This window comes from Trichomycterus rosablanca, chromosome 18 (genome assembly GCF_030014385.1).
Source record: "Trichomycterus rosablanca isolate fTriRos1 chromosome 18, fTriRos1.hap1, whole genome shotgun sequence".
Classification (NCBI taxonomy): Eukaryota; Metazoa; Chordata; class Actinopteri; order Siluriformes; family Trichomycteridae; genus Trichomycterus; species Trichomycterus rosablanca.
The window spans coordinates 14,956,828-15,017,264 of NC_086005.1; the positions used below are offsets into that span (position 1 = coordinate 14,956,828).

The window sequence follows — 60,437 nt, forward strand, 5'->3', positions numbered from 1 at the left end:
ACCTGGACCACCCAGGACTTTTTTGCTGTGAGGCGACAGTGCTACCCACTAAGCCACCGTGCCGCCTTCAAAACAAACAAACAATTACATTGTGCCACAATGCCAGATGTGTGATAGCCAATCCACCTACTGCAGGAGAAAGATTCAATTCTTATCCAGAGCACTTCTGTAAGTCGCTCTGGATAAGAGTGTCTGCTAAATGCAGAAAATGTAAATGTAAATTCAATTCAGAAACAAGCAAAAGATAAAACTTCTAACTGATAGTGATTGGTTCCCAGATCAAACCCAGGTTATTTGCTCCCATGTTGCTGCGCACCCGCTTGATGTGTGCCTATTTATTCAAAATAGCATTTGTGAGCTCAAGCACTGTTGTTGGGTGAGAAGGACTGGCTCACAATCAGCATTCCGATTTATCCCAAAGGTGTTCATTGGGGTTGAGGTCAGGGCTCTAAGTCTTCCACTGGAGTTCCTACTTAATGGACCCAGGTTTGTGTACAGGTTCTTAGTCATGCTAAATCAAAGGGCCTTCCCCAAACTGTTGCTACAAAAATGAAATCATAAAATTAATTCACCTGATCTAACAACTATTAGCAATGTGTGTAGCAGAACTGAACCACTTACTTTGTGTGTCAGTGTCTGTCTTTCAGGTAATTCCATGACGGCTGAAAATGCTGGTTTCTGATTGGCTGACAGGTGTGTAATTTCAGCAGAACAGCTTTAAAGTAGATCTGGTAAAAGTGTAATCAAAGTTCTAAATCACTTGCCTGATGGAACATGACAACTTCTGAATGTAATGTTTTGTTCTGATTGAAAAAGCACAAGGCCTGTGTGGAATAAAAGGCAGCAGAGTTGCAGTAAAGAACAAAAAAGCTGTAATGTCATCTGTATTCTTGTAACAATAATGTCAGTATTTGTACAATTATTATTTGAGCCCCTTATTAAGGGCTCAAAAAGTAATTTGAAACCATTTCTAAGCAATTTCAGGTTGCAAGTTCATCTGTACAATCATTTATCAATCATTAAAAAGTACATGGAACAGTGTTTTTTTGGTCAAAGTCAGAAGGAAAATCCAAACTGTCACATTATACTCAAGGAAATGTGTCCAGGTGGTCAGATAATCAGATATACCACAAAAAAGCCAACAAAAAACAGGTCTTTCATGTATTAAAAGCTGCTGGAACACAGGTATGGGTGTGGCACAGGCACTGTGTTTTGGTGAGTAGAAGTGTCACCTCACAGCATGAAGGGCCAGGTGTAGCAGTCCAGGTCCTTTCCTCCAAAGACATGCAGCCAGGTTAACTGGAGCTATTAAAATTGCCCAAAAATAGCCAGAATCCAACCTGGACAGAGCGGCAGTAAATCTTGGGCAAAACACACTCACTCATTTTCTCACTCATCGATTCATTATAGCTCCAGTTAACCTTCCACATGCAGTAGGTGGATCAGCTATCACACATCTGACATTTGTGGAACAGTGTTTTTTGTTTGTTTGTTTTGTTGACCGGCGTTAGACTGAACTTTTTTTTTCAGGATCTATTCCTAAGCTGGACCCAGTCTGAACCAACCACATTACAAAAATGTACCAGATACTTATTACAATAAATATACCCTATAAAGGCTAGGATAACATGCAACATTGGTCCTTGGACCTTGGTTCAGTCTCTGTCTCCAGTCACACTCAGATTGGCTTGGAAGTTGGTATGTTCACCCCATATTCATTAGGGTTTCCTCCAGGTACACCTGTGTGTGTCTGTGTGTGTGTTCATGTTTGCCCTGTGATGAACTGGCGACCTGTCCAGAGTGTTTCCTATCTTTTGCCTGTTGTATCCTCTGCAACCCTGAATAAAGCAGCGGTAAAATGAATGAATGGAACACAGGTGTCACTGTTTACAATCAATTAAGCTTTGCATTGCCATGAGCACCCTGCAGCTCAACTAAAATTTGTTTTTCATTAATAGACAAAGGCAGTGCCTTCTATAGAATAGTTTAATGAAAGATAAGGTAAGGCTTTCAAACATACAACACTGTACTTGCTGAGAGGCATGGTATCAGTAGCATTTTGCATTGAGGCTGTTTTGCTGTCAGTGGAACTTGCATCTTGGAGGGAATAGATTAAAACCGGTTTTTGGTATGGTCTTCTCAAAGTCCTGATCTTAACCCTGTGGAGAATATATAGACGGTACTGAAAATTAAAATCCATCCTCTAATTTGGTAGACTGATCAAAGATCTATCAACACTTGTGGCCGACGTCTTTATTCCAATCATTTAGTCACAGACAATAAATGCTCCTTTATTGACTTTTGACTTAAAATGTAACTCTTTTGTTCTTACAGAATAATGTCTCTGGATTGTTGGTTCCTTTACCTGAACCACCTTGAAGGGAAATGAATGGCAAAGGCTGCAACCTGTCCCTCTTGGTTTCCCCCTCCAGTGTACCCCAATCTCTGGGCACCATATCTGGCCAGCAGGTATCTCACTTACGGGGGCATGCTGGCAATTCCTGGTCATCTCTGAACCATGGCATCTCGAGCCCTCGCAGCAAAACAGGCAATGGAGTAGGCCATGGATCTGTGGCCCCGGAAAGCAAGGGTACTTTGCCAGCCCTGAGTCTTCGCAGGCAGGTTCTGACCAATGGGAAGCATCAGGGGACCTTCAGCGTCTCACAGTCCCCCTGGCAACAAATGTCATCGGTTCCTGTGCCACCCAGCCATTCCAGTAGAGGGAGATTGAATGGCCCACAAGGTGTCAAAGGTGAGAAACTGAAGAAATACTGCTGTAAATATAGACACGCAAGACGTGATGTTTTCAAAATGAAGATGTTTTAAAATCAGAAATCATAAATTATTCATAAATGGTCCTAAAACAAACTGAGGTTCTTGTGAGATGAAATTGGGACCATTTTTACCCACCCAATTTCCATTTCTCCTGATTAAATATATTATTACCATGTAGGGTCACTTGCAAGTGTAGCTAAAGTTTGTATTTAATATAATAGAATACATCAGCAGGGTCTAGTCTTAAAGAAAATAGGCAATCTTCCTGCCGGCGCGTCTCCACATTTTTCAGGTCAGTGATCTGGAACATGAGAACTGATGGTTCTCGAAAGATACAGGACAGTTCAACATCCCCGTCCGATTTTTAACAGCACAACACCACCACCAGCAGACCCGGTCACTGCCAGACTTTTACAGACTTCATTATACAATGCAGTGAAAAAACAATCCCCCTTTTTCAATGCCTCTGTTATTGCACAACCTTAAGTGTGGTGATAAAAAGGGACGCCAGCTACACACCAGCATTAAGACCTCAGCCCATCCTAAAGCCCATTCCAAGCACTTTGCTCTGCTGATTCAGGATTCTCTTGATCCCTAGGATCACTTGCAGCTTAACTGATTAAAGATGCTTTCTTATATCACCCTTAAACTTTTAAATAGTGTCCCAGAGAATATTAGGAATGCAAGCACTATAAATGATTTAATTCCAGATAAGACACATACTTCTTTAACCTGCCTTATTCATTTTTGGAGGATTAATTTGTAATTATTTTCATAGATATAAAGTCATTTATTATTAATGAATATGGATTATATGTCATTACATTTTCCTTAACCATTTTATCCCAGTCAGGTTTGTGGTGGAAACATTGGGGAAAAACAGGAATACCCTTTTTAGGCTGTCAATCCATTGTAGGGCTTCAGCCATACAGGACATCATGTCAATTGTAGCCAGTCATGTCTGTGTAGATGCCACTGGGCAAAAGCATCTCTTTGCAGTGGTTGGAAATAGTAATTGACCCATCATCTCAAGTCCCCACCTCCTTGTTTCTACACTCACTGTCCATATAGGAGCTGACCGTAGTCCATCTGCTTCTCTGCATGCTTTGTTAGCCCCCTTTCACCTTGTTCTTCAATGGTCAGGACTCTCCCAGGACCACTACAGAGCAGGTATTATTTAGGTGGTGGATCATTCTCAGCACTGCAGTGACACTGACATGGTGGTGGTGTGTTAGTGTGTGTTGTGCTGGTATGAGTGGATCAGACACAGCAGCGCTGCTGGAGTTTTTAAATACCGTGTCCACTCACTGTCCACTCTATTAGACTCTTACCTAGTTGATCCACCTTGTAGATGTAAAGTCAGAGACGATCGCTCATCTATTGCTGCTGTTTGAGTTGGTCATCTTCTAGACCTTCATCAGTGGTCACAGGACGCTGCCCACAGGGTGCTGTTGGCTGGATATTTTTGGTTGGTGGACTATTCTCAGTCCAGCAGTGACAGTGAGGTGTTTAAAAACTCAATCAGCGCTGCTGTGTCTGATCCACTCATACCAGCACAACACACACTAACACACCACCACCATGTCAGTGTCACTGCAGTGCTGAGAATGATCCACCACCCAAATAATACCTGCTCTGTAGTGGTCCTGGGAGAGTCCTGACCATTAAAGAACGGTATGAAAGGGGGCTAACAAAGCATGCAGAGAAACAGATGGACTACGGTCAGTAATTGTAGAACTACAAAGTGCTTCTATATGGTAAGTGGAGCTGATAAAATGGACAGTGAGTGTAGAGTCTCTCACCTGAAGCTTAATAGAAGTTAGTAAATGCATATGACCATGACCCAGAACCAACAATGCTAGAAATGATCTAAATTGAGGTACTCTGAAAAGCAGCTACAATATGTTTTTACTTATTATGAAACACAGGACTTCATATACTTTCTGCAAGTAATTATAAAGGAAACCCACACTTTCTTTGTAACTGTTTGTGTGGTTGAGATTAGAAGTTTACATACACTCATGGGATTTTAATGATTTCTGCAACTGTCCCTTTTCTGTAAAAGAAAAACCCACACACATTTTCATTCACATTTTTGATAATTAACCAAGCGGAAAGCTTGTTCCTGAAGTCATAGCCCTGGCAAAAGAGAGGAAAAATCTCATTATTAATTAACTGCTGAACATATTTGAGGTTTTATTAGTTTTATGTAAGTGAACAGATGGTATGTACAAGAAATGCAGAGAAATGTTGCATTCAGCAGCTTTTGTATTAAATGTTCTTCCAGTCCATGTATTCACTTTAAGTTTAGAAAACAATTTTTAACTTTGTACTAAGAAATATGAAGAAAGTAAACAATCAAGAACTTTTTTTTAATGTAGGCCTTACAATCATAAACTCACAGAAAAGAAAAAATGCAAAAAACATGACATGTGTCTCATACACCGAACAGGCATAACATTATGACCACTGACAGGTGAAGTGAATAACACTGATAATCTCTTCATCACGGCACCTGTTAGTGGGTGGGATATATTAGGCAGCAAGTGATCATTTTATCCTCAAAGTTGATGTGTTAGAAGCAGGAAAAATGTAAGGATTTGAGTGAGTTTGACCAGGGCCAAATTGTGATGGCTAGACGACTGGGTCAGAGCATCTCCAAAACTGCAGCTCTTGTGAAGTGTTCCGCAGTGGTCAGTATCTATCAAAAGTGGTCCAAGGAAGGAACATTGGTAAACTGGCGACAGGGTCATGGGCGGCCAAGGCTCATTGATGTACATGGGGAGCGATCGATCCAACAGACGAGCTACTGTAGCTCAGATTGCTGAAGAAGTTAATGCTGGTTCTGATAGAAAGGTGTCAGAATACACAGTGCATCATAGTTTGTTGCGTATGGGGCTGCATAGCCGCAGACCAGTCAGGGTGCCCATGCTGACCCCTGTCCACCGCCGAAAGCACCAACAATGGGCACGTGAGCATCGGAACTGGACCACAGAGCAATGGAAGAAGGTGGCCTGGTCTGATAAATCACGTTTTCTTTTACATCACGTGGATGGCCGGGTGTGTGTGTGTCGCTTACCTGGGGAACACGTGGCACCAGGATGCACTATGGGAAGAAGGCAATCCAGTGGAGGCAGTGTGATGCTTTGGGCAATGTTCTGCTGGGAAACCTTGGGTCCTGCCATCCATGTGGATGTTACTTGACTAAATCCAAGATGGCGGCGCGTTAACACGCAGCGGCCGCTCTGGGGTCGAAAAACTGTGTTTTTTTGTTGTTTTCAGGAAAAGTTTGTACGTTTGTTTAGGACAGTTTTGTTTATAAACGTATGGAAACCACTTTTAGTTTACAACCGCCAGACACTGCTACAATTGAGAAAACAGTCAGAAACCAACCTGCAAGATGATCTGCAGCGAACTCTGCATGAACTCTGCCTACTTCGCGAACCAGGCCTGCAGTCCTCGGTGTTACCTGAAGCAGGTGACCGGAGGAGGGGGCGCCGCAAGCGGTGCTCGAGGAAGCAGAAGCGTGGAAAGCGAGCCGGGGTCCGTGCTAGGCTAAAAGCTAACCCAAGCCGGCCGGCTCTACCATCGTTATTCCTTGCAAATGCATGCTCTCTGGAGAATAAACTGGACTGTATCAGACTTCAGCGAACTACCCAATGTGAGTACAGGGACTGTTGTGTTTTAATTTTCACTGAAACATGGCTTAGCGACAACATTCCAGACAGTGCCATTCAGCTAGACGGGCTAGCATCGTATCGCGCCGATAGAAATGCAGCTCAGTCCGGTAAAACACGAGGAGGAGGCGTTTGTGTTTACATTAACACCGAATAGTCTCAACATCTCACAGTGAAATCTCAAGTCTGTTCTCCCTAAATTCCATCAGCATGTGGACTTTGCTACGAGAGGAGCGAACACGCTGGATAATGTTTACACGAACATTGCCGGTGCGTACCGGGCGGAGCCCCGCCCCCACCTCGGATACTCAGACCACATCTCTGTAATGCTAATTCCAGCATACAGAGCACTCGTCAGGCGCTCCAGACCTGTATAGAAACAGGTGAAAACCTGGCCAGAAGGATCCATCTCTGCTCTTCAGGACTGTTTTGAGTGCACTGACTGGGACATGTTTAGGGAGGCTGCAACATACGGCGATTACACTGATCTAGAGGAGTACACGACTTCAGTGACCTGCTACATCAGCAAATGCATTGAGGACGTCACTACCACTAGAACCATCACTTCCAGACCCAACCAGAAGCCGTGGATGACTCCAGAGGTGCGTGCACTGCTGAGGGCCCGAGACTCCGCTTTTAAAGCAGGTGACCAGCCGGCTCTGAGAACAGCGAGAGCCAGACTGTCCCGGGCAATCCGAGAAGCAAAGCGCGCACACGGCCAGAACATCCACAGCCACTTCCAGAACAGCGGTGACACACGGCGCTTGTGGCAGGGCATCCAGGCCATCACCAACTACAGGACGACTCCACCCGTCTGTGACAGTGATGCCTCCCTTCCAGATGCGCTGAATGACTTCTACGCTCGGTTCGAGGAGCAGAACAACATGTTGGCGAGGAAGATGATCCCACCTTGTGACGACCAGGTGCTTCGTCTCACCACAGCGGACGTGAGGAGAACTCTGCACAGAGTCACCCCACGGAAGGCTTCTGGACCAGACAACATTCCTGGCCGAGTGCTCAAAGGATGTGCAGACCAGCTGGCAGATGTATTCACTGACATCTTCAACATCTCCCTGAGCAGCGCCATCGTTCCAACGTGCCTCAAGATGACCACCATCGTACCTGTGCCAAAGAAGTCATCTGTGTCATGCTTCAACGACTATCGTCCCGTAGCACTCACGCCTATCATCATGAAGTGCTTCGAGAAACTAGTCATGAGGCATATTAAGACACTACTGCCTCCCACCATGGACCCACTGCAGTTTGCGTACCGTCCTAACCGCTCAACGGACGACGCCATATCCACTACAATTCACCTGGCTTCTACACACCTGGACAGAAAGAACACTTACGTCAGGATGCTGTTCATAGACTTTAGCTCAGCATTCAACACCATCATTCCTCAGCATCTAATTGGAAAGCTGAGCACGCTGGGCCTGAACACCTCTCTCTGCAACTGGATCCTGGATTTCTTGACTGAGAGACCTCAGTCCATCCGGATCGGTAAGAACACCTCCAGCACCACCACACTGAGCACCGGCGCTCCCCAAGGCTGTGTGCTCAGTCCACTGCTGTTTACTCTGCTTACGCACGACTGTACAGCAATGCACAGCTCGAATTCCATCGTTAAGTTTGCAGACGACACAACTGTGGTGGGACTCATCAGCAACAACGATGAGTCAGCGTACAGAGAGGAGATACAACATCTAACGGACTGGTGCCAAGTCAACAACCTGTCTCTGAACGTGGATAAAACCAAAGAGATGGTCATTGACTTTAGAAAGACACTAAGGGACCACTCCCCACTGCACATCGACGGCTCATCTGTTGAGATCGTCAAGAGCACCAAATTTCTCGGTGTTCATCTGGAGGAGAATCTCACCTGGACCCTCAACACCAGTTCTATCACCAAGAAAGCCCAGCAGCGTCTCTACTTTTTGAGAAGACTGAGGAAAGCTCATCTGCCACCCCCCATTCTCACCACGTTCTACAGAGGAACAATCGAGAGCATCCTGAGCGGCTGCATCACTGTCTGGTTCGGAAATTGTACTGCGTCGGACCGCAGGACTCTCCAGCGAGTAGTGAGGACAGCTGAAAAGATCAACGGGGTCGCTCTTCCATCTCTCACGGACATTTTTAACACCCGCTGCATCCGCAAAGCTCTCAGCATTGTGGACGATCCAACCCATCCATCACATGGACTTTTTACTCTGCTCCCGTCTGGGAGACGATACCGCAGCATCCGGACTAACACAACCAGACTGTGTAACAGTTTTATCCCTCAGGCAATCAGACTCCTCAACTCAGTACTGTAACAATTTCCTCCGGAAATTTTCTGCTGACACACACTGAACTGTATTGACTATGTTACTTGCATTTTTTGCACACCTCCTGGAACTGAACAAGTAATTTCTGCACCTTACTTGTATTTTTGCACCTTATTTACTTTTTAGGCACCTTATCGGCATTGCCAATTTTACGCTGCTAATGTACATGTCACTACCTCATGAACCATTGTACCATCTATTCACCATCATGTACTAACACTTGTCCTTAGTCCTGTCTTCTAATTACTTGTTTATATTAGGGATAATTAGGAATATCTTTTGTAGTTATTTATTATAGGATTTTTTTTTATTTATTGTTGTATTTTACACTGTTTTGTATTGTCTTGCACTTTTTGTACCGTGTTACACCGTGATCCTAGAGGAACGCTGTTTCGTTTCAATATGTACTTGTATGTAGCTGAAATGACAATAAAACCTCTCTGACTCTGACTCTCTCTCTGACTTTGACACGTACCACCTACCTAAGCATTGTTGCAGACCATGTACACCCTTTCATGGAAACGGTATTCCCTGATGGCTGTGGCCTCTTTCAGCAGGATGATGCACCCTGCCACAAAGCAAAAATGGTTCAGGAATGGTTTGAGGAGCAGAACAACGAGTTTGAGGTGTTGACTTGGCCTCCTAATTTCCCAGATCTCAATACAATCAAGCATCTGTGGGATGTTCTGCACAAACAAGTCCGATTCATGGAGGCCCCACCTCGCAGCTTACAGGAGTTAAAGGATCTGCTGCTAACATCTGGTGCCAGATACCACAGCACACATTCAGGGGTCTAGTTTTGGCAGCAAAAGGGGGACCAACACAGTATTAGGAAGGTGGTCATAATGTTATGCCTCATCGGTGTACAAGTGTATGGATACGTTGGTCTGTATGCAGAATATTCCAGGTTCTTCAAAACATAGCATTAATATTACAGCATTAAAAACCTTCTACTGTTTGCAGGTTCTCCATCATTGGTGGACAATAGAAACCTAATGGGACAGGGTGACAGATCAAACCTGCAAGTGACAAGCAGTGCTATGGTGGTACAGAGTCTGAGCCCAGTGTCTCCAGCAACTATTCACACCCCTGCCTCACACTGCTCTCTTCCCTCAGTGGGTTTTGTTGTGCCCTTCACAGATGCCAGGTAAGCCAAAAAAAATATTTAATTTAATACAAGTCAACACCTGGATCTATTTGTTGGATTTTGTTGGCAATTAATGTGTTGGCTCTTGGGCTCATACTTGTGCAAATGTCCTGGTATAGGTCTCTGCTGTCCAGAGAGTCCCTGGCTTCCACCAACCTCAGCATAGCAGAAAGCCAGTCCATTCGCAGCAGCAAACTTGACTGGCCTTATTGCTATCGTGTCCTGCCACCACTGGGGCAGCAGAGCACTTCCAGTCAGACAGCTGAAGGAACAGAGCTTCTAAACCTTCCTCCTGGTTCCTCCATGTCTGGAGCCACCAGCATCTCCAACGCAGCTTCACTCCCTGCTTATCTGTTTAAGGACGACGCCAACAGCCCATACTATTCTGGCCGATCCAAAAAGAGAGCACTGTCAATCTCACCTCTGTCTGACAGCATCGGCATTGACTTGAACTCCATTATCCGGACGTCACCAACCTCCTTGGTTGCCTATATCATTGGTTCCCAGAGTTCTCCAGCCTCTCAGCCTACGCCTTCACCACTGCAGTCTGAGGTATATGGGCACCTATTAGGAGTCAGGGGGAATTGTATTCCCAATCCCCACTTTGCTTATCCAAGTCCTAAACCCAGTTCCACGCTCAGCCAGCTTTCTGACAGAGTAAGTGCCTGCATGCAGAGGCTAGAACAAGCGGGTAGACATGACAGCCACACCGGAGGAACTAATTTGGTAGTGGAGCATCAGCTTGTGCCAGGGCAGGAACTCATGATAAGCCAAAGATCAGCGGGAGAAAATGTCCCTGATGGCAGCCTGGAGGGCTCTACATATGTTCAGTTTGAAATTTCAGCCATCGTCAGGACTCCCAGCCCTCCCAGCGGACCTCCGCCACCGTATCACTCCCACCATGTACACCGACCACCAGGTGGTCACCTGGCATGCACTCAGAACTCTGCAGATCCACACTTTCTGCATCCGGCAGATAGGTCATGTGGTCGACCCCTGGCACTTTGCCCGATGGTAGAGGAGGAAGAAGGGGAGATTGATGATTTTAACGGGGGTCACTGTTGCCACTGGTTAGACTGTAGCGCCACTTACAGCCACCAAGAGGAGCTGGTAAAGCACATTGAGAAGCTGCACATCGACCAGCGTAAAGGAGAGGACTTCATCTGCTTTTGGGCAGGATGCCCCAGAAGAAACAAGCCATTTAATGCTCGCTACAAACTCCTAATCCACATGAGGGTACACTCTGGCGAGAAACCCAACAGATGCACGGTATGCAAAGTACAATTCCATTTGTGAACCCCTTTGAAGTTTATACACTGATCAGCCATAACATTAAAACCACCTCCTTGTTTCTACACTCACTGTCCATTTAATCAGCTCCACTTACCATATAGAAGCACTTTGTAGTTCTACAATTACTGACTGTAGTCCATCTGTTTCTCTACATATCTTTTAGCCTGCTTTCACCATGTTCTTCAATGGTCAGGACCCCCACAGGGCCACCACAGAGCAGGTATTATTTAGGTGGTGGATCATTTTCAGCACTGCAGTGACACTGACATGGTGGTGGTGTGTTAGTGTGTGTTGTGCTGGTATGAGTGGATCAGACACAGCAGCGCTGCTGGAGTTTTTAAATACCGTGTCTATTCACTGTCCACTCTATTAGACACTCCTACCTAGTTGGTCCACCTTGTAGACTTAAAGCCAGAGACGATCGCTCATCTATTGCTGCTGTTTGAGTTGGATCGCTCATCTACTGCTGCTGTTTGAGTTGGATCGCTCATCTATTGCTGCTGTTTGAGTTGGTCATCTTCTAGACCTTCATCAGTAGTCAGTGTCAGTGTCACTGCAGTGCTGAGAATGATCCACCACCCAAATAATACCTACTCTGTAGTGGTCCTGGGAGAGTCCTGACCATTGAGGAACAGCATGAAAGGGCCTAGCAAAGCATGCAGAGAAACAGATGGTCAACAGTCAGTCAGTCAATTGTAGAACTACAAAGTGCTCCTATATGGTAAGAGGAGCTGATAACATGGACAGTGAGTAGAAACAAGGAGGTGGTTTTAATGTTATGGCTGATCAGTGTAGAATACTATTAAAATCGAGTCAGACCTTCAAGTCAAAATAATATCCAATTATTTATGAACATTTTGCCTGTATTGAACACAGTCCATGGTGTAAGAAGTGGTTGAACGTCCGGGGCTGAATGTCTTCTAAAGATAAAACTTTAAAGCATAGTGAAGGTGGCATCATGGTTTGTTGCTGGTTTGCTGCAAAGGAACATAAACAGCTTGCAGCAATTATGGATAGAATGAATTTAATAATATATCAAAAACATTTACAGTAAAATATCAGGGTAGAGGTCCAGAACCCGGAGCATAGTTAAAGTTGCATAATATGGACAACAGACAGTGTGACTAAGCACAGAATAAATAAACATCAAAAGGGATTTAGAGGACAAACATTTGTGATTTGGAATAACCAGATCCTTAACTTAATTTGGTAATGATAATGTCACATGACCTGAAGAGGATCAGAATTTCATAATGTTCATAATGATAAATGACTGTGGGCCACTCAGATGGCAAAGCGGTAAAATACGCTAGCACACCAGAGCTGGGACTTCGAATACATCATATCGAATCTCAGCTCTGCAATCCGGCTGGGCTGGGCGGCTGTATGAATAACGTTTGGCTGTTGTTCATACAGGGTGGGGAGCCGGATAGGGACCTCATAACTGATACAATTACAACTTCTGCTGGCTGATTGATGGCGTATGCACAGAGTAGAGGAATAATGCGATCAGGGTGTGGCTTGATTTGCACAGAACTCGCCTTGTGCAGGTGAAACGATGCAGTCGGCTACTGCGCACATGTCAGATGTGTATCAGTTCGCTCTCCTCAATCGGGGCGGATGTCAGCACCAGTATAGAGGATGCATAACACAATTTTAACAGGTACCGATCAACTGGGTGCCTCCTAGCAGCCACAATTTGCAGTGCTTGCAGCAGACAAAATTGGCCACTAGTCTGCTGGGTGGGAAAAGACAGAATTAAAAAGAGGGTAGGGTCTTTGATGCTGTGTAGGGATGATGGTTAGTAGCCTGAGGTACCTGTACAGAAGTGGAGGAACGTGGAGATCAGTGTGTGACTCTCCATGCGTGAGACTCCACTGAATCCACTGAAGTACACCTCCGTCAGAGTGTGTGTCAAGCAAAAATATGCTTCTTGGACACGATTGGGGTCTCCAGCAGCAGAAGACTAATTGGCTATGCTAAACTGGGAGAAAAAGTAAGAAAATGCATAAATAAAATAGCAGAAAGGAGACAAAAGGTACAATTGTCCATAATGTAAATAATCCAATAATCGTTTTTTTTTACTTGCACCTATATTAAAATATTTTGAGCAAATACATAGTAAGGAGAAGGAATTATTTAACTGTGCTTGTTTTTATTGAAATATTGAAAACAAAGCGATTGTTTACAATATTACTTCAACTAGAACAAACTATATTTTAGGTGGATCAGTCTTAACCTTCCTCTGCATTTTTAGTAAATAGTCAAGTTATTTTGGCTTAAGCTTGGGGTTGTTATCCCATGATTGAAATGTCCAGATTTAGTTTTTTTGGCAGATAAAATTAAACTTCCCTATAACATGTCCCATGCATTTGCGCCATTCATGTTTCCTTTAATTTTATGCAATGCCCAGTACTGTTATATTTACTGCTTTATTTTAGTGATTCTTCCCTTGGTGGTTTTCTGATTCCCTGAATCATTTGCACAACCTTTTGTGTTTTGCATAAAAAGACAAGCTGGTATATTTCCCAAGAACTGTTTCGTCTGATCAATGTTCTGATCTGTCTTAATGCTGGTGAGTATATTTTGGAAGCTTCTGTTTGTGCCTCGGGTGGCACGGTGGCTTGGTGGGTAGCACTCGCCTCACAGCAAGAAGGTCCTGGGTTCGATCCCCAGGTGGGGTGGTCCAGGTCCTTTCTGTGTGGAGTTTGCATGTTCTCCCCGTGTCTGCGTGGGTTTACTCCGGGTGCTCCGGTTTCCTCCCACAGTCCAAAAACATGCAGTCTGGTTAATTGGAGACACTGAATTGCCCTATAGGTAAATGGGTGTATGCGTGTGTGTGTGTGTCTGCCCTGCGATGGACTGGCGCCCCGTCCAGGGTGTTACTGTGTGCCTTGCGCCCATTGAAAATTTGGGATAGGCTTCAGCCACAACCCCCCCCCCCCCCCCTCCTCCAAATTGGAGAAGCGGTTAAGAAAGTGAGTGAGTGTTTGTGCCTCATTTTTTGAAAGTAGGCAATTGTGGTGTAGTTCAGTGCATTTGGTTCTTTATGTAACTGTAGTTCCTGCTGCTTTCAGGTCATCCTGCACCTCATTCAGAATTAACTTTCTGAAGTTTCTCTTGCCTTGCTTATGGTTATTCTCAAGCATGTTTCTAAATCTTGCGTGGCGTGACTGTCCAGGGAGGTTTGTGGTTTAATAAACCTTTCACTTGCAGATTATACTGGCCGGTATATTTAAGGTTTTGCTGTGGCTCCTTAGATTTTAATTTTCATTTTGAAGGCTGTAGAAAGCTTCTTTACATATGCCATCATTTACCCTAGGAAGCAATGGCACCATGATGCACTGTAGTGCAATCCACCTCACAATGTACAGATGTTGAAGGACCTGCTGAATGTTCTGGCACCAGATACCTTAGGAATCCTTCAGATGGCCTGTGGAGTCCATGTCCATATTAGGTGACTAATGTTTTGGGTTATGGATAAATTAGGTTATAGATATGAATTCTTGCTCGAATGTCTAGTCTTTCAGTGCTGGACAGGGGTGAGCATGGATACTTTGAATGTCCTGCGAATAAGCAGCCTTTGTACATGAAGGGCTTTGATACATCGTGAGCTCTGACACCTTCACTTCATCACCAGTATTAAAATAATTCAAATGAATTAAAATAAGCCACAGAACCCATTTTGTTGGTTTATACCAAACGCCGTACTCGGAACACTGTCAGTGGGTATTTACCACACATGGGTGGCTGTTTCAGAGATACTTTAACCCAGTCATCTGTCAGTAATGATTTAGCCCTTATCAAGTCACTCATGTATTTGTGCAGCCCATGTGTTTGTCCATCATGGTGTTGTCATACACGCTTGGGGAGCTGTCCTAATGTTTTGGCTCATTGTATACTGTATTTTTTAGTACAGTGACTGAATACTTTACTTATAATATTGCAGAATGTTGTTTATATTTATAAGAGCAAAAGACTGTGTAAATTTAAAGTGGATATTTGCATTAGCAGTATATAAAATAACCAAAGCAAAAGTAATTGGATGATTGTTTCCCTTTATTCACAATCTAACTCACATTCGTAAAGCATGGAAAAGTCTAGCACTCTGACTTAAATGGTTTTTTAAAGTGCCATTTTGACAAGGCTGCCAGTGTGTCTTGAGGGGCTTTTACTCTTTTAATTGAAACTCTGGCGCTCCACATTATTTCAGTTGGCAGTTTAAGCAGTTTAAGGTCCATTGTGAACTTTGATGTGTTGTCACTGTTAGATTTAGGCAGGACAATGCTTGTAAAGGCTGTTAAGGTGTTTTTTTCTTGCATTAATCATCATCGGGCTAATTAGCAGGAGTCTTGGGTAACTGATGTAGAATTTATGCGGTTATATTGGCAATAAAAAAGCACTTTTACTGGCAGAGAAACTCTTTGCTCCCTGCCATCAACTCCTCTCAGCTGGAAAAGCTGTCAGCAGTCAAGAGGCTGTTAGAGGTGGGGAAATGGACAGCTAGGTACAGTTAAAGTCAAGAGTTTACAGCGGTCTAACACAACTGCCCATGTCAGACACGCTCTCTTTCTGCTGATATGTGATATTTAGGACTGGGCGCCTTCATGAGAAAGGGGGTCAAACGAAGCCTAGCGTGGCCCTCTGTATGCAGTAAGGCTCTGTGTGGGAATTTTATACTGGCAGGTGATAAGATTGGCAAAGGCTGAAGATTTGACACGTCGGAGGTGGGGTATGGTGATCCGGCTCTTCCTGCAGATTCACAATCGGGAATGGGAAAGAACTGTGAGATAAAAGGGGGAAATACATTAAAAACATACCTTAATTTATGGTTCTTTCAACATTTAAATTAGGTTGTTGTCTGGGTGTTAAAACATACATACAAATGACAACTTATTTTTGCTCAACTCATTTAATTGATTCTCGAAACTCAGCTCTGCCATCCGGCAAGCTGGGCACCTACATGAACAACGATTGGTTGTTGTTCATACAGGGCGGGAGCCGGACGGGACCTCATAACTGATGCAATTACGACCTCTGCCGGCTGATTGATGGCACCTGAACAAAGTCGAGGAATATTGAGGATCAGGGAGTGGCTCTCTGTACACAAAGCTGAACTGCATATGAACTCGCCTAGTGCAGGTGAAAAGATGCAGTCGGCTACTGCACACATGTTGGAGGGGGCGTGTGTCAGTCTTGGCTCTCCTCAAGCAGGGTGGAGATCAGCATCAGTAGAGCAGAAGCATAATGCAATCGGGTATTTGGATACGACTAGATTAGGAGGAAAATTGGGAAAAATGCAAAAAAAAAATTATATGCTTCCAACCTTGTGGCAACAGTTCCCCTGTGCACAAAGCAAATTTGAATTTGTGTCCTGCAAAGGTCCCATATCTCAGGCCTGCTGTAAAGCATCACCTTACACATGCTCTTTTGAATAAATGGACACAGTTCTTCAGACACAGTCCAAAATCTTGTGAAAAGCCTCCCCAAAAGAGTAAAGGCTGTTATGGGTGCAAGAGGATGGCCATTGATGAGCAAAGATTATCTCCAGCTTGTCAACAAATGTGTGAGAAAATGATTGAAATGTTTAAAACAATGTACCTCAAAGAAAGATTGGAAGGGATTTGCATATTTTTCCCTCTACAGTGCATAATATCATTAAACCATTCAAGGAATCAGGAGTAATTTCAGTGCGTAAAGGCCAAGGGTGCAAGCGTCAGCTGAACACCCATGATCTTTGATCCCTCATATGGCACTGCATCATGAACCTCCACTCAACAATAGCTGATATAACCACATGGGTGAGGGATTATTTTGGCAAACCTTTGTCAAGCACTACAATACAGAGTTACATGCACAAATGCCACTTAAAACTTTACTGTGCAAAAAAGAAGCCTTATGTTAACCATGTCCAGAAGCGGCATCGACTTCTCTGGGCTCTGAGGCATCTAGGATGGACCATCACACAGTGGAAATGTGTATTGTGGTCAGATGAATCAGCATTCCGGGTCTTGTCTGGAAAAAATGGACACCGTGTGCTCCGGACCAAAGACAAAAAGGATCCAGATTGTTATCAGCAACAAGTCCAAAAGCCAGGGTCTGTCATGGTATTGCGCTGTGTCAGTGCCCTTGGCAAAGGTCATTTACGCTTCTGTGATGGCAGCATTAATGCAGAAAAGTACATCGAGATCTTAGAGCAACATGTGCTGCCTTCAACACGTCATCTCTTCCAGGGATGTCCAGGCATTTTTCAACAAGACAATGCAAAACCACATGCTGCACACATTACAAAGGCATGGCTGCTGAAGAAGAGGGTACGAGTACTGGACTGGCCTGCCTGCAGTCCTGACCTGTCCCCAATAGAGAATGTGTGGAGAATTTTGAAAGGAAAAATGTGACAACGACGACCCCGTACTGCTGCACATCTAAAGACGTGTGTGCAGGAAGAATGGGACGAAATAAAAGCTGAAACACTAAATCACTTGGTCTCCTCGGTGCCAAAATTTCTTTTAAGTGTGGTGAAAAGGAATGGCAACATTACAAAGTGGTAAATGCTTTACCGTCCTAACTTTTTTTGGAATGTGTTGCAGACCTGAAATGCAGGAATGGTTGACTAAGTAAATGTAAGAAACTTTTTCAGATTTTGGGTTGTAGTATATAATGCTATATAGGGATATATAGGGACAGCAGTAGCTCAGCGGTTAAGGTACTGTACTAATAATTAGAAGGCTGCAGGTTCAAGTCTCACTACTGCCAGGTTGCCAATGTTGGGCCTCTGAGCGAGGCCCCTAACCCTCAATTGCTCAAACTGTATTCAGTCAGAATTGTAAGTCGCTTTGGATACAATTGTCCACTAAATGCTGAAAATGTAATTATAGCAAACCCGCACTGTACTTCTGTGACTATACTAAGTTATGTACTTTTCCCAGGAGTCGAAGGGTTGGTTGAAGGAAGGAAAGTGACCAACTGGTTTTATTCTTGCTGCGCCAGTCCACAAGTTCAGGTTCACTACTGGGGCCTTCATCTACAGCCGTTCCTTCCCTCATCTGATCTTGGCAATCATTAATGGTACACATACCTGTGGTCGACCTTTCACTCCAAACACTTACTCATTACTTAAAACTGTTCCTGTTGCCATGGAGCCGGGAACAGTTGAATGGTTTTGTCGAGCACATAATTATAGACCAAAGAGGTAAAAAAATATGGTCACAGCCACTACCGAGCCACACTTGCCAACCTTGAGACATTTACGAAACTTGCAGCATGGCAATTTTGTGTGAAAAAATTATAAAGCAGGAAATATGTACAGGTTCAAGGAGAGGGGTTCAGTTTCGTTTGTTTGTTTGTTTTCATATCAGGCAAGGCTGTGTAATACCATTTAGAATTTTAAAAAGCAAAAAAAAAAAACACAATTTTCGTCTTGTCTATCAGTCAGAGTGAGTGTATTAACCCTAATCAGTTCTTTTCTGCTAAATTATACATCTTTTGGTTTATGTGCCATATACATTTTTGAGAGTTGATTACTGCATGATGCACTCACTGTAACCAATCCTAACTGTTTTTTCCTTGCTTGGGTTTTTTATGGTTTTTACATTTAAAAAAATAGCTTAAAAAGCACTGACATGGCATCACCGTCAGTCACAAATTAAAAATACCACTAAAATAGAGTTCAAAGGTGCCCAGGTGGTGCATCGGGATATTCCACTAGCACAACTTGGTTTGAAACTCGGCGTTGCCACCGGTCGTCTAGTGGGCACAATTGGTAGTGCCTGCAGCAGACACTGATTGGCCACCGTGTCTGCTAGGATGCGATGACCGGACTATGTGGGTGGGGTCTTCTAACACTGTGCCAGGACCTTGATTAGCAGATAGATGCATCTGTGTGGGTGGGTGGAAAAGAAAGGGTCTGCTAAGGACTGTGCACAGGTCAGAGATATACCTCTCTGAATGCAATCAGGGATCCCCAGCAGCGGAAGACTACGCTAAATTGGGAGAAAATGGGGAGAACACGCTAGCACACCAGAGCTTTGACATTTCGAACTCGTCGGTTCGAAACTCAGCTCTGCCGTCTGGCTGGGCTGGGAGCCTACATGAACAATAATTGGCTGTTGTTCATACAGGATGAGAGCCGGATAGGGACATCGTAACTGATGCAATTACCACCTCTGCTGGCTGATTGATGGCACCTGTACAGAGTCGAGGAATAATGCGTTGATCAGGGTGTGGCTCTCTGTACACAAAGCTGAAATGCATATGAACTCACCTTGTGTGGGTGAGAAGTCAGCTACTGCACACGTGTCAGTCTTGTTCTCCTTAATCAGGGCGTGGATCAGTATCAGTGGAAAGGAAGCATAATGCAACTGGGTGCGCTGGATGCGCTAAAAGGTCGGGAGAAAAAGGGGAGGAAAAGCATAAACAAAAAAAACAAACAAACAAAAAATAAATAAATATATACAGGTATATATATATATATATATATATATATATATACTGTATATAGATGCACTGATGGATCCCAACATTATTCAAAGCTGAGTGGAATATGTTTTTTGATGTTCAAAAAGTTCCCACACTTTTATATTTTGGTTGGAATAGGTGAGGGCAGGTGGAGTAGTAATTGGTCATGTCTGAGAGAGAGCTTATAGTCCAGATTTAGCGCCATCTGATTTCCACTTTTTTTGACAGCTCAAAGAAGCTATAAGGGGAAGAACATTTTCATGTGATGATGATGTGAAAGCAGCAATGCATCAGTGGTTACTCGCTCAACCAAAAACATTTTTTGCTGATGGCATTAAAAAGTTGGTACGACGCTGGGAAAAATGCATCGGAAGGTGACTGTAAAAAAGTGATGTCATTTGTTTTCAAGCATATGTGAATATTGGCGCGTTCCCCCCCATTAATGTATATTGTGATTAAAGCCTTGTTTCATTTCTTTGTCTGGCAAAGTGTACAATGTATGTAATTTGGAATGTATGTAAGGAGTGACCCAACCTTTGCATACAGCTATAGTTAGTCATTTAGTAAATAAATATTTAGCCTTAAATACATCACCGCCACCTTGTTGCTTCTGATATTAAAGTGCCCACAGTGCAGGTAGAAATTGTGCAATGAGAAATACATACGCTTCTTTTTTTGAGTCCGTATGTTTACATACACAAACAGTTTCAATTAGATTGAGACTATGGACAAGTTGAGACATGTCCCAGCTACTCCTTACATTTATGTAGTGTAACCTGATCTATTCATTCATGATTATAGAGCTCATGTATCTGTTTGGTTATTCCAGTATGGCATCTCTGTCAATCAATGGAAACAGGAAATGGCTTTAATAGGAATCAGTTACTGATCTTACTCTACAGACATGAACAGGTTTGCACAGACAGTACTGGGCGCTCACGTAGTTATAGTGTCCAGACAGAATAGACCTTCATTTGACCCTTAAACACTGTGCATTTCAAAATTGCATCATGCTTCCTCTCTACCAATGCAGATCCATGCCCTGATTGAGGAGAGCAAGACTGACACCCCCCTCACTGACACGTGTGCAGTAGCCGACTGCATCTTTTCATCTGCACGAGGCGAGTTCATATGTGGATCAGCTTTGTGTACGTAGAGACACACCATGATCAACGCATTATTCCTCGACTCTTGTGCAGGCGCCATCAATCAGTCAGCAGAGGTCGTAACTGCATCAGTTATGAGGTCCCTATCCGGCTCCCACCCTGCATGAACAACAGGCAATTGTTGATCATGTAGCCGCCCAGCCTGCCGGATGACAGATACTTATGCGCTCGATACTTATGTGGATACTTATATTATAAGGGTTCATGTTTTCCATGTGTATTTTGGCAACCTCGGCCTGACATTTACACTTGCGGCATTTGGCAGACACTTTTTTCCAAAGGGACTTTAAGCAATTGAGGGGTATGGGCCTTGCTCAAGGGCCCAACAGTGGCAACTTGGCAGCAGTGGGGCTTGAACTTTAGATTTTCAGAAAATCTAAAAATCGATTAGATTTTCGGCATTTAGCAGACGCCTTTATCCAAAGCGACTTACAGTACTGTGACAGTATATTGTGACCTTTTTATTACTAGTCCAGTACCTTAACCGTTAAGCTACAACTGCCCTACTGAAGTACCACTGTTATCGCCTCTACCGCAGTGTTTTCATCCAAAGCTTCCTTTATTTCCTTTGTTTCCATATTTTTACAGATTTTGTTTAATCTGTAGTGTGCTCTAGATACAAGTCGTACTGTTAACATTGTAAATGGACACAGCGTGAAGTTGTTGCTTTTCACAGTCCATACTTTATGTTGTTTGCACAGATTTATTAGCAAATCAGTGAAACAAGGGTAGAATTTGGAGAAATGCCATGTCTATGTAGGCTGCAATGAAATAATGAAATATTAATGAAAGGAAAAACATTATATGTAAATGCATGTATGTGACTGAATATGATGAACACATTTCAACCATTAACAGTGTCAGTCAATACTGTTATTCATGCAACAAAAAAGAAGGTCTGTGTTTTATCGAGCAGTTTTCCAGTACTTAAGAGTAAATGATTTAGACATGCACTTGTACAACACCAAATCAGAAAAAGTTGGGACAGCATGGAAAATGCAAATAATAATAAAAAGAAAAACCACAGAGTTTCTTACATTTACTTTGACTTTAATTTGATTGCAGACAGGATGAACCTGAGATATTTCATGTTTTATCTGCTCAACTTCATTTCATTAAATAATAAACATCCATTCCTGCATTTCAGGCCTGTAACACATTCCAAAAAAGTTGGGACAGTAAAGCATTTACCACTTTGTAATGCTGCCATTCCTTTTCACCACATTTAAAATATTACATTTGCCAAGGGCACTGATACAGCCCCATACCAGGACAGACCCTGGCTTTTGGACTTGTTGCTGATAACAGTCTGGATGGTCTGGATCCTTTTTGTCTTTGTTTCGGAGCACACAACATTCATTTTTTTCCAAAAATTTCATCTGACCACAATACATGTTTCCACTGTGTGATGGTCCATCCTAGATGCCTCTGAGCCCAGAGAAGTCGACGCTGCTTCTGGACATGGTTAACATAAGGCTTTTTTTTGCACAGTAAAGTTTTAAGTGGCATTTGTGCATGTAACTCTGTATTGTAGTGCTTGACAAAGGTTTGCCAAAGTAATCCCTCACCCATGTGGTTATATCAGCTATTGTTGAGGGCGGTTCTTGATGCAGTGCCGTCTGAGGGATTGAAGATCACAGGTGTTCAGCTTAAATTTGCGCCCTTGGCCTTTACGCACTGAAATTCCTCCCGATTCCTTGAATTGTTTAATGATATTACGCACAGTAGAGGGAGGAATATGCAAATTCCTTCCAGACTTACTTTGAGGTACATTGTTTTTAAACATTTCAATAATTTTCTCACGCATTTGTTGACATACTGGAGATTCTCTGATCATCTTTGCTCATCAAAGACTCAGCCTTTCCTGGATGCTGCTTTTGTACCAAACCATGATTACAATCACCTGTTTGGAATCACATCATTATTTAGTTTTTTCACCTCATTACTCTAGCCCTAAATTGCCCTGTCCCAACTTTTTTTGAAATGTGTTGTGGGCCTGAAATGCAGGAATGGAGGTATATTAACAAATGAAATGAAGTTGAGCAAATAAAACATGAAATATCTTGGGTTCAGACTGTCTGTAGTTAAATAAAAGTCAAAGTTAATGTAAGGAACACTGCATTTTTATTTTATTTGCATTTTCCATACTGTCACAACTGTTTCTGATATGGGGTTGTATTAATCTCCCCTCTTTGTTCCAGTAACTGCCTTCGTTCTGTGTCTGTGAGAAATTTCACCTATTCGGTCAAAAGCACATTTATGAAATCAGGTATTAATGTGAAATGAAAAGTCCTTTATTGCTAGTGCTGTTCAGTGTTCAATGTTGAGGTCAAGGCTCCTGGAGTTTCTTCTCACCAGACGATGTCTTTATGGACCTTGCTTGGTTGCCACAAAGTTAGGAACATTTCTATTTTATATTGATTTTATCCACCTGTTGAGTGGGTGTATCTGAAACATTTAGCAGACAAATCTGAAGCATTTAGCATTTATCCAAAGTGACAGTAAACAGTCTAAGCAATTCAGTGTTAAGGGCCTTGCTTAAGGGCCCAACAGTGGCAAACTGGCAGTGGTGGGGTTTGAACCAGCAACTGTCTGTTTACTAGTCCAGTATCTTAACTGCTAGGCTACTACTGCCAGGTGGTGAGGGGTGTCCACATATACTTGTAAAGTACAGTACATACACTGATCAGCCATAACATTAAAACCACCTCCTTGTTTCTACACTCACTGTCCATGTTATCAGCTCCACTTACCATATAGAATCACTTTGTAGTTCTACAATTACTGACTGTAGTCCATCTGTTTCTCTGCATGCTTTTTTTAGTCTGCTTTCACCCTGTTCTTCAATGGTCAGGACCCTCACAGGACCACCACAGAGTAGGTATTATTTGGGTGGTGGATCATTCTCAGCACTGCAGTGACACTGACATGGTGGTGGTGTGTTAGTGTGTGTTGTGCTGGTATGAGTGGATCAGACACAGCAGCGCTGCTGGAGTTTTTAAACACCTCACTGTCACTGCTGGACTGAGAATAGTCCACCAACCAAAAATATCCAGCCAACAGCGCCCCATGGGCAGCGTCCTGTGACTTCAGATAAAGGTCTAGAAGATGACCAACTCAAACAGCAGCAATAGATGAGCGATCGTCTCTGACTTTACATTTACAAGGTGGACCAACTAAGTAGGAGTGTCTAATAGAGTGGACAGTGAGTGGACACGGTATTTACAAAACTCCAGCAGTGCTGCTGTGTCTGATCCACTTATACCAGCACAACACACACTAACACACTAACACACCACCACCATGTCAGTGTCACTGCAGTGCTGAGAATCATCCACTACCTAAATAATACCTGCTCTGTGGTGGTCCTGGGAGAGTCCTGACCATTGAAGAACAGCATGAAGGGGGGCTAACAAAGCATGCAGAGAAACAGATGGACTACAGTCAGTAATTGTAGAACTATAAAGTGCTTCTATATGGTAAGTGGAGCTGATAAAATGGACAGTGTGTGTGGAAACAAGGAGGTGGTTTTAATGTTATAGCTGATCGGTGTATACACTAGGTTAGTGTTTTATAGCCCTCTATTATTTTATACAGATATACTGCCTACCTACTAATTAAAACCAATGTTGTAAGGCTGGCAAAGCCTTAAAGACGGATAAAAAATAGCAGTTGTTGAGGTACTTTAGAAGCCAAGTTCTACACTTTGCGTCAATGGTCACACATAAAGGGTCCAAGAGTGGGAGATGTTACCAGGCTTGCTGCTGGCATTGATATGGCATTGGCATTGTTCAGCATTTCAATGGCTGCCTGCCACCGTCTGTTTTGGGGGTGGACTGTGTCTTTGAGGAGACTCATTGCTGTCTTTTCAGGCTTTCAGTGTCTTAGAGAAACCAGCAGGGTTCAAAGCTTTTGTGAAATAAACCTTAAATATGAGTGAATACGTTGTGTTTTATGTTTGCATGTGTTTTTATCAGAGCTCTGATCTGAATGCCTACTGATCTGGCTCTCGCAAGTGTAAACGATAATTTAAACCGGCCACAGTTGTGGCTTTGGTTCTTACATCTATTGTTACATAATTGTGAGGAAATTATATTATTATGTCTATTTCCGCATTTAATGCGCAAACCCCTGCTGCATGGACGTGGGGGAAATATCCACAGCAACTAAGTACTTAATAATTATTTTAATTTCTTTTAACAGCGATTAATAGCAATAGTAGTTTTAATTTTATTTTAATAGCCATGTAAGAAATTAACACCATCCAGTGTAGCTTCTCAAACAATCAGCAAACCATGTCCCTGCATTTTTTGCAAAACATTATGGGCTGGCAATAGGTCTCAACACTGAGTGGAAGGTTGAAGTACACACTGGACAGAGCAACCAAACCACGAATGTAATACACTGATCAGCCATAACATTAGAACCACCTCCTTGTTTCTACACACTGTCCATTTTATCAGCTCCACTTACCACATAGGATCACTTTGTAGTTCTACAATTACTGACTGTAATGGACCCCCACAGGACCACCACAGAGCAAGTACTATTTGGGTGGTGGATCATTCTCAGCACTGCAGTGACACTGATGTGGTGGTGGTGTGTTAGTGTGTGTTGTGCTGGTATGAGTGGATTAGACACAGCAGCACTGCTGGAGTTTTTAAATACCGTGTCCACTCACTGTCCACTCTATTAGACACTCCTACCTAGTTGATCCACCTTGTAGATGTAAAGTCAGAGACGATCGCTCATCTATTGCTGCTGTTTGAGTTGGTCATCTTCTAGACCTTCATCAGTGGTCACAGGACGCTGCCCACAGGGCGCTGTTGGCTGGATATTTTTGGTTGGTGGACTATTCTCAGTCCAGCAGTGACAGTGAGATGTTTAAAAACTCCAGCAGCGCTGCTGTGTCTTATGCACTCATACCAGCACAACACACACTAACACACCACCACCTCGTCAGTCTCACTGCAGTGCTGAGAATGATCCACCACCTAAATAATACCTGCTCTGTAGTGGTCCTGACTATTGAAGAACAGCATGAAAGGGGGCTAACAAAGCATGCAGAGAAACAGATGGACTACAGTTAGTAATTGTAGAACTACAAAGTTTTCCTATATGGTAAGTGGAGCTGATAAAATAGACAGTGAGTGTAGAAACAAGGAGGTGGTTTTAATGTTATGGCTGATCAGGCTATGTCATTCATTACATTTCCCTTTATTCACACTCTCACATCTAATGGTGCTTCAAAGAGAGCTAATAAATTTACCTTAAATCTATGTCAAAAAAAAGACAGATACTTTTTACTACTTCTTTACTATTTTACTAGTAGCTGATAGTTTCTGGTAAATCTAAGTCGCCAGCGATTTGTGCCGTCCCTTATTCCCACAGTCTGGAGTCCTTCCTTAAATATATTTAATTATCACTCAGTGATCTTAAGGAAATAGGAAGTAAAAAATTATTCATGGGATCAAGGCACAAACAGTGAGGTAATAAACATGGTGGGAGAAGGAATCTCAACTATTCTATTTGTGCCCCCACGCTCCATTATACAGTGCCTTGCAAAAGTATTCAGCCCCCTTGAACTTTTCAACCTTTTGCCACATTTCAGGCTTCAAACATAACGATATGAAATTGTAATTTTTTGTGAAGAATCAACAACAAGTGGGACACAATCGTGAAGTGGAACGAAATTTATTGGATATTTTAAACTTTTTTTAGAAATAAAAAACTGAAAAGTGGGGCGTGCAATATTATTCAGCCCCCTTGCGTTAATACTTTGTAGCGCCACCTTTTGCTGTGATTACAGCTGCAAGTCGCTTGGGGTATGTCTCTATCAGTTTTGCACATCGAGAGACAGAAATTTTTGCCCATTCTTCCTTGCAAAACAGCTCGAGCTCAGTGAGGTTGGATGGAGAGCGTTTGTGAACAGCAGTTTTCAGCGCTTTCCACAGATTCTCGATGGGATTCAGGTCTGGACTTTGACTTGGCCATTCTAACACCTGGATACGTTTATTTGTGAACCATTCCATTGTAGATTTTGCTTTATGTTTTGGATCATTGTCTTGTTGGAAGATAAATCTCCGTCCCAGTCTCAGGTCTTTTGCAGACTGCAACAGGTTTTCTTCCAGAATGGTCCTGTATTTGGCTCCATCCATCTTCCCATCAATTTTAACCATCTTCCCTGTCCCTGCTGAAGAAAAGCAGGCCCAAACCATGATGCTGCCACCACCATGTTTGACAGTGGGGATGGTGTGTTCAGGGTGATGAGCTGTGTTGCTTTTACGCCAAACATAACGTTTTGCATTGTGGCCAAAAAGTTCGATTTTGGTTTCATCTGACCAGAGCACCTTCTTCCACATGTTTGGTGTGTCTCCCAGGTGACTTTTTATAGATATCTTTGAGAAATGGCTTTCTTCTTGCCACTCTTCCATAAAGGCCAGATTTGTGCAGTGTACGACTGATTGTGTCCTATGGACAGAGTCTCCCACCTCAGCTGTAGATCTCTGCAGTTCATTCAGAGTGATCATGGGCCTCTTGGCTGCATCCCTGATCAGTCTTCTCCTTGTTTGAGCTGAAAGTTTAGAGGGACGGCCGGGTCTTGGTAGATTTGCAGTGGTCTGATACTCCTTCCATTTCAATATGATCGCTTGCACAGTGCTCCTTGAGATGTTTAAAGCTTGGGAAATCTTTTTGTATCCAAATCCGGCTTTAAACTTCTCCACAACAGTATCTCGGACCTGCCTGGTGTGTTCCTTGGTCTTCATGATGCTCTCTGCGCTTTAAACAGAACTCTGAGACTGTCACAGAGCAGGTGCATTTATACGGAGACTTGATTACACACAGGTGGATTCTATTTATCACCATCAGTCATTTAGGTCAACATTGGATCATTCAGAGATCCTCACTGAACTTCTGGAGTGAGTTTGCTGCACTGAAAGTAAAGGGGCTGAATAATATTGCACGCCCCACTTTTTAGTTTTTTATTTCTAAAAAAAGTTCAAAATATCCAATACATTTCGTTTTACTTCACGATTGTGTCCCACTTGTTGTTGATTCTTCACAAAAAATTACAATTTCATATCGTTATGTTTGAAGCCTGAAATGTGGCAAAAGGTTGAAAAGTTCAAGGGGGCTGAATACTTTTGCAAGGCACTGTAAATATCACACCATAATTGCTTTTCTTCTGTTTTCCTTCCAAATCTAAACAAGACCATCAGCTCTTTCCACAGTTTAATGACTTTTACTCACTCACAGCCAAGTTAATACAAATTCCAGACTTGGCCATGGAGAGGACAAAGAGCAGAGAGGCCTTGCATGCCTGCAAAGTGAGCTCACTGCAAAATAAATTCGATTATGTCTTTGCACAAGCGTTACAGGAGGACTTTCACAGGACATGCTCCCTGTATTGAGTAGTTCAGTTATTTCCTCTTATTAAATTATTTAATTCATCTTTAAAAGAAGGAACCAGTAATTAATCTATTAGAAATAAATGGAGACACAAATATTCAAAATATATTAAAAGGCACCCAGGTGGTGCAGCGGGATATTCCACTATCACACCAGCGCTGAATTCTGAACACCCCGGTTTGAATCTTTGCTCTGCTACCGGTCGGCTGGGCACCATCTAGTGGGCACAATTGGCAGTGCCTGCCACAGATGAAATTGGCAATCGAGTCTGCTGGGAAGGGTCTTTAAAACAATGTGCAAGGACCCTGGTTAGCAGACCGAGGCACCTCTGCAGAAGTGGAGGAGCCTTATGTGCAAATTCACCAAAGCATGGGCGAAAAAGAAGGGGTTGAGGGACTGCACATGCATCGGACTGCACACCCTCCTCGAACTTAATCAGGATCCCCAGCAGTGGAAGACTAATTGGCTATGCTAAATCGGGAGAAAAAGAGAGAAAATGCATACATAAATCAATAAATCTTTCTATTTTGTTGGGGGCAGGGGTCCCTCTGTTTGAAATGTCCCAATTTGGAGTTGCACAACATCCTCCGACATGTAAGTTTATTTTTTTATTTATTTTAACGTCAAGTTTTACACTTTGGTTACATTCATGACAGGACAGGCAATTACTGGTTACACAAGATCCATCAGTTCACAAGTTTAATGACAAACACAGTCATGGACAATTTAGTATCTCCAGTTCACCTCACTTGCATGTATTTGGACTGTGGGAGGAAACTGGAGCTCCCGGTGGAAAACCCTTGCAGACACAGGGAAAACATGCAAACTCTACACAGAAAGGACCAGGACCGCTCCACCTGGTGATCAAACCCAGGACCTTCTTGCTATGAGGCAACAGTGCTACCCACTGAGCCAGTGCGCTGCCCTCGGACATGTAAAAACACCAGCAAGCAGGCATTGCTGTTGCATTGGCAAGGAGGTGATGCAACATGACCAATTATATATGAGCACCCGGACAGACCGATGGCACAGCCAAGATTTAAACCTGAGATATATTACAAATTTAAAATGTTTGTTTAATAAGAGCTTTTTTCCTGCACCCATTTGATAAAGACACTTGTGTAACATCTTGGATATAGCTGATCCATATACTGCAAACCAGTTGAGTAACTCCACACCAAACATGTCAAACCTTGTCTTTTTGGACCAGGCTGAAACAGGAAAGGGTTTCCACATTGTGTTTGTATGTGCTCAGGTGGTGCAGACTTCTATTGTGCTAGCCCACCTCTACTGACATCTAAAGCTCTAGAGTTTGAATCCCAGACTTTACACTGCTTTACACCTAGTCAGATGCCCAAACTAGACTATGGCTAGTTGGTGAAACTTTAATTTCTGTCCAATTGCAGTATCTGCTGTTGGATCATGCTGACTGCACTACTGGTGGTGATTTCATTAAATTGCCCAATTGGAAGTTCATAGAGTGGCTTTATGTGCAAACTTTTGTTCTCTTTTAGGCTTCACCACTGACAGGTGAAAAGAAGCGGCTGGGGAGAAGGCCTGTTATGTCAGAGTGTCAGGCATGATAGTCTTAGCCATCTTCAATTAAAATGGAAACAATTAGAATAGGTAAAATATAGGGATTTTTTTTTTTAGATGTGTTTGTGCAAATGATTAGCACATCAAAAGTCATGTGCTATTAGGTGTGGCTGAAATGTCTGAACTTATTTATTAGAAGCACACCTCCAGGGGTCTAGTGGAGTCTATGCCTTGACGGGTCAGGGCTGTTTTGGCAGCAAAAGGGGGATCAACGCAATATTAGGAAGGTGGTTATAATGTTATGCCTGATCAGTGTACAGTACAGCTGAAGTCAAAAGTTCGCATACTTTTGGCCATACAGTGTTGGAAAACCTTTGACTTCTGGCACCAAGATGTTAGCAGCAGATCCTTTAACTCCTGTAAGTCGCGAGGTGGGGCCTCCATGCTTCTTCAGCAATTTAAGCTACAGTAGCTCGTCTGTTGGATCGGACCACACAGGTTAGCCTTTACTTCCCACGTGCATCAATGAGCCTTGGCTGCCCATGACCCTGTCGCCAGGTTACCACTGTTCCTTCTTTGGACCACTTTTGATAGATACTGACCACTGCAGACCGGGAACACCCCACAGGAGCTGCAGTTTTGGAGATGCTCAGACCCAGTCGTCTAGCCATTACAATTTGGCCCTTGTCAAACTTGCTCAAATCCTTACGCTCGCCCATTTTTCCTGCTATTAACACACCAACTTTGAGGATGAAATGTTTACTTGCTGCCTAATATATCCCACCCACTAACAGGTGCCGTGATGAAGAGATAATCAGTGTTATTCACTTCACCTCATAATGTTATGCCTCGTCACTGTATGTAGACACACAAAAAAGTGGGAAACCCAAACCTTCAGCAATTGCATCAATGTCATGCAGCAGAAAAACAGAAATGGGTTCAAATGCATTTCAAATTAATGTTCCTCAGACTGGTGGACATGTTCAAAGGTTTCAGATCTATAGGTAATGGATAATGGGCATCGCAAACTTAGAACAGTTAAACACTGACCCCTCCTGGTTAAAGCATATGGAGACACTGGAACTCTCAAGTCAAGAACCCTTTGACACATAACATTATTGTTTTTTCTTCTCTACTCTTGTGCTGTCTCTCTCTTTAATTGTCAGTTTGAAGGTTGTCAGAAGGCGTTTTCACGTCTGGAAAACCTCAAGATCCACCTACGGAGTCACACTGGAGAGAAACCCTACATATGTCAGCACCCGGGCTGTCAAAAAGCTTTCAGCAATTCCAGCGACCGGGCCAAGCACCAGCGAACGCACCTCGACACGGTGAGTCTGCACTCCGAACGAAGACCCGAGCTTGCTGTGAGAACACTCATCGACAAAGGCAGTTAAGATATTACCTGTATGTTTCTGTCTGTACAGAAACCCTACGCTTGTCAGATCCAAGGGTGCCAGAAGCGCTACACGGATCCTAGCTCGTTACGGAAGCACGTCAAATCACATTCCAGTAAAGAACAGCAGGCCAGGAAGAAGGTGAGCTGGAACCTGAGTTTCATATCAGTCCTGCAGTCAGTAAGATCTTACATATCACTCAGATATTAATAGGGACCAGTCTCATTCACATTCAGCTTGTCCCCTTAAGTCAATTTACGAATAAAAGGAAAGAAAACTAAACCAGTTGTTTCTACACTCACGGTCCATTTTATCAGCTCCACTTACCATATAGAAGCACTTTGTAGTTCTACAATTACTGACTGTAGTCCATTTGTTTCTCTGCATGCTTTGTTAGCCCCCTTTCATTCTGTTCTTCAGTGGTCAGGATCCCCACAGGACCACCACAGAGCAGGTATTATTTGGGTGGTGGATAATTTTCAGCACTGCAGTGACACTGACATGGTGGTGGTGTGTTAGTGTGTGTTGTGCTGGTATGAGTGGATCAGACACAGCAATGCTGCTGGAGTTTTTAAACACCTCACTGTCCCTGCTGGACTGAGAATAGTCCACCAACCAAAAATATCCAGCCAACAGCGCCCCATGGGCAGCGTCCTGTGACCACTATGAAGGTCTAGAAGATGACCAACTCAAACAGCAGCAATAGATGAGCGATCATCTCTGACTTTACATCTACAAAGTGGACCAACTAGGTAAGAGTGTATAATAGAGACAGTGAGTGGACACGGTATTTAAAAACTCCAGCAGCGCTGCTGTGTCTGATCCACTCATACCAGCACAACACACACTAACACACCACCACCATGTCAGTGTCACTGCAGTGCTGAGAATGATCCACCAGCTAAATAATACCTGCTCTGTTGTGGTTCTGTGGGGGTCCTGACCATTAAAGAACAGCATGAAAGGGAGCTAACAAACACATAGAGAAACAGATGGACTACAGTCAGTAATTGTAGAACTACAAAGTGCTTCTATATGGTAAGTGGAGCTGATAAAATGGACAGTGAGTGTAGAAACAAGGAGGTGGTTTTAATGTTATGGCTGATCAGTGTATGATGAACAGTAAAATGAACACATAAATATGTTACAGTGTATCACAAAAGTGAGTACACCCCTCACATTTCTGCAAATATTTCATTATATCTTTTCATGGGACAACACTATAGAAATAAAACTTGGATATAACTTAGAGTAGTCAGTGTACAACTTGTATAGCAGTGTAGATTTACTGTCTTCTGAAAATAACTCAACACACAGCCATTAATGTCTAAATAGCTGGCAACATAAGTGAGTACACCCCACAGTGAACATGTCCAAATTGTGCCCAAATGTGTCGTTGTCCCTCCCTGGTGTCATGTGTCAAGGTCCCAGGTGTAAATGGGGAGCAGGGCTGTTAAATTTGGTGTTTTGGGTACAATTCTCTCATACTGGCCACTGGATATTCAACATGGCACCTCATGGCAAAGAACTCTCTGAGGATGTGAGAAATAGAATTGTTGCTCTCCACAAAGATGGCCTGGGCTATAAGAAGATTGCTAACACCCTGAAACTGAGCTACAGCATGGTGGCCAAGGTCATACAGCGGTTTTCCAGGACAGGTTCCACTCGGAACAGGCTTCGCCAGGGTCGACCAAAGAAGTTGAGTCCACGTGTTCGGCGTCATATCCAGAGGTTGGCTTTAAAAAATAGACACATGAGTGCTGCCAGCATTGCTGCAGAGGTTGAAGACGTGGGAGGTCAGCCTGTCAGTGCTCAGACCATACGCCGCACACTGCATCAACTCAGTCTGCATGGTCGTCATCCCAGAAGGAAGCTGACGCACAAGAAAGCCCGCAAACAGTTTGCTGAAGACAAGCAGTCCAAGAACATGGATTACTGGAATGCCCTGTGGTCTGACGAGACCAAGATAAACTTGTTTGGCTCAGATGGTGTCCAGCATGTGTGGCGGCGCCCTGGTGAGAAGTACCAAGACAACTGTATCTTGCCTACAGTCAAGCATGGTGGTGGTAGCATCATGGTCTTGGGCTGCATGAGTGTTGCTGGCACTGGGGAGCTGCAGTTCATTGAGGGAAACATGAATTCCAACATGTACTGTGACATTCTGAAACAGAGCATGATCCCCTCCCTTCGAAAACTGGCAGTTTTCCAACAGGATAACGACCCCAAACACAACCTCCAAGATGACAACTGCCTTGCTGAGGAAGCTGAAGGTAAAGGTGATGGACTAAACCCAATTGAGCACCTGTGGCGCATCCTCAAGTGGAAGGTGGAGGAGTTCAAGGTGTCTAACATCCACCAGCTCCGTGATGTCATCATGGAGGAGTGGAAGAGGATTCCAGTAGCAACCTGTGCAGCTCTGGTGAATTCCATGCCCAGGAGGGTTAAGGCAGTGCTGGATAATAATGGTGGTCACACAAAATATTGACACTTTGGGCACAATTTGGACATGTTCACTGTGGGGTGTACTCACTTATGTTGCCAGCTATTTAGACATTAATGGCTGTGTGTTGAGTTATTTTCAGAAGACAGTAAATCTACACTGCTATACAAGTTGTACACTGACTACTCTAAGTTATATCTAAAATTTATTTCTATAGTGTTGTCCCATGAAAAGATATAATAAAATATTTGCAGAAATGTGAGGGGTGTACTCACTTTTGTGATACACTGTATGTAAAACCACTAAATTTTACTGCATACTCCATTAGTTTGTCTTTAGACCTAGATGTATTACTTACTGTCACTTACTCACTACCATCCGGCTGGGCTGGGCGGCTATATGAACAATGTTTGGCTGTTGTTCATACAGGGGAGGGAAATGCCTTATAGGGAACTCCTCATAACTGATGCAATTATAACCTCTGCTGGCTGATTGATGGCATCTGCACAGAGTAGACTACTATCATAATAATGCGTTGATCAGGGTGAGGCTCTCCGGGCACAAAGCTGATCCGCATATGAACTTGCGTCATGCAGGTGAAATGATGCAGTCGGCTGCTGCACAGGTGTCGGAGGGGGCATGTGTCAGTTCGCTGTCCTCAGACGGGCGGGGGTCAGCACCAGTAGAGAGGAAGCATAATGCAATTGGGTAAAAAAAATTGGATGCTGATTTTTAAAAATCTGTTAAATGGAGGTCCCTCTGTAATTAAATAAACACAATTTAACAGGCACATAAAAACTTGTACACAAATGCCCCTTGAGGAAGCTTTACGTTGCACCTTGTAAACAACAGTGGGACCAGATTGCCACCAATTTCATTAATTAAGTAGGTTTCATTTGGGGTTTGTTTTGATGCATCGTTTATGTAAAATCAAGGACAAAATGTGGGTCGCTTTAAAAAAGTTTGAAACACCCTGAGCTAGAAGTGAAAAGCAGTCTGAGGAACTATACAGCCAAAAGTATGTGGACACCAGACCATGAGCATGGTTGACATTCTATTTCAAAAGTATTGGCGTATCAGTGCATCTGAACAGATTAGTGGATCTCAAGCTCGTCCATCTGAACGCATCCTAAAGCACTTGTTCGAATTTCCTTTAATTTATCAGCAGTGCCTATAAGCAATATGTTTTCCACTCTGTGTACATAATTTCTGGATCGCCATCATACACTCATGATGCAGAACACTAGTTTGCAAGGGCAAAGCTATAACCCGTGCAGCAGCCGAGCTCATTATCAGAGAAAGCAAAAACAAATCGTGTCACCATAGATACAGCTGCTTAGGGTTGCTGCTTTCGGCTTGAGAAGAAAAACAAGAGAGAAAATGTTTTTCTCAAGCATATGTTTTTTTAAGATAATGTCAGTGACATGCTTGAAATAGCTCGCCTAATTTACAACATGATTACTAACACCTCACTGTTTAATGTCATTTACAGTATATTTAATTATAATGATGAAATATGGTTTCATTTCTGGTATTTAGCAGACGCTTTTATTTAAAATGAATACAGTAGTGACCATGTACCAGAGATGGGGACGTAAGTCGCACACACAGTGACTTCAGACTCGACTCGGACTCATTTCAAATGACTCAATACAACTCTTGTTGACTCTTGACTCGCATAAAATGACTTGTGTCCAACAAAAAAAAAAATATATATATATATATATACAGTATATTAGTGTTGGACACAATAATATATATTTTGTTGGACACAAGTCATTTTATGCGAGTCACGAGTCGAGTCCGAGTCATTTGAAATGAGTCCGAGTCGAGTCTGAAGTCGCTGTGTGTGCGACTTACGTCCCCATCTCTGGTACATGGTCACTACTATATTCATTTTAAATATATATATATGATCCAACATCATTCTGATCGTGTCATTTTCTGCTCTCTAATAATGCTCCGGCCATTTTAAACCGCAACGCACGCAATGGGTAAATGTTCCAGCCAGCTTCTGGTATAGTGATGAAGCGTCGCTACCTACTTAAAATGGTGGAATACCCTACATAGTGCACTTCACAGTAACAGATAATGTGAATGGAACCCTCCTACAGAATTGGCGCTAATGATTGTAAGAACCGTTTTGTGAACCAATCAGACCTTCTGATTGTAATTTTTAGTAAGAAATGCTGTTATTTGCATGTATTTAGTTTGCAGCGTCACACAGATGATGTGTTAATGAAATGCTTGATTGGCTTTCTAACGAGTTCGTGTTTTACTTCACAACCGGGAAAAGTTTGGAGGTTTTTAATTATAAGCACATTTACAAAATAACGGATTATATTTCTAATGGGACACACGGTTATAAATTTAATAGCATATAGAAGAACATAAGCTAAGGTAAGCAGTATTATGGATTTTTTTGCTGTGTTTAGCCGCTGTGCCGTAATTTGCAGTTAAATCAAATGTTAGTTTAAGCTTTTAACTGGTACCTAGTAAGTAAAGGCACTAAGTAAAACTGCAGAATACAGTCACTAATCTGTTGTTTTTTTAATCTGAATTTACAGATTATTTGTTTATTTCTACACTACATTTCCAATATATGTTTTGTGTGTATTATATTGACTCGTGACTTGACTCGGACTCTAGCCTAAAGACTCGTGACTTGACTCAGACTCTAGCCTAAAGACTCGTGACTCGACTCGGACTCGTATTTTGTGACTTGTGAACATCTCTGCCATGTACAGTCAAAGCATTTGAAGGTTAAGGGCTTTAATCTGGAGGTGGTAGGTGGTAGCTTGAACCAGGGACCTTCTGATTACTAGTCCAGTAATTTAAATGCTAAGATACCAGTGCACTAAAGTTCTATACATGTAAAATGATTAGGTATACAAAGTGATACATCACCTCTTCTGTTACACTTTTTTAAAGGCAGACCAGTCAAACACGTACACTCTGTGTCTATGAAGCCATACTTAAGCAGGAAATGTAGTAAAAGTACTTTTTTCACATTTTGTGCTCCTTACACCCAGTTATTTCCATGTCTCATTGAATGATGCTCAGAATAGTACATGTAATAAAATGTAATAAATATATTTAAGCAAGGCCATAATGACCATATACATTGGGAGACAATATACACATATGCTCATACCAGGTGGTGCAGCCGGATATTCACACCAGCGCTGAGATTCTGAACACCCCTGAACACCTCGGTTTGATTCTTAACACCTCTGAACACCTCGGTTCGAATCTCGGCTGTGCACCATCTAGCGGGCACCAAAGTCTGCTAGGTGGGAAAAGGCCGGACTAAGTGGGTGGGGTCTTTAAACGCTGTCTAAGGACCCTGGTTAGCAGACCGAGGTGTCTGTGCAGAAGTGGATAAGCCTCGTGCAAATCCACCGAAGCACAAAAAAGAAGGGGTCGAGGGCTGTGTGCGCATTGGAAGGGGTGTGATGCAGGCAAATATACCTTCCTCAAATGCAGTCGGGACCCCCAGCAGCGAAAGACTAATTGGCTACGCTAAATCTGGAAAAAAAAGGAGAGAGGGCATAATACAATAAAAGAACGGTAGTAATGTTTTACAATGGCAGGACCCCCCTCCTTACCCTGTGTTTGATTCATGGCTACAGCCTTGTATATAAGTCCAACTTACACTATATTGCCAAAAGTATTCACTCACCCATCCAAATCATTGAATTCAGGTGTTCCAATCACTTCCATGGCCACAGGTGTATAAAACCAAGCATGCAGACTGCTTCTACAAACATTAGTGAAAGAATGGGTCGCTCTCAGGAGCTCAGTGAATTCCAGCGTGGTACCGTGATAGGATGCCACCTGTGCAACAAGTCCAGTCGTGAAATTTCCTCACTACTAAATATTCCACAGTCAACTGTCAGTGCTATTATAACAAAGCGGAAGCGATTGGGAACTCAGCCATGAAGTGGTAGGCCACATAAAATGACAGAGTGGGGTCAGCGGATGCTGAGGCGCATAGTGAGCAGAGGTCACCAACTTTCTGCAGAGTCAATCGCTACAGACCTCCAAACTTCATGTGGCCTTCAGATTAGCTCAAGAACAGTGCGTAGAGAGCTTCATGGAATGGGTTTCCATGGCCGAGCAGCTGCATCCAAGCCTTACATCACCAAGCGCAATGCAAAGCGTCAGATGCGGTGGTGTAAAGCACACCACCACTGGACTCTAGTGTAGTGGAGATGTGTTCTCTGGAGCGATGAATCACGCTTCTCCGTCTGGCAATCCGATGGGCAAGTCTGGGTTTAGCGGTTGCAAGGAGAACGGTACCTGTCTGACTGCATTGTGCCAAGTGTAAAGTTTGGTGGAGGGGGGATTATGGTGTGGGGTTGTTTTTCCGGAGTTGGGCTCGGCCCCTTAGTTCCAGTTAAAGGAACTCTTAATGCTTCAGCATACCAAGAGATTTTGGACAATTTCATTCTCCCAACTTTGTGGGAACAGTTTAAGGATAGCCCCTTCCTGTTCCAACATGACTGCGCACCAGTGCACAAAGCAAGGTCCATAAAGACATGGATGAGCGAGTTTGGTGTGGAAGAACTTGACTGGTTCTGACCTCAACCCGATAGAACACCTGTGAGCCAGGCCTTCTCATCCAACATCAGTGTCTGACCTCACAAATGCGCTTCTGGAAGAATGGTCAAAAATTCCCATAAACACACTCCTAAACCTTCTGGAAAGCCTTCCCAGAAGAGTTCAAGCTGTTATAGCTGCAAAGGGTGGGCCAACATCATATTGAACCCTATGGTTTAGAAATGGGACATCACTCAATTTCATATGCATGTGAAGGCAGACGAGCGAATACGTTTGGCAATATAGTGTATATTAAGTGCAGAATTAAGGGTGTCAATAATTTTGAAGCCAACTAAATCCATATTAAACTTGAATTTGACACTACAACCCATACCTTCCATTATCCATAAAGAAATCCTTGCCTCCAGCCACTGTTTGTATGAAGTTTTGCAAGTTGTGCATAGGTCACATTTGTGCATTTGAAATTGCCATCATGCGGCTATCAAACACATACCTATATTTTTACACCATTAAATCTAATGTATGCAATTCTTCCTCCGTTTATGGCCATTTATAAATACAGAAGTGTCGGGTTAAATGGTGCCCTCCACATGGAATTTACCCTGCAATTCCATTCAAACTCATTATGCAACACATAATTACATGCCACATCTGTCCAGGTAATGCTATGCTTTTTCCTGTAAAATAGCTGAGATCCAGCACTGAGCTCTACCAAGACAGACTTTCTGAGTGTTTAACCATCCAGCCTCTGCAGCACAGCCAGTCGACTCTGGACCTGATCGAGAGCAAGTTGGGCCATTCGCCTATTCTGCCCGCAGACGTGTATACAGGTATAATGCAAACTTGCAATTAAATGAGACCTTTCAAATATAAAATATAGACTACATACTGTGAGTGTTTAATGCCTGTTTTGCAGGTGTTTTCTCCATTGACCATTCCACTCAGGTCACTACTGGTCAGGTTCATCACTCTGATGGCGACTCTCATCTTCCACTGCCCACACTACCTCCAACTAACAGCAGGTATCATTTTAATTGAAATCTTTCAATTACAGGAATACACCAGCATTTCTAACCTAGTCTCTCAAATCAAATCAAAGTTTATTTGTCACATACATGGGCATACACAGTACAACTGCCAGTAAAATGCTTTTGTAATTGCTTGGCCACATTAGTAATTATACAAATTAATTAACAAAAACAAAAACAAAAAATAATAATTATATATATATATATATATATATATATATTATTTTTTATTTTTTTATTTTTTTTCCCCTCCCGATTTTAGCGCGTCCAGTTTTTACCGAATTGCATTACGCTTCCTCTCTACTGGTGCTGACCTCTGCCCCGATTAAGGAAAGCGAACTGACACACGCCTCCTCTGACACGTGAGCAGTAGCCGACTGCATCTTTTCACCTGCACGAGGCGAGTTCATATGCGATCAGCCCTGTGCACAGAGAGACACACACAACTGATCAGCATTATTCCTCTACTCTGTGCAGACACCATTAATCAGCCAGCAGAGGTCGTAATTGCATCAGTAATGAGGTCCCTATCTGGCTCCCTACTTGGATAAACAACAGCCAAACGTTGTTCATACAGCCGTCCAACCCAGCCGGATGGCAGAGATGAGATTTGATACGATGTATTCGAGATCCCAGCTCTGGTGTGCTAGCGTATTTTACAGCTGCGCCACCTCAGCGGCAAAAAATATTTATTTTAAAGTATAAAAAATAGCAATGTTTTTAAAACGTTGAAAATTTGAAAACAAAAAAAATAGTAACTTAAATTAAATTATAATAAAAAAAAATATTATTAAAAAAATAGAAGTGAAAAAAATCTGAAAATAATAAACAAGAGTTAAGAAACTAAATTCTGATCATAATATTGTGCAATATAATGCTGTGAATGTTGTGATTAATGTGTATACATTTATAAACATATACACGTATATATAAAACTGTATACATGCATATATACACTGATCAGCCATAACAAACCACTTCCTTGTTTCTACACTCACTGTCCATTTTATCAGCTCTGCTTACCATATAGAAGCACTTTGTAGTTCTACAATTACTGACTGTAGTCCATCTGTTTCTCTACATACTTTTTTTAGCCTGCTTCCACCCTGTTCTTCAATGGTCAGGACCCCCACAGGACCACCACAGAGCAGGTATTATTTAGGTGGTGGATGATTCTCAGCACTGCAGTGACACTGACATGGTGGTGGTGTGTTAGTTTGTTAGTGTGTGTTGTGCTGGCATGAGTGGATCAGACACAGCAGCGCTGATGGAACTTTTAAACACCATGTCCACTCACTGTTCACTCTATTAGACACTCCTACCTAGTTGGCCCCCCTTTAGATGTAAGATCAGAGACGATCGCTCATCTATTGCTGCTGTTTGAGTTGGTCATCTTCTAGACCTTCATCAGGGGTCACAGGACGCTGCCCACGGGGCGCTGTTGGCTGGATATATTTTTGGTTGGTGGACTATTCTCAGTCCAGCAGTGACAGTGAAGTGTTTCAAAACTCCAGCAGCACTGCTGTGTTTGATCCACTCATAGCAGCACAACTCACACTAACACACCACCACCATGTCAGTGTCACTGCAGTGTTGAGAATGATCCACCACCCAAATAATACCTACTCTGTAGTGGTCCTGTGGGGGTCCTGACAAAAGGGGGCTAACAAAGCATGCAGTTAAACAGATGGACTACAGTCAGTAATTCTAGAACTACAATATATATATATACTGTATATTGGTATATTTTTATTCATTAATAACCGACAAGCTTAGAGCGTCTCATTACAATATGGAACATATCACTGAGTTTCATTTCAACTCTCTTTGCTTAAATCATGTTTTAACAAGAAAGGACCATCCCCAAACTGCTGCCAAAATTGCTAGCTAGATGGCCTAGATTGCATTTTAATGCAATTAAGTAACAAATTGCACAGAAATGTTACAGGGCCGTTAACAGCGCCTGCATTTCTATTTGTGGTACTCATAAAATAAAGAAGGATGACTGTGTCTTGTAATAATCTCTTAATATGTAATAAATATACACTTGTTTAACCCGGTATGAAATGTTGCATTGCTGGTGCCATGTTCTGGTGAATAAAACAACATCTGAATGAAGAAAATGCTACAGAACCATATACACTGCCTGGCCAAAAAAAGGTCACACACTCCAATATTTCATTGGACCGCCTTTAGCTTTGATTACGGCACGCATTGGCTGTGGCATCGTTTTCACAAGCTTCTGCAATCACAACATTTATCTCTGTCCAGAGTTGCATTCATTTTTCCCCAAGATCTTGTATTGATGATGGGAGATTTGGACCACTGTGCAAAGTCTTCTCCAGCACATCCCAAAGATTCTCAATGGGGTTCAGGTCTGGACTCTGTGGTGGCCAATCCATGTGTGAAAATGATGTCACATGCTCCCTGAACCACTCTTTCACAATTTGAGCCCGATGAATCCTGGCATTGTCATCTTGGAATATGCCCGTGCCATCAGGGAAGAAAAAATCAATTGATGGAATAACATGGTCGTTCATTATATTCAGGTAGTCAGCTGACCTCATTCTTTGGGCACATAACGTTGCTGAACCTAGACCTGACCAACTGCAGCAACCCCAGATCATAGCACTGCCCCCACAGGCTTGTACGGTAGGCACTAGGCATGATGGGTGCACTTCAGCCGCCTCTCTTCTTACCCTGATGTGCCCATCACTCTTGGACAGGGTAAATCTGGACTCATCAGACCACATGACTTTCCCTAGCAAATTGAAGCCGTTTTTGCCGGTTAGCCTCACTGACAAGTGGTTTTCTTAAGGCTACACAGCTGTTTAGTCCCAATCCCTTGAGTTCCCTTCGCATTGTGCGTGTGGAAATGCTCTTACTTTCACTATTAAACATCTCCCTGAGTTCTACTGGAGTTTTTCTACCATTTGATTTCACCAAACATTTAAGTGATCGCCGATCACGATCATTCAAGATTTTTTTCGACCATATTCCTTCCTCGTAGATGATGTTTCCTGACTTTTTAATAATACGTTGGACAGTTCTCCTTAGATGTTTTCTCTGCTTGATGCATGCCAATAATTTGACCCTTCTGAAACAGATTACCATCTTTTCCACGACCACAGGATGTGTCTTTCGACATGGTTGTTTAACAAATGAGAAGCTACTCACTGCATCAGTTAGGGTTAAATAACTTGTTGCCAGCTGAAACATAATCACCCACGCAGTAATTATCCAATGGGAGGCTCTTACCTATTTGCTTAGTTAAATCCAGGTGGTGACCTTTGTTTTGGCCAGGCAGTGTATTAAACATGGTTTGGTTAAATATTAAACCTCTTAAACATCTCTGTCTTTGCAACTAGTTTGATGATTATTAATAGTTAATAGTTAATAGTTTTTGGACTGTGGGAGGAAACCCACACAGACACGGGGAGAACATGCAAACTCCACACAGAAAGGACCCGGACCGCCCCACCCAGGACCTTCTTGTTGTGAGGCGACCGGGCTACCCACTGAGCCACCGTGCTGCCCCGCTCTCAGATGAATGATAAGAAAGGTACAGGAAAGGTCAGTAGATACTTAAAAAAAAGTCACAGGATAACCTGAAGGCAGCAGGAACAACAAAATACAAAGTGAACAATAAGCAATGAACCCCCACATGCTAAACTTCTCTGCCAAAAAGAAGCTCAAAGTGGCACACCTGAAATTTGCCTAAAAGCATTTGCAGGGTCAAAATACTTTCCTCTATTTCATTGAATAAATATATTTTTAAATACAATATTTGTTGTTTATATATCAGTGCAAGGAGAAACGACACTGGATGTGAAATAAATAAAATGAAATACAAACAAAAGTGGTAGAATATGAGTTTCCTTCCACTATATTAAATATGAAACTAGTAACAACAAAGAATGAGCTGTGACTAATAAAGCCTTCGCCTGCAGAGGCGGAATATGTAATAAAATGTAGCTTAGAATTAACGCTCGAGCAAGGCCACAGAAATTGACTGTCAGTGTCAAATGAAACAATGTGGAATGGATTTGCAGTCTGCACAAAAATTCATTCCTTTCTTTGCTCTCTTGTCTCCAACAGGCGAAGGAGAACATTTTCTTTTAGGGTGACCATTATAGCAAATGAACAATAATGAAGGTTTTAAATGGAGTACCTTGAAAACCGTGGTAGTCCTGTTTCTCCCTGAGGTTCCTGCTGGGCCTGAGACTGTTCACTAGTTTTAAAGGGGAAAAAAAGAAAAAATTAGGGAGGGAAAAGAAGCTGGTTGTGCTAACTTTTATCTAAAAGCAGAGAAAATGATGGCTGGCAAAATTGGTCCAGTTGGTCCAGTGCCACTTGGAAAAAGAAGAAACAAATAAAATAAAACTGAAAAAAACTAATGTGATGCTCATTTACACATTTGTGAACATTTGGCTTCGTGGCCACCGTGGATCTAGTGCATGATGTGTATATACAGTGGGGGAAATAAGTATTTGATTCCCTGCTGATTTTGTAAGTTTACCCCCTTACATAGACTTGAACAGTCTATAATTTTTATGGAAGGTTTATTTTAACAGAGAGAAACAGAATATCAACAAAAAATCCAGAAAAAAAACATTAAATAAAAGTTATAAATTAATTTGTATTTAATTAAGGGAAATAAGTATTTGATCCCCTACCAACCAGCAAGAATTCTGACCCCCACAGACCGGTTATGTGCCCATGAGGCACACAAATTAGTCCTGTCCCTGTATAAAAGACTCCTGTCACAGAATCAGTTTCTTCCATTCAAATCACTCGACCACCATGGGCAAGACCAAAGAGCTATCAAAGGACGTCAGGGATAAGATTGTAGACCTGCACAAGGCTGGAATGGGCTACAAGACCATCAGCAAGAAGCTTGGTGAGAAAGAGACCACTGTTGGTGCGATAATTCGAAAATGGAAGAAATACAAGATCACAGTCAATCACCCTCGCTCTGGAGCTCCATGCAAGATCTCACCTGGTGGGGTAAGAATGATTCTGAGAAAGGTGAGGTCAGTCCAGAATTACACGGGAGGAGCTTGTTAATGATCTCAAGGGAGCTGGGAGCACAGTCACCAAGAAAACCATTAGTAACACACTTCGCCGTAATGGATTGAGATCCTGCAGTGCCCGCAAAGTCCCTTTGCTCAAGAAGGCTCATGTACAGGCCCGTCTGAAGTTTGCCAATGAACACCTGAATGATTCAGAGAAAGCTTGGGAGAATGTGATATGGTCAGATGAGACAAAAATTGAGCTCTTTGGCATCAACTCCACTCGCCGTGTTTGGAGGCAAAGAAATGCCCGGTGGGGATGGTGTTCTTCGGGGTCATATCCAGCATTTCTCTGCTCCCAGCTCCCTTGAGATCATTGACAAGCTCCTCCCATGTAATTCTGGGCTGACCTCACCTTTCTCAGAATCATTCTTACCCCACCAGGTGAGATCTTGCATGGAGCTCCAGAGTGAGGGTGATTGACTGTGATCTTGTATTTCTTCCATTTTCGAATTATCGCACCAACAGTGGTCTCTTTCTCACCAAGCTTCTTGCTGATGGTCTTGTAGCCCATTCCAGCCTTGTGCAGGTCTACAATCTTATCCCTGACGTCCTTTGATAGCTCTTTGGTCTTGCCCATGGTGGTCGAGTGATTTGAATGGAAGAAACTGATTCTGTGACAGGAGTCTTTTATACAGGGACAGGACTAATTTGTGTGCCTCATGGGCACATAACCGGTCTGTGGGGGTCAGAATTCTTGCTGGTTGGTAGGGGATCAAATACTTATTTCCCTTAATTAAATACAAATTAATTTATAACTTTTATTTAATGTTTTTTTTCTGGATTTTTTGTTGATATTCTGTTTCTCTCTGTTAAAATAAACTTTCCATAAAAACTATAGACTGTTCAAGTCTTTGTAAAGGGATCAGCAGGGGATCAAATACTTATTTCCCCCACTGTATATACAGTGTATCACAAAAGTGAGTACACCCCTCACATTTCTGCAGATATTGAAGTATATCTTTTCATGGGACAACACTGACAAAATGACACTTTGACACAATGAAAAGTAGTCTGTGTGCAGCTTATATAACAGTGTAAATTTATTCTTCCCTCAAAATAACTCAATATACAGCCATTAATGTCTAAACCACCGGCAACAAAAGTGAGTACACCCCTAAGAGACTACACCCCTAAATGTCCAAATTGAGCACTGCTTGTCATTTTCCCTCCAAAATGTCATGTGATTTGTTAGTCTTACTAGGTCTCAGGTGTGCATAGGGAGCAGGTGTGTTTAATTTAGTAGTACAGCTCTCACACTCTCTCATACTGGTCACTGAAAGTTCCAACATGGCACCTCATGGCAAAGAACTCTCTGAGGATCTTAAAAGACGAATTGTTGTGCTACATGAAGATGGCCAAGGCTACAAGAAGATTGCCAACACCCTGAAACTGAGCTGCAGCACAGTGGCCAAGATCATCCAGCGTTTTAAAAGAGCAGGGTCCACTCAGAACAGACTCGCGTTGGTCGTCCAAAGAAGCTGAGTGCACGTGCTCAGCGTCACATCCAACTGCTGTCTTTGAAAGATAGGCGCAGGAGTGCTGTCAGCATTGCTGCAGAGATTGAAAAGGTGGGGGGTCAGCCTGTCAGTGCTCAGACCATACGCCGCACACTACATCAAATTGGTCTGCATGGTTGTCACCCCAGAAGGAAGCCTCTTCTGAAGTCTCTACACAAGAAAGCCCGCAAACAGTTTGCTGAAGACATGTCAACAAAGGACATGGATTACTGGAACCATGTCCTATGGTCTGATGAGACCAAGATTCATTTGTTTGGTTCAGATGGTCTCAAGCATGTGTGGCGGCAATCAGGTGAGGAGTACAAAGATAAGTGTGTCATGCCTACAGTCAAGCATGGTGGTGGGAATGCCATGGTCTGGGGCTGCATGAGTGCAGCAGGTGTTGGGGAGTTACATTTCATTGAGGGACACATAAACTCCAATATGTACTGTGAAATACTGAAGCAGAGCATGATCCCCTCCCTCCGGAAACTGGGTCGCAGGGCAGTGTTCCAGCATGATAATGACCCCAAACACACCTCTAAGACAACCACTGCTTTATTGAAGAGGCTGAGGGTAAAGGTGATGGACTGGCCAAGCATGTCTCCAGACCTAAACCCAATAGAACATCTTTGGGGCATCCTCAAGCGGAAGGTGGAGGAGCGCAAAGTCTCGAATATCCGCCAGCTCCGTGATGTCGTCATGGAGGAGTGGAAAAGCATTCCAGTGGCAACCTGTGAAGCTCTGGTAAAGTCCATGCCCAGGAGAGTTAAGGCAGTTCTGGGAAATAATGGTGGCCACACAAAATATTGACACTTCAGGAACTTTCACTAAGGGGTGTACTCACTTTTGTTGCCGGTGGTTTAGACATTAATGGCTGTATATTGAGTTATTTTGAGGGAAGAATAAATTTACACTGTTATATAAGCTGCACACAGACTACTTTTCATTGTGTCAAAGTATCATTTTGTCAGTGTTGTCCCATGAAAAGATATACTTAAATATCTGCAGAAATGTGAGGGGTGTACTCACTTTTGTGATACACTGTATATATATATATATATAGTATATATATACACCAGTGGCGGCTGCTGGTCTTTCAAAGAGGGGAAGCTCATTGTCGGCTTACATCATAAAATTTGTCAATTTATTTATACATAAATTCTGCCCTCCGTTCCTTTTCAAGAAAATGGCCTGTGATCCTATCGTACCAAGTAGGCGTCTTTTCCAGGGACTTGACCAGTGTCCTGAAACAAATACTATGAGTGTGTTTTATTTACACAATGAACAATGGAAATGGTCAAGTAATTTCACCAAGCAAATACCAAGAAATGGGTTGCTGTTTGTCTTTCGACTTCACTCGCGATGGGACTGAAGCTCCCAGTGATTAAGTGACGGTGTAGATCTCAGAATAGCTGTCAATCAAAACGGGATTCAGCCTTTCGACTGATCCTCCAATCATCTTGCAGAAGCTCAGCGTCCAGACCTGCCCACAGCTCCATTCACCCCCAGAGACGCTCAGCGTCCGGGGGCGGGACAATCGTGGCATTTATCCAATGACCGGCGAGTTTCGAAGCAATGAAAAAAAAAACTTCCATGCAGTCCCATTGAAGTGAATAGACGCTCAGCTTCTACGGGCAAATGCATTGACGCTACGGGAGTTAACAAAATCGAGTCAGTCGATTTGTGATAAGTAGCTGATTCTGAACGAACTCGTCTTCGAGATGAACGTGTTCTAACGCATTTGTAGTCAATGAAATGTTAACACAACTGTACATTTGACCATTTAATTTTTGACATTTTAGGGGAAGCTGAGCTTCCCTTGCAGTCTTAGAGAAATCGCCACTGCTACAGACAGTAAGTGGAGCTGATAAAATGGACAGTGAGTGTAGAAACAAAGAGGTGGTTTTAATGTTATGGCTGATCGGTATATATAGCATCAGTATGACCTCATTACTAAGAATTGTAGTTAAACTGATGTGTTGATGCTACTGCCCAGCACTGCTTGTTCTTTGGTTTTCCTCCAGTAGAATAAACCTGATTTGGACTGACTTGCTATTCAGTTTCCATTCATCTAAAGATTACACTGGCAGAGCGAGTTGCTATAACAGATTTAAATGCTCTAACTCTCCACAAATACGTCCTCACTCGGTGGTTGTCATGGCTTGTGGTCGAAATCATCTAATCAAAATAAAGCACCATTTCCCAGCCCTATAAAAGGACAAAAACCCAAAAAGACTTTTCTACTATGGTAAAGCGTTTTGTAAAGACATTTAGAATTTAAGTTTGCCAGCAACTCTTTCACAGCTGGTCCTTAGAAATCATTTCTTCAGCACTGCACTTGAAAAGCAATGAGAGGGAATCGTGTTGGCATTGCAAGTACCAGATGCTCATGATTACTTTTGTTCTCGTACCAGAGGTACGCATGCCTGGCACAGCAGTGACTCTAAACAACAATTGGCTAGTAAGAGCAAGTTCTGCTTTGCCTCATTGCTCTTAAGACTGCATTAATCGATGCCGAACAAAGGGAAACTTGAAGGAAAATTCACTAAGTGCTTATGAGAATCGGAGAAGCCCATGAGCTAAGTGGATTGCTCTTTCTGCATCAATGTGTTAAATCAGCTGTAAAATGCTTCTTCATGATTCTTTACAAGTGAGGTCTTCAGATCTAGCACCATACTTTTAATTAATTTGTTACACAAAGATGTGCTGTAATTTTTTATGGTCATTTTTTGTTTTTCTCAGGTTTGATGCTCCTCATGCACAGCAGTCAGTCCACCATTCACAGGTCCCTCATTCACACCACCACATGGTGGCAGCACAAAAGAACAACATACTTCCCGGGTACACCGTCCATCCTACATTATCCATCCCTCCTCACCAGGAAAGTAAGTGCACTGTGTATTAACAGTTAGAGTTGTGTGTAAATGTTTGGGCAAGCCTGCATATTATAATGATAATGTGTAAGAAACGTATACACGAGTCTTGTTTAGGGAACTTTTAACCATTATTCCTGGAAAGATTCTCCTAGTTCTGAACTACTCTTGGCCCATCTTGTATGCAAATTATGTATAATATCTACCCACAGATTACAAGTCAGTGGATTGTGACGGCCATTCCAAAGGCTTCAACTTACATGTCTTAAAAGTACTTCATGGAGAAAATGTTCTGTTATAGAAGCCAGCTTCCTTTCAGCTTCAGATTCTTGGCTGACTGTGTTACAGTTGCTTCCAGACTTTTCTAATATTTTGTGGAATCCATTCAAATTCAAGTCTAAGAGGTTTATTGTCATTTCAGCTGATTATGAGAACATGAAATGAAACAAGTGCAAACAAGACAATATACACAGTGCAGATACAAAACAGTACAATAAATCCAAGAACTACAACGAATACAAGGCATATTCTAACCTACAACCCCAAACAACCCGAGTTTCGTACATTTACTTTGACTTTTATTTGATTGCAGACAGGATGAACCTGAGATATTTTACGTTTTGTCTGCTCAACTTCATTTTATTTATTAATAAACATCCATTCCTGCATTTCATGCCTGCAACACATTTCAAAAAAAGTTGGGACAGTTTACCACTTTGTAATGTTGCCATTCCTTTTCACCACACTTAAAAGACATTTTGACACAGTCCGGGGTCGTCGTTGTCGCATTTTGCATTTCAAAATTCTCCACACATTCTCTATTGGGGACAGGTCAGAACTGCATTCCAGTACCCGTACCCTCTTCTTCCGCAGTCATGTCTTTGTAATGTGTGCAGCATGTGGTTTTGCATCGTCTTGTTGAAAGATGCACGGACGTCCCTGGAAAAGATGACGTCTTAAAGCTCTAAGATCTCAATGTACTTTTCTGCATTAATGCTGCTATCACAGAAGTGTAAATGACCTTTGCCAAGGGCACTGACACAGCCCCATACCATGACAGACCCTGGCTTTTGGACTTGTTGCTGATAACAGTCTGGATGGTCCTTTTTGTCTTTAGTCTGGAGCACACAGAGTCCATTTTTTCCAAAAAAGACCTGGAATGCTGATTTATCTGACCACAAAACACGTTTCCACTGTGTGATGGTCCATCCTAGATGCCTCTGAGCTCAGAGAAGTCGACGCCACTTCTTTTTTGCACACTAAAGTTTTAAGTGGCATTTGTGCATGTAACTCTGTATTGTAGTGCTTGACAAAGGTTTGCCAAAGTAATCCCTCACCCATGTGGTTATACCAGCTATTGTTGAGTGGCGGTTCTCGATGCAGTGCCGTCTGAGGGATCGAAGATCACAGGCATTTAGGTTAAGCTTGCGTCCTTGGCCTTTACCCACTGAAATTCCTTCCGATTCCTTGAATGGTTTAATGATATTATGCACTGTAGAGGAGAAATATGCAAATCCCTTCCAATCTTTCTTTGAGGTACATTGTTTTTAAACATTTCAATCATTTTCTCACACATTTGTGGACAAACTGGAGATCCTCTGATCATCTTTGCTCATCAAAGACTCAGCCTTTCCTGGATGCTGCTTTTGCACCAAACCGTGATTAAAACCTGTTGACATCACCTGTTTGGAATCACATCATTATTCAGTTTTTATTACTATCCCTACATTTCCCCCGTCCCAACTTTTTTTGGAATGTGTTGCAGGACTGAAATGCAGGAATGGAGGTATATTAACAAATGAAATGAAGTTAAGCAGAGAAAACATGAACTCTTTTGGGTTCAAACTGTCTGCAATCAAATAAAAGTCAAAGTAAATGTAAGGTACACTGCATTTTTATTTTATTTGCATTTTCTGATTTGGGGTTGTAAAACATGAGGGGACGTGGCCAGAACATGGTACTGAGTATATTACTTGGTACTTCATTTATTAACATTCATTCATTCTTTAACATGTGCAGTGTTTCCAGTGCCACTGGCTGCCACACAACCCCAAAGCATAATACATTCACCCTCCGGCTTAGCAGTTAGTGTTCAGTGTGTACTTTATTTGGCAGCACTTGGCTTATCTGGATCATTTTATACTGTAAATATTTACTTTTGTGATGAGGTCGCAGGTGGTGCTGAAGACCTAACCCTAAACCTTGCAAATCCGTTTCTGTCATATCTGGTTGTTGCTTTGTTTTATAGGTCTTTTTAGGTCTTGCCCTGAATTGCATAGCCCCCCTTAACTGCCATTTCAGTAGAAGTTGTAAGCTGGAAGAACTTTCATATTATTCAATAGCCTTAGCCAGCAGTAGGCATCCATTAGGTTCATTTTAGATGCTCAGTCAGAAGATTAGAGGAGCTCTTGGTTGTTGAATGTTAGTGCAACGTTTGTAGAGTCTGATAATTTGGCCCTGGCTTTGAAATTGTCATCTGCTGACAATTCCTAATGACTTTTGGCTGGTCTAATGAATGCTTTCAAGTCAATAAAAAGATATGTCTTGAGATATTACAACAGCAATGGTAAACAATTACATATGTTACAATTACTGTGTTTAATGACTTTTTATACATCCATTAAGTTTTGTGTAACTGTGCAATAACATTTCATTTCAGAAATTTGAAACACTTGCTAAATGTGCAATAAAAATTTCATTGACAAACCTTATTGTATTTTGTAAATACACTGATCAGCCATAACTTTTTGTAGCCTGCTTTCATTCTGTTCTTCAATGGACAGGACCCCCACAGGACCACCACAGAGCAGGTATTATTCAGGTGGTGGATGATTCTCAGCACTGCACTGACACTGACATGGTGGTGGTGTGTTAGTGTGTGTTGTGCTGGTATGAGTAGATCAGACACAGCAGCACTGCTGGAGTTTTTAAATACTGTGTCCACTCACTGTCCACTCTATTAGACACTCCTACCTAGTTCGTCCACCTGGTAGATGTAAAGTCAGAGACGACCGCTCATCTATTGCTGCTGTTTGAGTTGGTCATCTAGACCTTCATCAGTGGTCATAGGACGCTGCCCATGGGGCGCTATTGGCTGGATATTTTTGGTTAGTGGACAATTCTCAGTCCAGCAGTAACAGTGAGGTGTTTAAAAACTCCAGCAGCGCTGCTGTGTCATATCCACTCATACCAGCACAACACACACTAACACACCACCACCATGTCAGTGTTACTGCAGTGCTGAGAATGATCCACCACCTAAATAATACCTGCTCTGTAGTGGTCCTGGGAGAGTCCTGACCATTGAAGATCAGCATGAAAGGGGGCTAACAAAGCATGCAGAGAAACAGATGGACTACAGTCAGTAATTGTAGAACTACAAAGTGCTTCAATATGGTAAGTGGAGCCGATAAAATGGACAATGTGTGTAGAAACAAGGAGGTGGTTTTAATGTTATGGCTGATCAGTGTCTATAAAAAAACAATAGAATGTTATGCCTGCAACAAGTTGGGGAAGAGCCAACAAAACTGGTTGGTCCCAAGTCAAGGTATGGTTTGAGAAACTGTCATTCTAAAGTGATGGACATAGCCACGTGGGGTCAGGATTACTTTAGAAAATCATTGTCACTTAACACAGTCCACCACTGCATCAAGAAATGCAACCTTAACTGTGTTATGCTTTGTGGACTGACTGTGTGTGCTTGACTACCCTGCCTGCAGTCCAGATCTGTCTTCTATTAAGAAAGGATGGCAAATCATGAAGAGGAGAAATAGCTCTTTTATACAGTAAGAATGGGCAAAAATTCCACTTGGAAAACTGCAACAATTAGTATGTTCAATTTCCAAACAATTAAAAAGTAAAATTAAAAGAGAATGTGATGTGGCCCAGTGGTAAACATGCATCTGTCCCAGCTTTTTTAAGTGTGTTACAGGCATCAGTTTCTAAATTTGTTTATATTTAACAGCGTCAAATAAAGTTTGTCCGCGCCCAGGTGGCTCAGCAGGATATTCCACTAGAAACCGATGCCTGTAACACACTCAAAAAAGCTGGGACAGAGGCATGTTTACCACTGGGTCACATCATTTTTTTTATTTATTTTACTTTTGAATCGTTTGCGAATTGAAGATACTAATTCTGAACACCCCGGTTCGAATTTCGGCTCTGCTACCGGTCGGTTGGGCACCATCTAGCAGGCACAACTGACATTGACTGCAGCAGCCACGAATTGGCCGCCGTGTCTGCTGGGTGGGGAAATAACCGGACTAAGTGGGTGGGGTCTTCAAATGTTGTGTAACGACCCTGGTTAGTGGATAGAGGCGTCTGTGCAAAAGCACAGGCGTAAAGAAGGGGTCCACTAGGACTGCGCGTGCGTCAGAGGGCACGTGAGCAGCAATATACCCTCCTTGAACGCAATTAGGGACCCACAGCAGCGGAAGACAAATAGACTACGCTAAATCGGGAGAAAATGGGAAAAATGCATAAATAAATAGAAAAATTAACAAATTACAGATTTCAATTTTTATTGCATTTTTAGAAAGTGTCCCAACTTTTCTGGAAATGGGGTTTGTTTGTAATATGGCCAGGGGTGCCCAGACTTTTCAATTCAACAGCATAGTCTGACCATTTTACCTGTATACAGAGCCTAATCCAGCCACACAGACCTTTAATAGTTGTCTTAATAAGAATAAATACATTAAAAAATGTATTTAATTCTTTAAATGTAAACAGTACGAGGCCGCTGTCAGTAGCTGTGGGACATTTATACTTAAGTAAAACTAAATGCACGTGATGCAGCGCTTCTGATGCATATTAACTTTTAACAGCAGCCGAAAAAAAGTCCAGCTGAATGATTCACGAATCTCTGCTTCCTTTTTGGGAGCAACAGATGGCTGTCTGTTAGGTAAAGGCAAAAATAGATCTGTCTGATGCAGACCTTATCTCGTATTGTCTAAGGTCGCTGCCAATGTTTTCCGAGCTCAGAGGAGATAACTGATCCAATTCCGTGCTGCGCTTGCACTTATTGGAGAAGCTTGGCAGAGCAGGGGTTAGATAAATTATAATGAGCTGTTTAAAGAACACATAGCCACACAACCTGCACTGGTGTCTGTATGTGTGTTCTATAGCAGACATCCCAAGTTGCAAAAACTCATTTCAGGGCGGTACCCCCGGACCTCGACCCCGGCCCCCCCAAGCCCCAAAAAAGAAAGCTAAATAACCTCTCGCACACACCAAAGGATGATAACAGAACTTTTAGGAGCTGCTAACTGAGCTACTAAGCTAACTGTTCGTGTCACAAACACATTAATGTGTACTACATAGTGCAGTAGATAGTGTGCAAGATAATAGATTTATGTTCCCTACACAGTGCGCTAGATTGTATATCAGATCACGGATTTATGTTCCCTACATAGTGCAGTAGATAGTGCATTAGATAACGCATTCATGTTCACTACATAGTGCACTAGAAAGTATAACTTTCTGTGTAAAAGTCTGTGTCGCCTGCGTGCGCGCGTGTGTGTGTGTGTGTGTATCTCTTGGCCGCTCGTTCTAGATTCCGGGAGATTTTATCTGACTTGCGGGCATCAGGGAGCCGCTATGTATATGCGGGAGGCTCCCGGAACTTCCGGGAGACTTGGGATGTCTATATATAGTCAGCTTCAGAATAATTCAGAATTTCGAGTTTGAATAGTTAATTAACCTAATTAGAACAATCTAACCAGTAAACTAGTCTAAACTAAACTAGCCTTTATCAAAAATATGTGTTTAAACAAAACCTCATTTCAATTACTGGTGCATGGAAATTTCTATAAACAAAATGTAACTAAACTGTGTTCCCATTTCTATTTTACTTTGTTAAGGAACTCTGAAACTGTAAATCTATAATCTTCTTTTTAATAACATATAAATACACTGTATTGCCAAAAATGCCTATTTATTTACTTTACATGTTTTAGCTCCAGCTATTGGTAACAGGTTCAGGGAAAAAATAAATAATATACTTCCAATTTTGTTTTCACACTTTGAAAAGGGCCCTTTAATTTTCCAGCATGACTGTGCCACTGTATATGAATCGAGATCTATACACACATGGTCCAGTGGCCTGCACATAGCCCTGACCCCAACCCAGCTGAACACGTCTAGGATAAATTAAAACATCGATTGTAAGTCATGCTGTTACAGCCTGTATTAATGCCCAATGTTTTTCAACAAAGGTATGGCTAGGTGTCTATATATTTTTGATCAAAAGGCTGCTTCTCTTAGTCATTTGTCAACATTAAAAAGATTAGATTACATTAGAAAAGACATAAATAAAATTACACCAATATACACTGATCAGCCATAACATTAAAACCACCTCCTTGTTTCTACACTCACTGTCCATTTTATCAGCTCCACTTACCATATACAAGCACTTTGTAGTTCTACAATTACTGACTGTAGTCCATCTGTTTCTCTGCATGCTTTGTTAGCACCCTTTCATGCTGTTTTTCATGGTCAGGACCCCCACAGAGCAGGTATTATTAAGGTGGTGGATCATTCTCAGCACTGCAATGACACTGACATGGTGGTGGTGTGTTAGTGTGTATGTATGTGGTATGAGTGGATCAGACACAGCAGCACTGCTGGAGTTTTTAAATACTGTGTCCACTCACTGTCCACTTTGTTAGACACTCCTACCTAGTTGGTCCACCTTGTAGATGTAAAGTCAGAAACGATCTCTCATCTATTGCTGCTGTTTGAGTTGGTCATCTTCTAGACCTTCATCAGTGGTCACAGGATGTTGCCCACTGGGCGCTGTTGGCTGGATATTTTTGGTTGGTGGACAATTCTCAGTCCAGCAGTGACAGTGAGGTGTTTGAAAACTCCAGCAGCGCTGCTGTGTCTGATCCACTCATACCAGCACAACACACACAAACACACCACCACCATGTCAGTGTCACTGCAGTGCTGAGTATGATCACCACCCAAATAATACCTGCTCTGTGGTGGTTCTGTGGGGGTCCTGACCAATGTAGTCATTGTAGACAGTGTGTATAGAAACAAGAAGCTGGTTTTAATGTTCTGCCTTGTGTGTATATATTTTTAGTGAGAGGCTTATTATATACAAAGACATTTTTAAAGTCGATATCTACCACCTGTATTACTCGTTTTCACCATAAGTCCCAATCATTCTGACGCTAACTGTATGTGTGATGTAACACTCCTCAGGTTTCCCTAGTCAAACGCTGTGCTCGCCCTCGTATGATGACTTGCTTCAGACCGCAAAGCAGATGGCTGCCTGTTCCATGATGCAGATCCCAGTGTTTGAGAACAGTCTAAGTTCCTCAGTCCCAGTTCAGCAGGAACCTGATCTGATCCACACATCTTTATCAAGTCTCACAGGTCACTTATGGTCTTCATGCTTTACTTAACAAATGCACTAATGATTGTCCAGAATAGTAGCATACTAACTGTGTGTTTGTGACTTCAGTGTTCGACTCACAGGGCAGATCTGAAGAATCCTTGGTGAATCAGGAGCTTTCAGTGCCAGAAGATAACTACCTTCACATACACACCATGGACCGATGACCAGGACCCTAAAGTTGTTTGTTTTTCGCATTCATCTCACCTTCACCACCAAGCTGCCATTCGCGGGCCCTTCATTAAAGTACTACAAAAAAGCATTGCTAAGTTCTTAAATTTAAATAATCTATTTTTATTTGTTTGTTACAACACCTGTGCAGGGAATTTGTAGATCACCTGTTTTTAGATGCAGTTGTATCCTAGTGGTTAAGGTACTGGACTAGTAACTAGTAATCACTAGTTAAAGCCCCACCACTGCCAGGTTTCTGCTGTTGGGCCTTTAACCCTCAATTGCTCTCACAGTACTGTAAGTCACTTTGGGATAAAGGTGTCTGATAAATGCTGTAAATGTGAAAGGTCTATCAGCATGACAGAAACCTAAATGTGTTCAAAACAAGTCACACATCTCCACGTTCAGTTTCATTTATTATGAGGAAGTGCAAAACATTTTAAACTACAGTCACAGAGCCTGTATCAGGCTCTGACTTATGCAAACCTAAAAGGAACACAAAGTGTCCATAGTACACCTGTTACCCCTAACTGAAAACTTTAAACAAGAGACTGGCCAGTCTCCAGATGCCTATAAAATACAGACTATCATGATTTCCTTGAGTTGCCTTTGTCGTGGACGTGGACTTTGTCTACTATCCTGGGCAAAACCTTACAGTTCTACACCACTGCTGCTTAATCAAACTGGTAATACATAAAGTATTTTAAAATAAAGAAGAAATTACTAAACACATTGTCCTTAATAAATGAATGGTTTAAAAAAAAAATTCTGCTGTAATAGCTGTTAAAAATGGCTCAACTGCCGCCCAGGTGGTGCAGCGGTAATACACGCTAGCACACCAGAGCTTGGGTTGGGAAGCATAACTGATGCAATTTCGACCTCTGCTGGCTGGTTGATGGTGCCTGCACAGGGTGTGGCTCTCCGTACACAAAGCTGACCTGCATATGAACTCGCCTCGTGCAGGTGAAAAGATGCAGTCGGCTACTGCACACGTGTCGGAGGGGGCGAGTGCCTGACCAGGGGGCGTGACATTACGAGATTTTTTTACTTCTGAAACTAAAGCAATTCAATGCTTTGTTCACAGTGTCGCTATAAGTGAGTCAGGAGTCAATTCATTTGAACCGAATCGTAAGTTTCTTTTCTTTGCGGTTTTAAATAAACACCAGCTACTGGAACATTCTGTGTGACTCACTTACCTTAAAAAGTTCAGGCTTAGCCGCTCAGGTGGCGCAGCGGTAAAAAGACACGCTGCAACCAGAGCTGGATTCTGAGTACGTAGTATCGAATCCAGCTCTGCTTCACCGGTTCGAATGTCCAAAAAGGTTGAAAACCCCTGCTGTAGGGCACTGTAGGGCTTACAATCATAATTCCAGTTCATCTCAAAAATGTGCATTGGGGAGGGTTAAGGTCAGGCTCTATGCAGGCCACTGGAGTTCTTCCTGGCCAAACTCATCAAACCGTGTCCTTACAGACCCTTGGATGCAGTCCAAACTTCTGATTTGTCCATACTGAATAATGCCACTGAAGCACCTGAAGCCAATATTGAAGCGGTGGCTACATTTGCAAGATTAATTGAAATTTTGTATGTAAATAGCTGCAATCTTAAAAATACAATCACGTTTAAAAATCATGTCATGTTTTAATGTTTTGCATGTGTATGGATGTGTATGTAAAAATAATAAAAGCCAAAGATTTGCTCAACATCAACAGTAAGCACTAAACAAATACTTGTTTTTATTTGTTCTGTTCTGCACTAGATGGTACCTCCCTATCTGAGAGGTCTTTAAATGTATTTAAATATCTTGATTGAAATCCCTTGTGCAGGAGACTTAACCTGGAAACAAAAGAAAGAAGAAAGGATTGGGTTCAGTCAATAGAATCAGACACCCCCAACCCCACCCCACCCCAACAAACATAGCCAATAGCACCTCTGAGAGTCTCAGCTGGCTAGCATCATAGATTGTTGCACCACCCAAGCTACTATTAAGAATGCTGCAAATGTTAAGGAGTCTGTGGATTCCTTTTTAAATTTAAATCACCCCTCTGAGTAAAAAGGTATGGGTTTGATGCCCTCTGACGGATTAATGTCCTGTTCAGGGTGTATTTCTGCTTTATGCTCAATATTTTTGAGTGGATACAGGAAAAAGTGGCAATGTTTCATTCATGCACCCATCAGAACCACCCCTGCCAATAACACCACTGGGGGAAAAGAATTATTATAGAGAAGTATTCTTAATCTTGGCTACATGTATTTTTATTTTTACCCCTTTTTCTCCCACTTTAGCGCATCCAATTTCTACCTGTCAATCATCCTCTTACTAATGCTGGTCCCTGCTCCTGATTGGGGAGGACGAGGCTGCTCCACGCCCCCTCCGACACGTGCACAGCAATCGAACATCTTATCACCTACACTTGACGAGTGCAGTGCGGTACAGCGCTGTGCACGGAGGGCCACACCCTCTACCGCACTCCTTTCCCATCTCCGTGCAGGCGCCACCAACCAGCCAGCACTAGTCTGAGAGAGAGTCCCCGTCCGGCTTTAGTCCCGCCCCTTATCTGAACAACAGGCCAACCGTTGTTCATGTAGCCACTCAGCCGGCAAAGGCAGAGCCGAGATTCGATACGATGCATTCGAGATCTCAGCTCTGGTGAACAGCGTGGGTTTTACCGCTGCGCCACCTGAGCGGCTGGCTACATGTATTATAAGAAGACTCATTTTAACAGAATACATAAATACATAGGCATAGGGGGCAGCACGTTGGCTAAGTGGGTAGCACTGTCGCCTCACAGCAAGAAGGTCCTGGGTTCGATCCCCAGGTGGGGCGGTCCGGGTCCTTTCTGTAAGGAGTTTGCATGTTCTCCCCATGTCTGCGTGGGTTTCCTTGGGGTGCTCCGGTTTCCTCCCACAGTCCAAAAACATGCAGCCAGGCTAATTGGAGACACTAAATTGTCCTATATCTATCCAGCCGCTAGGATGCATAAAGTGCACTGTAGTGCCGGTCCTAAGCCCAGATAAATAGGGAGGGTTGTGTCAGGAAGGGCATCCGGCGTAAAAACTGTGCCAAATCAATAATGCAGATCACGATCCACCGGCGACCGCTAGCGGGAGCAGCCGAGGACATGGAGACGTAAGGTGGCATAGTGGTGCAGCAGGGTTTTTAGTCAAACAAGCTCTGTTTATGATGAATTACTGTATTCTGTTTACAAACTTTAAAGTGTATAAACCTCCACACGGGCTGACCATCCCACCATCCCCTCTTAATCAACAGCATCACTGTAAGAACTGTTAAATCGTCCAGGTTTCTGGGCTCCACAATCACCAACAAACAGGTGGGAGGAGAATATCACATGCTTAGTCAAAAATGCACAACAGATGGTGTTCTTTCTGAGGCGGTTGAGGAAAGGCAGGGCGACATACTGTAGCTCTAACTATGGTTAGGTTTTACAGATCCATTATTGAAAGCATCCTCATGTCCCTAACCACTCCTCTTCTTCACAGTCCAAAAAAAGTATTACAATGAGTAATCCTTTCTGCTGGGATCATCAGATGCCGCTCAGAACCACCAACAAACTGTTCACTGCCAGAGCAATGAAATCAGAAATGACTCCACTTATTCAAGCAACCAACTGTTTTAAAAGCTACCATCAGGCAGGCGATAATAAAACATATGTACAAATAGAGTCAGAACAACACTTTTTTTTCTGTGTGCTATCATCCTTATCAACCACAATCAACAATGACTTTCAGAAAAGCCACACTGGTCTGGAATTACACCTAACCAGTCTTTTTACTTCAATAACTTATGTAAGTGTCATTATACACTTACGACATACACCGATCAGCCATAACATTAAAACCACCTCCTTGTTTCTACACTCACTGTCCATTTTATCAGCTCCACTTACCATATAGAAGCACTTTGTAGTTCTGCAATTACTGACTGTAGTCCATCTGTTTCTCTGCATGCTTTGTTAGCCCCCTTTCATGCTGTTCTTCAATGGTCAGGACTCTCCCAGGACCACCACAGAGCAGGTATTATTTGGGTGGTGGATAATTCTCAGCACTGCAGTGACAGTGACATGGTGGTGGTGTGTTAGTGTGTGTTGTGCTGGTAAGAGTGGATAAGACACATTAATGCCGATTAACACCTCACTGTCACTGCTGGACTGAGAATAGTCCACCAACCAAAAATATCCAGCCAAC

General features: G+C 42.6%; 1 protein-coding gene across 1 annotated transcript; it reads left to right on the forward strand.

Annotated features, from left to right (window-relative positions):
- Window positions 1-2,385: 2,385 nt before the first annotated feature.
- Window positions 2,386-56,229, forward strand: glis3 (GLIS family zinc finger 3). The gene is made up of 10 exons (XM_063014355.1): window positions 2,386-2,752; window positions 9,743-9,926; window positions 10,046-11,195; window positions 30,955-31,116; window positions 31,213-31,323; window positions 38,874-39,015; window positions 39,102-39,207; window positions 48,530-48,672; window positions 55,870-56,043; window positions 56,132-56,229. Exons 1-10 carry the CDS (start codon window positions 2,386-2,388, stop codon window positions 56,227-56,229), a joined length of 2,637 nt encoding a protein of 878 aa, XP_062870425.1.
- Window positions 56,230-60,437: the final 4,208 nt, after the last annotated feature.

Bases quoted from the DNA above. Each gene is read 5' to 3' on its own strand.
- glis3 (XM_063014355.1), top strand. From the start codon at position 2,386: ATGAATGGCAAAGGCTGCAACCTGTCCCTCTTGGTTTCCCCCTCCAGT. The intron at 39,016-39,101 runs GTATAATGCAAA...CCTGTTTTGCAG, and splicing joins GCCCGCAGACGTGTATACAG to GTGTTTTCTCCATTGACCAT. The intron at 39,208-48,529 runs GTATCATTTTAA...TGTTTTTCTCAG, and splicing joins CTACCTCCAACTAACAGCAG to GTTTGATGCTCCTCATGCAC.